At 34.1% G+C, this 72,089-nt stretch overlaps 2 protein-coding genes across 3 annotated transcripts; both read right to left on the reverse strand.

Annotated features, from left to right (window-relative positions):
- Nucleotides 1–15,348: 15,348 nt before the first annotated feature.
- LOC132284977 (uncharacterized) lies at nucleotides 15,349–20,557 on the reverse strand. 2 transcript variants are annotated; one of them, XM_059787123.1, is made up of 7 exons: nucleotides 20,370–20,557; nucleotides 20,200–20,277; nucleotides 19,858–19,990; nucleotides 18,345–18,448; nucleotides 17,455–17,599; nucleotides 17,140–17,280; nucleotides 15,349–16,644 (listed from the first exon to the last, which is right to left on the reverse strand). In XM_059787123.1, exons 2-7 carry the CDS (start codon nucleotides 20,238–20,240, stop codon nucleotides 15,589–15,591), a joined length of 1,620 nt encoding a protein of 539 aa, XP_059643106.1. In that variant the 5' UTR covers nucleotides 20,241–20,277; nucleotides 20,370–20,557; the 3' UTR covers nucleotides 15,349–15,588. The 2 variants fall into 2 exon arrangements, with proteins under 2 accessions (XP_059643106.1, XP_059643107.1); XM_059787124.1 differs by having other exon boundaries at nucleotides 15,349–16,626; nucleotides 20,370–20,556.
- A 14,017-nt stretch (nucleotides 20,558–34,574) lies between these two features.
- On the reverse strand, nucleotides 34,575–39,629 carry LOC132284153 (uncharacterized). The gene is made up of 2 exons (XM_059786228.1): nucleotides 39,231–39,629; nucleotides 34,575–35,136 (listed from the first exon to the last, which is right to left on the reverse strand). The coding sequence occupies exons 1-2, from the start codon at nucleotides 39,492–39,494 to the stop codon at nucleotides 34,951–34,953; spliced, it is 450 nt and encodes a 149-aa protein (XP_059642211.1). The 5' UTR covers nucleotides 39,495–39,629; the 3' UTR covers nucleotides 34,575–34,950.
- Between the last annotated feature and the right edge of the window lie 32,460 nt (nucleotides 39,630–72,089).

Consider the following 72,089-nt stretch of genomic DNA (forward strand, 5'->3'; position numbering starts at 1 on the left):
AATCCCCGGCAATGGCGCCAAAAACTATGGTTCCTTGGGGAGGGTTTGCACAAAATAATGCACAACACTTTGAGTTCGGAAATTAGTGTTAAGTGGGCATCATACTTTACATTTATAAACCGCTTAACACCTATACTATGTAGTATGAGTGAGAAGGGATCGTCCCAAGGGATTGGAGTCGTACTTGAATGTGAAATTGCAACTAGGGTTAGTAAGTCGAATGATCAAACAAGTGATTGGTTGGTTGGTTGTTTAAACTAGAGAACTACTAAATTAAATTAAGTAAGAATGCAATGCTAAAGAGAGTAAGTAAGGGAGAGAGAGATCTTGAGGTTTAGAGATCACCACCAAGCAATGCATTTCTATATCATTGACAAGTGATTAATGAGGGCAAATAGTGGGTTGCAATATTGGTGTGTGTGTATTTGGTTGATTCAATAAGCAAAGATGACTAGTTAAGCATGTATTGTCTAAACATCATGTGAAAGTCACAATATATTTAAGCTATGAAGCATATATTTTCTAAACAACATGTGAAAGGCACAATAAATCAAAACAAGTTATTAATCCTTTCATTAAGCTCACAATCCAAATACAACACAAGGATAGAGACATATGCTAATTGCACTCAAAAGCTTGGATCATCAAACAACAAGTATAGATTGTCCTCCCATTTAACACTACACTACAACTACACTACATCTACACTAGTAGCATGAAAATAAACTAGGGGAGAGGCACAATCCATCAAGAGGTAAGCATGAACCATCAAGAGAATCACAAAAGCATTCTTTTAAGCACAATGTTTTGACAATCTCTAAATCTATAGCATCAATACACATAGACATGCATCAATAACACAAAATCTAGAGATAAGTACATGAACATCTATTCTAGCATACATAGACATATGGATAGAATGAAATGACCAATTGGAAGCATTAAACCACATAAATCATTGAATAAACAAGATCTATATATATCAAAGTGTCAAAACATCAATTACAACACTAATCCCTTAATAATACACAAGATTAAGATATAGAAAGCATGCTTGGGGCTAACTCTAGCCCCAAGAGGATGTCTAGCCACTCATGGTAATGATGCTCCAACCCTCAAGGGCTAACTCCATGGAAGAGGTTTGCTCCCTGTTGATGAAGATCTCCAATGGTGTCTCTAGCCTCCTCCTCCTCTAAGCTTTCTCTCCAAGAGATGATATGAAAAGTAATGTTCTTTTTTTTTGAAAAAGCAATCCTTATCCTTATATAGGTAAGTCAAAATGACACCCAAAATGAGCTGGGGTCGTGCACACAATATTCCCTAATGATTGGATAAATGACAACTTTCAATGAGATGGAATTTTAACTTTTTCGCACTGGAGGAAGTTCGATCGATCGAACCTTGGTCTTGGATCGATCGAACTGGCTAAGATCTATCGAACCTAGGCTGGATCGATCCAACTGGCTAAGCTTTTTGGAAAAAGACAAATCCAAGATATTTATGGGAGATATTTATGGGAAAAGGACAAAAGTGGTTAGTGGTGGTACAGCTGTGGATAAGATCAATCATTTGAATAAGGACAAAAGTGTTCGATCGATCGAAGGTTGGTGTTGGATTGATCGAACTTTTGGAACTTTATGCTTTTGGGTCAAGGCTTGGATCTATCTTGAAGTGCTTCGATCGATCGGTGTTCGATCGATCGAACCTTGAACTTGGATCGATCGAACTTGCTGCTTTGCTTCACTTTGCTTCTTTCTTTCTCCACTTTGCTCCTTTCTTTGTTCAATCTCATAATTGTTTCAATTAAGCTCTTATTTGGCTGAGTTAGCTTATTTTCGGGATAAGTGCTTGAAAATGGAAATAATACGGAATCAATCTAAAACGGTAAAGTAAGATAGATAAAGGTACTAGAATGCCTAAGCGTAAGGGGTTTAAATACGCACTTTTTAGTGCTCATCAGTCTTAACCTCGGCTACAATCTCTAATGGATTCTCTATTTGACATACTTGCAAGTCTCTCTTCTTTTCCTTTGAATTATGGTCAAATCGAGAAGTATAATATTTTTGCAAAGAGTTTTCGCTCATTTTCTCGAAGAGGTGTCATATGTTATCCTCATGTTTTCCAAAATATGATCCTCCACATGATGTATCGACCATGTCTTTATGAATGTCGGATAGACTCTCATAGAAATATTGAACCACTTGTCATTTCGGAATGCCATGATGTGGACATTTGCTTAGCAAGTCATTCAATCTTTCCCAAGCCTCATGCAACCACTCCCCTTCCCTTTGAGAAAATTCTCTAATTGAAGCACGCATTACATTAGTCAAACTTATTGGGTAAAAATTTTTTAAAAATTCATTTTGCATTTGTGCCCAAGATGTTATTGAATTTGCCCCAAAAGTATTGAACCAATGTTTTGCTTTATTTTTTAGTGTAAAAGGGAAGAACTTCCTCCGGGACATCCATATATCTTACGGTGGAACATATTTCAAAGAATTCATTTAGATGTTTATAGGGTTCCTCATCATCTAAGCCATAAAAGAGTGGACACATTTGAATAGTCTCAGGCTTGATTTCATATTGATTTGCTTCAAAATTAGGCAACACAATACAAGTAGGTGCATAATACGCATGAAGATTGTAAGGATCACGAAGGATCATTGGAGGAATTGGAGCTTGAACTTCGGGGCCATGTTGATTAAAAGGAGGGTTTTGTATGAAACGTGGGTCTAAGTAGCCAAGATTACCCTCTAGATTTTCCATGTGAAAACTTAGGACGAATAATAGAACAAGGACTACCCAAGACTTCTAGCGACACACAAAACACAACAAAACAAGCAAGCACTTCTCCTTCATAACAAATCAACAATCAATAAACTTCCTCCACATACAATGTTCCCATACTCCCACGCTTTAACAATATGCAAGAAAAGTAAATTGCCTCCACGCGGGCTCACGATTTATCTAAGAATTGAAATATAAGCCTCCACGCAGGCCAACGATTTAACTAAGGGATGAGTAAAGAAAAGCTCACAAAGGTCCTTTAGCACTTCAACTCCAAATTTATAGCTTAGCTTAGTAATTTTTAAATTTTTAGCATTTTTCCTTGCCTGCTTAGCTCCTTTGCTTGAATGCTCTTTTGCTTGCTTCCTAGCTCAATGCTCCTTGTCAATCAAGAACAAACACAATAAGTAACAAAATTTGAAAACAAAGTAAAGACACGATCAAAAGAGTACTAATTCCTAATTGATTCCACAAATACGACGTTGCCAATTAATCAATCCCCGGCAACGGCGCCAAAAACTATGGTGTCTTCTCGGGTAATCGCACAAAACAATGCACAAAACTTTGAGTTTGGAAATTAGTGTAAAGTGGGCACCATAATTTAAATTTATAAACCGCTTAACACCTATACTATGTAGTATGAGTGAGAAGGGATCGTCCGAAGAGATTGAGTTGTCGTACTAGCTTGAGGAATCAAAATTAGGGTTAGTATGTCGAATGATCAAAATAGTGGCTGGTTGATTGAATTAAACTAGCTGTAAATTAAGCTAAAGTAAGCAATAATGTAATAGAGAGAATAAAAGATAGAGAGAGATCTTGGGGTTTAGAGATCACCACTAAGTATAGCTTTTGTACACCTTTAATGAATGATTAATGAGGGGAAGAACATGTATTGCAATAAAGTGTGTGTGTGTGGTTGTTTCAACAAGCATGGATGACAAATTAAGCATATATTGTCTAAACAACATGGTGGATAACACAACATATCAAATTAAGCCATTAATCCTTTCTTTAAACTCACAATCCAAACACATCACAAGGTTAGAGATACATGTTACTTGCTTTTCATAAGTATGGAACATTAACAACAAGCATGGATTGTCCTCCCATTTAACAACTACACTACAACTAAGCTAATGACATGAAATTAAACTAATTAAACTAAGGGAGAGGTACAATCCATCAAGAAATGAGTGTAAACCATCAAATAAACTACAAGAACATGACATTAAGCACTAAGTCTTGACAATCTCTAGATCTATAGCATCAACACACATAGACATGCATCAATAACACAAGAAATAGAGATAAACACATGAACATCTATTCTAGCATACATAGATATATGGATAGAATGAAATGATCAATTGGAAGCATTAAACCATATAAATCATTGAAGAAACAAGATCTATATATATAAAAGTGTCAAGACATGAATTACAATACAAATCCCCTCAAAAATACATAAATCAAGAAGTTGAAAGCATGCTTAGGGCTAACTCTAGCCCCAAGAGGATGTCCAGCCACTCATGGATGATGTCCTCCAACCCTCAAGGGCAAGCTCCATAGAAGAAATCTGCTCCTTGGTTGATGAAGAGTCTCCAATGGTGTCTCTAGCCTCCTCCTCTTTTTTGCTTCCTCCCTAAGAGTTCTCTAAGGTATGGTATGATATGAGATAATACAATATGATCCTCTATATTCTATTACAAAAAGTAATCATTATCCTTATATAGGTAGGTCAAATGACACCCAAAATGAGCTGGGGTGGTATAGTAAATTTTCCCAATGATTGGATAAAGGACAACTTTTGTGAGCTGGAAATTAAACTTTTTCGCACTGGAGGAAGTTCGATCGATCGAAACTTGGACTTGGATCGATCGAACTTGGTTGAGATCTATCGAACTGAAGTTTGATCGATCCTCAATGGCGGCGCCTTTTTGGATAAAAACAAATCTGAGATATTTTGAAGATATTTTTGGGAAAAGAACAAAAGTGGTTGGTAGGGTGGTATAACTAGATAAGATCAATCATTTGGATAAGGACAAGAATGTTCGATTGATCGAAGAAGGAAGTTGGATCGATCAAACTTTTGAGATCTTTAAATAGGGACAAATATGGCTCAGATCTATCTTGAAGTGCTGAGATCGATGAAAGTTGGATCAATCGAACTTTTCTTGAGATTGATCGAAGTTGCTGAAATTCCACCCTTTGCTTCCTTTTGCTCTACTTTGCTCCTTTCTTTGATTAATCCCAAAATTGCTTCAATTATGCTCTTATTTGGCTGAGTTAGCTTATTTTGGGGATAAATACCTTAAAATGGAAATAACACGAAATCAATACAAAACGGTAAAATAAAGTAGATAAAGGTTCTAGAATATCTAAGCTTAAGGGGTTTAAATACGCACTTTTCAGCGCTCATCAGAACCAATTCCCAAACTTTATTTCTTTCAAATTAGTTAAGTTCTTCTTGCATGGCCAAGATCCAAGACTCATCATTTTCGGCTTCATGAATATTTTTTGGTTCAAGTTGGGAAACAAAAGCCACATAATTATATCTATCACCAATGTGGGATCTAGTACTTACTCCTTTGGATGGATCGCCAATAATTTGATTTATTGGATGATTAGGCACTTGCTTACAAATCCTTAGGAAGTGTGTCTTTATGAGGATGACTTTCTTTTGGATCATCTTTGGGGAGATCTTCAAGAGATGAATTGTATAGATCAAGATTCTCAAAATTCTTTTCAATCTCAATTATATCCTCATCATTATTCAATGAACATGTATGAGGGGGCAATTGAGACTCATCGAAAACAACATGTATGGATTCAACAACAACAAGTGCTCTTTTGTTGAACACTCTAAATGCTTTGCTACGAGAAGAATATCCTAAGAAAATACCTTCATCCGATTTAGGTTCAAATTTCCCTAGATTATCTTTATCATTTAATACAAAGCATTTACACCCGAAAATTTTAAAATAACCAATGTTTGGCTTCCTTTTGGTCCAAAGTTCATAAGGAGTTTTATTGAGAAGTTTTCTAATGATGACTCTATTTATGACATGGCATGAAGTACTAACGGCTTCTGCCCATAGAGATCTATGAGACTTATGTTTATTTAACATAGTCCTAGCCATTTCTTGGAGAGACCTATTTTTCCTTTCAACAACTCCATTTTGTTAAGGAATTCTTGGAGCCGAAAGATTATGATTATATCCATTTTCATCACAAAACCTTTCAACGTCTTGGTTGTCAAATTCTCTACCTCTATCACTTCTAATGGTTTTGATCCTATACTCCTTTTCATTTTCTTCTCTTTTACAAAATTTAGAGAAAGTTGTCTTATTTTTGTGTAAAAGGAAAATACCCAAGTGAATCTAGAGTAGTCATCAACAATGGCAAAAGCATAGAGTTTTCCACCAAGACTAGTCACTCTTTCCGGACCAAATAAGTCCATATGAATTAATTCAAGTGGTCTCGTAGTCGTTATGTCCTTTTTTCTTTTGAATGATGACTTGATTTGCTTGCCTATTTTGGCATGCACTACAAGTTTTATCTTTTGAAAAGTTAGTCTTTGGGAGGCCTTTGACTAATTCATGCTTAGATAATTTTGAAATCAATTCCATGCTAGCATGACCTAATCTTCTATGCCACAACCAACTATTTTCATTTAAAGATACAAGGCACTTAACATCTTGATCATGCAATTCGCATAAAAGTAAAGTATACACATTACCATTTATAAGAGCATGAAACACTTCATTGTTATTCTTTTTAACAATACATTTATCCGATTTAAAAAGCACATCATAACCTTTATCACATAGTTGACTAATGCTAAGCAAGTTATGTTTTAAGCCTTTGACAGGTAACATATCATCAATAGATAGGGAAGAAGAGATACCAATAGATCTAATGCCAATGACCTTGCCTTTTGAGTTGTCGCCAAACGTTACGCTTCCTCCTTTGTGAGGCTTGACAAAAAGAAATTTTGAACGATCCCCCGTCATATGTCTTGAGCATCCACTATCAAGGAACCACTTGTCCTTGGATGATGATGAAGTCTTCAAGCAAACCTACAAAAGGAATTTAAGTAATCTTCTTTTGGTACCCATATTTTCTTGGGTCCATGGGAGTTAGGAATAGGCATATATGTTCCTTAAGTAGCCCAAATTTCTTTTGTCTTGCATGGCCTAATGGGACAATGATTAATCTTATGTCATAACCTTTTACAATAATTGCATTTTGGACTTTGAGAGGAATTTTTAACAAAATAGTCGTTCAAAAGTTTTCTCCTTTTTATTAAACAAGAATCTTTGTTGTGAGGATCATATCCAAGTCCATCCTTAGCATAAGCATTTCTTTGGTTACCAAGCATAACACTTAAATTCTCTCTACCTTTTGTGAACTTGGCTAAAGTCTCAATTTGATCTTCAATTATGACTTTCAAGGACTTATTTTCAGAAACTAAATCAATAGATGCTAATTTTTTAGCTAACTCACATTCTTTTTCCTTTTTCAATGCTTCATTTTCAAGAAGAGATTTTTCAAGCTTTTGAGAGATAATGTATTTTTCTCTTTTAAGACTAGCACACTTTGAACCATCTTGCCTAATTCATCATGCAATTCTTTAAAGGCATTAAGCAAGTAATTGTGAGAATCAACTAATTCATCATAAGTAGTTTCTAAATCAAATGAGTCATGGTTAGAATTTACCTCATCTTCATCGGCCATGAGGCAAAGATTGACCAATTCATCGAGTTCATCATCACTTCCGGATCCATTTGAAACATCATCCTCCCATGCAGCACGCATGGCTTGGGCTTTCTTTTTCCGTTCCTTTTCATTTTTGTATGCATAGCAATCCGATTTGAAGTGCCCCGGTTTTCCACAATGAAAACAAGTAGGTGCTTCTCTTTTTCCTTGCTCACTTGTGGAACCACTTCTTTTGAGATTGTTGCTCTTTTGGTACTTCTTCATTTGAAAGACTCTTCTCACGGTTTTGATGATGAGTGCAATTTCTTCTTCTTCTTCATTATCAAGAGCTTTCTCAACTTCAACCTCTTTGGTAGTGGCTTGAAGAGCTAGATCTTTCTTGTGAGCTTCTTTGTTGTCATCTCCATCATTCATCTCTATCTCATATACCATCAAGGAACCAATGAGCTCATCAATAGGAAGTGTGTTGAGATTTTTGGCTTCTTGAATAGTGGTCTTCTTAGCTTCCCAATTCTTAGGTAAAAACCTAAGAATTTTTCTCACATTTTCGGAAGATGTATATGACTTTCCAAGAGCCTTCAAAGGATTGACAATATTAGTAAAGCGAGAATACATTTCACTAATTGTTTCTTTGTTGTTCATGGTAAATAATTCATATTTATGGACAAGCATGTTCATTTTAGATTCCTTAACATGACTAGTGCCAACATATGTAATTTCAAGTTTATCCCAAATCTCTTTGGCCATTTCACAATCCGAAACTCCATTGAATTCATCTTTGCTTATAGCACAATAGAGATTTGTGATAGCCATGACATTACATTGAACAAGCCTACGCTCATTTTGAGTCCACTCATCATCGATTTTTGGAACTCTTTGACCATCAACAACTTTGGTTGGAATATGATCACCTTGTTCAGTGGCTTTCCAAGCATCGATGTCAAGACCTGTTAGAAATGCTCTCATTTTGATTTTCCAATAGTTGTAATCATTTTTACCAAACCAAGGAGGTCTATTATTAGATTGACCTTCTTGATGAAAATTGGCCATAATCGTTCTACAAGATGATTAGATCTTTAACTAGAAATTAGTCTCTGATACCAATTGTTAAAAGCTAATTGACTCTAGAGGGGGGGTGAATAGAGTCAATGGCCAATTTTTAAATTTGCAACTTTAACTACTAAATAACAATTATGCAACAATCAATTTAAAGTATATAAATAATTCAAAGCTTAAATGTAAGAGAGATAGGGATCAGAGATTGCAAACAATGACTCAGAGATTTTAGCGAGGTTCAGAAACTCCTACTCCTCGGCTCAAGATCCCTTTTGAGACTTTCTAATCCACTAGAGCTTCTCCTTAATGGTGGAGAGCAAACCTTCACATGAAGCAAATCCTTGTTTCTCTTTCTTGCTAGGAGAACACCCTTCTCCTAGGCTTCTTTGGGTCACACCAACCCTTACAAGTTTGTAACAAAGTATGTAATTGAAATATAAGATTGAATCTCTCTCAAGATAGATTTACAATTGTAAGCTCACAACTAGAGTAAATATATGAATGAAATGAAGCTCAAATCTCTAGTATAATATGGAATGAGTGATCAAATGATTGCCTTGAATGCTCTAAAATGAAGTTCTTGAATACTCTTCAAATTGCTCTCAATAGGTGTGTTTAATAACACAAACTGCAGCTCCTATTTATAGAGAGATGAGGTCAATATAGCTATTGGAGATGAGGTGTCAATAATCCAAGTTCGCAGGTAGCCGTTTGATTTGAATTTGACTATGTATCGGTCGGTTGATGGAGTATCATAGATCGGCTGAAAGCCTCTCGTCAGTCGGCTAATCCCTAATTATCGGTCAGCCGAAACGATGGTTAAAAGTCACTGCTCTCGGGACTTCATAAAAGCATCTCGTTGGTCAACTGCTGAGTGTTCTTCGGTCGGCTGATACATTTATATATTCTGTGAAACCCTAATCGGTCGGCTGAACCATCATGTTCAGTCGACTGAAATGTCTCTTGGCCAAAACCAATCTCACTGTTATGGATCTTTGAATGTGAGCCTCCATTTTCCTTCTCTGTTTCTAGGCTTTCAAATAGATTTTGGACAGTATATAATGCCATTCAAATCATGATATGAGAAATGAATGATCCTAGGATGTGAGCTTCATTGCATTCATAAAATACTTTAACATTTGAATCTATGACGCTCACCAAACCTATTTACCCATTTGAATAGCCAGTCTTGATTTCTTTTCCGTGTTTCATCTTTGGAGTTTGGAAGTGAATGACTTGTTTTCTGTTATCTTTGGAGTGCATAGAATGTATCTCGTTTGGCTTTACCTTTCCTTCTTTTCCACTTCACTTTTAGACTTCCAATGACTAACCTGTTATATGTTCTCAAGGCAAATGTTAGTTCTTAAAACACAATTAATGTTTTGTGATTGTCAAAATTAGTCTTAGGGTTAACATTGAAATTATAACTTTAAATAATACATTATGCATTATGGATTTTAAAAATAAAAATAAAAATAAAAATAAAACACAAAAAAACAAATTAAACAAAATAATTCAAAATAACTTGAAAACAATACAATATCCTGAATTGGAATAAGAAAATAAATAGACTAAATTTTACAAAATCATATGGGAATAAGAAATGGAATTTTAATTTTAATTTTTTTTTAAAAAAAACTTTTAAAATTTTTTTAAAAAAATTATAGCCGTTAAGACACTGTTTGTGTCAGCCAAATAATGCCTTAACGGCCAAATGCACTGTTTGTGGCAAAAATTTAAAATTTAAAGCAAAAGAAGTTTTAAAAAAATCAATTTTTAAGGGGGTAAAAAAAAAAAAAAAATGTTTTTTGGCCCAAATCAATTTTTTTTGGACAAATCAATTTTTTTGGACAAATACTGCCTAAACAATATATTTTTTATTTAATAAATTTTATTTTATTTTTAAAAAAATAAATGAGCTCAAAATAACCTATTTTTGAGTTTTTTTCCAAAAAAAACCCATGCTGCCAAAAAATGCCTGACTGTTGCAGTTGAACTTAAAAAAAAAAAAAAAAAAAAAAAAAAAAAAAAAAAAAAAAAAAAAAAACGTTTTGGCAAAGGAAAAAACAAAAACAAAAAAAAATTACCCCTATCGGGCTTGGGCTTGCGGTATTCCGCGACCCAGATTGAGAGCCCATGTGGGCCCACCCAATTACCGCCAGCCCGTTGCAGCATGTTTGGTCCGATCACTCGCGAAAAGGGCCATTTTGCGAGCCCGATGTGGAAGCTCTTAGAGCTTTATAATTTTATATTTTTTAAAAATTGAAAATTAAAAAATTGTATAATAATTTGAGTGAAAGTTTTTGAAAATTCAGTTAAATGAAATTTTTTTTAAAAAAAAACATAATAATAATAGCTTACTTTCCGTTTAAGAAAAATCGAATCAAACATGCCCATAAGTTTTGATTTTCTTCTATTTACTTCAGTTCATTCACATAATCGTGACACTTTAATTTAATTTATGAGATGAATTTCATTTTGAGTTGGATTCGAGTTAAAGGGTCAATATTTTTTAAAATACTTTGAAGAATTAATTTTTGATAATCTTTTATTGTATATTTATGTTCATTTTCTTAGAATTAATCTCATCAGAGGAGCATATTCAAATTTAAAACATCAGCCTCCATAAATAACTGCTCTAATAATCCCTTTTCTGAGTAAATTTTAGTTGTTTTATAATGGACACTAGTTTAAAATTATAAAACCCCCATGTATTATTAAAAATAAAATAAAATAATCTTATAACTAATAAAATTTATCATATTACCTCATATTGGTGTTAATTGGGTTGTGAAATAAAATTAAAATACTGATAATTAATTAGTTTAAAATTACAAATTTAACCATCCATGGGATCCATTCCAATTGAAAGTAAACACACTCTAAATTAGGTAGTACACTCAATTTCAATTTGGACAATTACCGGCATTTTAATGGTCAATTTTTTTCATTTCACAATTCAGTTAACATGAATACTGGTTAATAATAAATTTTGTTAGTTTTGGAGGGTTATTTGATTCTGTAGAGGTTATATGTATATTTTTAATAGTACGCCTTACGATTTTACCCCTAAATTTTAATAAAACTTTGCAATTTTTTTTTTTTTGAAAAAAAAAAAAAAAAAAAACTGTCAAGGTTAGCATAAGATGATCTAAGCCCTTACCCAGAGAAACAACAATAATAATTGGACTCAGATGTTTTTGAACCTACCAAGGACCTGCCTTCATTGAACACTTCAAACTGCTATTAATGGAAATTCAAGATCATTGTCAGGATCACATAACAGATATAGAACACCATATTGGCTTTTTCTCTCGTATCAATTTGTTAGCTTCGCTCTGATACTACTTTGTTAGATATAATGGCTTAGGTACACACAATACTCAATAATATTTGGAAGAGAATGATATGGAGAAATACTTAGTAATTATTTTATTCCACTTCCACATGAATATATAGGCCACAATCCACATAAACATAAGTGTAACAATTACATTTAAGTGTTCAATTACTCACACTAACAAAACCTTTAGGCTTAACTACCACTACTCCCACTAACATAGTATTTAGGAGGTTTAATTCCCACGCCTCTTCATTTTACATAACCTTCACCATCAAGACTATTTACTATACCCCACTAACATGAAATGCACAAGTGAATCATGTGTACCAAATACTTTAAAATACTAATTAATACTAAAATTCTAAAATCAAGTTTATTTCCAACACCCCCTTTAAACTTGATTTTGTAACTTGAAAGTAAACTTCTTATTGATCTTGGGGGCTTAATCAAAAGTTTGTTAGTTAGTCATTAGTTTCACTTCCTTCAACTGCAACAATCTTCTTGGCCATTTACATGGATATATATGGCTTGTGAAAAATCTTCAAATGCTTGAATAATGTCTTCTCGTGATCAATTTTTATCTTCTTCACACAAGCACTCCATCCGTTTCTTTCTTCTTGAATTTTGTATGGCTCTTCAACTTCACATGTGCTTCTTCTTTTAAGTCAAAAAATAACTCCGTATTCACCTAACGTGAAGATGTTAACTCACCAACTTCATCAACTTTTGCCTCTTCTTTAACATTTTCTTCTTCTTTAATTTTTCTAATATGGAACCTGGCTCTAATACCACTTTGTTGGTTTTTTCGCTGATATCAATTTGTTAGTTTCGTTCTGATACCACTTTGTTGGAAATAGTGGCCTATGTGCACACAACACTGAATAATATTTTGAAAGAGAATGATATGGAAGAATACTTAGAAAATTATTTTATTTCACTTCTACTATTATTTGACTACATAACCTTTAGGCTTAACTATCACTACTCCCACTAACATGGTATTTATGAGGTTTAATCCCACACCTTCTTGATTTTACATGACATTTACCATCAAGACTATTTACTATACCCCACTAACATGAAATTACCATCAAGACTATTTACCATATCCCACTAACATAAAATGCACACTTGCATCATGTATACCAAATACTTTAAAATACTAATTAATACAAAAATTCTAAAATCAAGTTTATTTCCAACACACCAGTAGGTTGACAATTATTGGCCATAAAAACTTCTAATAAATAAAAACAAAAGGACAACAGATTCTACATCTCTATAAACATTAGGGGTGAGTAAATAATCAATCAATCCATCAATTCGGTCCGAACGAATCCGATCCGTGTGGTTCGATTTGGTTTTCAGATCGCATGGTTCGGTGATGGTTTGAAAAATCTGTAATCCGGTGTCCGCGGTTCGGTTAACGGATTGGACCATGAGAAATCCGATCCGAACCGTTAACCAATCCGAACCGAACCGTTAATAATCCGACGGTTCGGTTCAAATCGGTTAACGGTTCGGATCGGATTTCTCATGGTCCAATCCGTTAACCGTTACTAAATAGTATATTAATATATTATATATATACACAATATATGAATATAATGATATATCGTATTTTTTTTTTCTTTATTCATTATTTTTTAATGTTAACCTAACCCTAACTCAGCGTCTCAGCCTCGTCTCTTCATTACGACATTTCAAGTTGTGCCTGCCTCACTAACTCCGCCAGTCAGCCTCTTCTCTTCTCCCAATCTCTCGCCTCTCCCAATCTCTCGCCTCTGTTACTGTGAGTCTATGTCTCTATGACACTCTTCGCCTCTCCCAAATTCCTAATCTCTCGCCTCCCAATCTCTCGTCTCTCAATCCTACACCTTTCAAGTTTCAACCATCGTTCACCTGATTCGAAGCAACGGCGACCTTGGTGTATCGAAGAAACGGCGACCTGTTCGACTGGATCTACCTCTTTTCCGGTGAGTTCACAAGATTTTTGAATGAATCTACTTATTCTCCTCTTCTCTGAATAGTTTTTACATAGATCTACTTAATTTTATGATTTTATCTACATATATATGTATAAATGCATATTTCTAATTTTTTATGCTGGATCTTTCTTCCTCCTTTTTCAGTTTTTTGTTTATATGGAGTGTTTGGTTGCTGAGAAAATGTTTTAAAAAGGGAAAATTTAAGTTTCATTCTTTAACTTGTGTGTGCAATCAAACGAGAGGTTAAAGTTGCTTTGATGCGTTCTTTCTGTTCGTCTTCTCTAATATTCTGCATCTATTCTTGGGAATTAAAATTTTAAAAATTATAGATAAAATTGTAGATGAAAGTTTCTCTGTTCTTGGGAACAAAACAAGTGCATATGGAACCCACCAATAGTAATACGTACTCTGTAGTGTGCGGTACTTACTACTTAACGTGTTATGGTTATAACATCTGGTGGTATGGTTTATACAGTGTCTCTCATTATAGATAAATTTTTACCTAACCACAATTTCTTCTTGTATGCTCGTTGAGCTTTTTCGTCCTTTTATTTATATGTAAATGAAATCTTTACTGTTGCTTCGGAGTCTGCTTTTAGCACTGGAGGTCGTGTGCTTGATCAATTCCGTAGTTCTTTAACTCCAAAGCTTGTGGAATGTTTAATTTGTACACAAGATTGGTTACGGGCTTCACCAATACCAATTGATGTTGAAGAAAAGTTGGACGAACTTGAACAATACGACTCTGGTAAGTGTTAACAATTTGTTACATTTTTATTCAATTTATAAATAAATATCATATGGTGGATTTTTAATTAAATTATGTTATTTTGTAGATGTGACTACAGTTTCAGATTCAGATTGAGAGCTAGCCTTGCTTGCTGCCATTTTCAGACTTGATATGCTACCATTTTCAGACTTGTTTTACTGCTAGTCAAGACTGTTGTTTGATGTTTTATATTATTTTCACTTCTGGATGATTTACATTTTTTTTTTTTGTTATTAGGTAATTTAAGTTTGTGGTGGTATTTATAATTTTATATGTGCCAAATACATTTTGAAATTTTAGTGCTGTAACATAAATCTATTGTTGTTATAATTGAATGGGCTGTTGTAATTGTTATAATTGAATGGGCTGTTATAAATCTTGTCGTAGATTGAATAAATAAATTTTGATAATGGGCTATAATTGAATGGGATGTTTGAAAAGCCCAATCAGCCCAATTCGAGGAACTGATCCGATCTGGGCCATAATTGAATGGGCTGTTTGAAAAGACCTAATCAGCCCAATCCGGGTACCGATCCGATCCGATCCGTTAACTCACGGATCGATTTGGTTCAGATTGAATACCCCCACGGATCGGTTCGGTTTCAGTTTTAACCAATCCGTGGGGACCGATTCGGCTAGGGATTTATCCCCAAACCGAACCGAACCGTGATCAAGCCTAATAAACATGTAGAAAAACTTGAATTTGTATATTCTGTACTGTAGGTGAACAGTAGTCAATTTTACAATCAAATGATCAGGAAACTAAATATACGAAACTTGATACGGTGAACGTACAATCGGGAGCTACTATATATTTCTCTATGGATGGAACAAATGAATACAGTGGATGCAATGATATATGTAAAGAACGAAAAATGTGAAGAAATACAAAACGGTTTCTAGCTTCTAAAATGGCAGTGTCATTCTTACTTTCCTTTCAGAGCTGCAAGCCGAGCTACAAAATCATCGTAATCTAATAGCTTAGACTGCCCGTGCCCCACTGGGTTCAACATATCTGGTTGATAGGAAGAAGCTCGAACATGTCCTTTCGGTGCCTCAGTTACACTAACCGGTTCCTGAGGGAAAGACTTTGCTCTGGCTGGAGGACAGTTCCTCGTGTCATTACTGGTACCAGCAGCAGCATGCTGTGAAGGAGGCTCAAGAGCTATTCCCAGCTTACCCTGTTCATTGCATGACTGTTTCATGCTGTAACGCATCAAAAGCCTGTCCGTCACTCCTTCCTCTTCAGCCTTTTTATCACTACCATCCTCAGTTAAGATCTTTAGGCCCCTTTTTGCATCTTGTTTCATTTTATCCGATTTCACCTTCCCCAACCCATCAGTTTCAACAATACCAGCATTGTCATGGGCTGGTGGCAGTTTACTTCGTCTACTCCTAACTGATCTTGGTTTTGGCTTGGCTTCACCAGCCAATTTATCCTGGTCATGATTATCTTCCCCTTCAACATGACCACTCAATTTTGCAGCTCCAGTCCCTTGCATGTCATTATCAGCAGGAGGAACCTGCAACATTGTTTCATTTTTGCTAACTTTCGGTTTGACATAAGGAGGGGGTATTATCCTGTGGTAGAAGGGCATCTTGTCATCAACTTCTTCCTGGGAAACACTTTTAACCGAATTCACAAAATTATTCCGTTGCCCATTCCTGCCCGCATCTGCCACTCGAACATCTTTACTAGGAGCAATTTCTGTTTCTTGAAACTGAATACCTGGATTATCTTCTTTATGGGAAACATTTTCCCGGTGGTCATGCAGTTTGTATTTATCATTGTTGACTTGTTTGCCTCCATAAGATAATAGGTGGTCCTTGTCCCTTTTCGGATCAGTATAATCCCTCACATTGTTATGTTTATTCCCGGCATGATGGTTGTCTATCTTCCCAAAAGGTGTATCCCCGGTTTTGTGTAATTTGTAATGATCATCATTGACATTTTTAGTCCAATCCTGCAAAAGATTGAAAAGCTGCAAAAATTATTAGATTTGGGAAGATATTATTAGAATATAAAGAAGACATAGCTTACAAAAAGACCAAAACAAAAAACATGATTCCATGTATTATTATTATTACTATTATTTTTCTTAGATGTGTTGTATGTTGAAATGCTGGATGAAAGGAAACTTTGCCTCCTAATAGATCAAAACATTATAAGCTTGAATGCTCAAAATGCTTTCTACAACACAGCATTTTTATGTTGAACTGATATTGTAGAAAGGCAGGACTTGGAGTAGAACCTCCCTACTCAAACCTCTTTTGGTTTTATATATCCACCATATCTTTCTACAACACAGCATTTTTATATATAATTCCATAGAAAACATTTAAGGCAAACCAGACTGAGTTGTACTTAACAAGCAATATAATAAGACTTGTAGTCCTAGACTGCACTTTTCTAGATATTTCCTTTCCAATATGAAACTAATAGTTAAGAAGATGAATAAGCATACACAGAATCTTACTTGTTTGGGTGCAGGTGGATTATACAGCCTTTGTTCCAACGCCTTGGAATCCCATTCTATACCGAGCACAAGTCCTATATTTTGCATTAATTGAAGCTTCATATCCTTTGTAGGAGGCACTGACTTCAACTTCTCAACAAACTAAACATAAATATTTAGGCCATCAGTCAATATATACAAACATACATACATACATACATATATATATATATATATATATATATATATCATGGATTTATAATATACATATATAGAATTGTCCCACGTAAGAAACTATTTATTCTCTGCTTGTAGTGAAACTATGCATAAAAATACCTCTTGATTGACATAAGAGTCGATGGAACTCCCATATCTCCCAGTAAATATACTCCTAAGATCACGCAATTCTGGCAAATCAGCGAATCTTGCTGCTGCAAACATCAACGATGATACAGCTTCCTTGCATTCCTCAGGGCATTCTCTATAGGAAAAACAGTCGGGAAAAGATATATAAGCATCGTACCAAATAAGTAAATTTTGCAAGAGAGAGAAAGAACTCAACAAATTATACAAAGTTCAATCATGTTAAACCTCATAATGAAGTATTAAAACAATGCGACAACATTAGTCATGTCAGAATAATTGTTGATACTAAACTCTTCGCTTTTATCCGCATAAGCATGGAACTTAACTTTTCCTTTTGTTATAAGCATTTTATCTATCATAAAGCACAACAACCCTGACTATATGCCTCAACTGGAAGAAATGAGGAGGAAACAGAAGCTAGTCATATAAAAAGATAAAAACTTGAATTGATGGCAACAATTCACATATTACATGTCCAGATACAAACAAATTACTCTGACAAACACAATTCCCATGAATGGATAGGAGTGTAAACAGCGCAATCTAATAGAAATGAGGTAAAGGCATAGAAGGTGGACGTCACATAGAGGATGATTATAAAGATTAACGAGGGTTAATATTATAGAAATGATGTGCTGCAGTAATATTTGTTCTTGTGGTCTATGCGTCTCTTATTTGGCAGCTTCCTGGTTTCCACCATGGGAAACATTTAAAATAGTTATAGATTATTTTTCTATATTTATACAGGACAACGTCTTCAGAGAGAGAGTAGTTAAACAAAAAAAAAACATCTTCAGAGAGAGAAGGGGGAGAGCAGTTATTCAGCAAAGAACAAGATAAATAGTTAATTTTGCATATACCTCTGTTTATTCATCAATGAAAGATGATTTAAGATACACCCACAGAAGTTCTCAACAAAATCATAGCAGCTTGACATATTCAGCTCAAGCAGAAGCCCTTCCACCTGCATCATCATTGACAAGAAATTAAAAGTTATAACTAGCCCATGATAAATGGAAAGGCTATACATGTTTGCATGTGTAGACATATAACGAGAACCAGTAATCTGAATTCCGAAGCAAATCTTTTATTCAAAGCTATGACAGTTGATGTAAGGGCCCCTGGTAGCATATCGGCCATCACGACCACTGCCTCAATTAGATCTGTTTCATCATGGATTTGGCATTGTATAATCTAGCCAGTTGCTTAGATGAACTTATGCTTTCAACAATGCCTCCATTCCAGAAGCACAATTCTTTCTTGCTTGAAGTTTACGAGCTTGTGTTTCTCTTATGAAAAGACCATGATCATTTCTGGCATATGCATATAATATGTTCCTTTATCAAATTACTCTGACAAACACAACATTCGGGACAAAGAAACGCCTACAATCAGTTGTTATTTATAAACTCTAAGATAGAAGACACCTATGTACCTATTCATCAAAAGGTAAACTATTCATATATTAGTATTGAGTTACGAAAGAGTTTTGATAATCTTTGAGCTGTAACAATTCCCAATCATTGATAATTCAGACGAACACAACTATAATTTGGATGCATCCTAAGCGTCCAAATAAGTTAACCTCCAAAAAAATGTGGGTGCTCATTAAACCCACTGCAGTACAATACTTGCTTCGTGCTCTAAAGTTCAAACGCCTCCAAGCCCATATACTTCATTTTTTTCGTTCACCTACCGTAATGTCAAAGAAGTGACATGTTATCGTCATATAAATGGACCTGGAACAAAAGTTTCAAGCGTCTACCACCTCAATGCCAGACACAAATTTACAATAATCTGCCCCACTCAAATTGTGTATCCATGTCTTGCCAAGGTTATAAAATTAAAAAAATAAAAATAAAAAAGATAAAAAAATAAAAAAGGTGTATTAATGACCTAAAAATTTCCACAAGTATTCAAACCCTAAAATTAGAATTCGAAATGTACAACTTCACATGTGCTTAATGGAAAATTTCAGAAATTAAAAGTAGATTCCAGTTGTGTTTTAAATTCCCCATTTCAAGTTTGGTATTCATAGTTGAAACAGTACAATCAGGAATTGCTTGAGACCCACAAATCTAATTCTCTTATCTTAATCAAAATAGACCTTAATTAATGCCAAATTCAGTATGTTCTAGGGACATTATCCCATGGATTTCATGTATAATTATTACAAATTCAGATTGAAAAGGGCTATCAATTCATGAAACATGGCATGAACAGCTAACATTGTGAACTACTAATCAACATAAATAATGAAAATGAACCATAAGCTTCAAATTCTTGAAAATCCCATAATAATAATAATAATAATAATAATAATATATAAATCAACATATCACTTAATTAAAATGCTAAAAGAACCCAACATACCCTGCTATAGGCAGTCATATCAAGACCAGTTTTCAGAAGATCCGCAACATCATTCCTCAAATATTTCTGCATTGCATTTCTCTTCCTTTGTATCATTTCGATTCGAGTCTTCGTCAGCTTGATCGCTGACTTGCTATATTTAAAATAAAATTAAACAAAAAAAAGGTTATACAAAATTGAAAATTAAAACCAGATTACTATAACAAACTTGATTAATTAAACAGAGACCATACGAGTTTGGAAGACTGAGCATTTTTGTGTAAGAAAAAATTGAAAATTAAAACCAGATTACTGTAAACACATTTGATTAATCAAACAGAGACCATTTGGAAGAAGACTAACCATTTTGTGTAGAATTTGCTTCTTATTACTCTCTCAAACATGTTGATCTTCAAGAAGCTCTGATCGTATATTCAGGATCTGAAGATTGAAACAATAATCTCAGAGCAAACTAAATTAAGCTGTTTAGAGAGAGAAAGCAAGAAACATAGAGAGAGAAATAAATGAAGAACCTTTGTATCAAGAATTAAAGAAGCTCAAACAGAATGGCAGGAATCAATGTAGTTTTAGTCTTTTAGAGAGAGAGAGACAGAGAGTTAAGAAAAATGCAGTGGATGTGCTTAAATCGGCGCTAAAGCAGCACGAGAGTAAAGAAATGTGGCAGCTTTTGAGAGTGAAAAGCAATAACACATATATATATATATAATGTTATATATATGTGTGTGTGTGTGTCATATATATAATGTTATATATATGTGTGTGTGTGTGTTATATATATAATGTTGCTTTGCCACGTTCGAACCTATCTCTCTCTATAAATTATATGTGTATGTATAACTGCAAGGAGATGATTTTACGATATTAGCCACGTTTGACATCGACTAATCAGTGGTTTGCCCCGCAATGTTGGAGCATTTTAGGAAATGAAAGATGTGAAGCCTCTGGACTGTGCATTGGCGGGTTCGTGAGAGAGATGATACTACCCGCGGGAGACAAAACTCGAGGATCGAGCTGCTGATTTGGTGAATTTATTTTCCCGGAATTTAAGGTGAATAAAATAAATCTACTTGGACCAAAAAAAAAAACAAAAATTCTTCTTTTCCTTTTTCTTTTCAAAAAAAAAAAAACCTATTTGGATTAATTGGGCTAATTAGGGGCTACTTAGAGAAATTATTACATCGTCTCCAGTTCTATCATCACTTGACACGATAGGTAAACCCTTTTATTTTAGCTATTAATGATTTAAGATCATGTAATAATTTCTTCAACTTGATCGTCCACATAAGATTTAGTAGAGATAAGTTTTATGTAAAAATAAAATATGATATATCATTCAATTAATATATTGAATACTTACATCAAGATTTGAGTAAACCTTAAATCTCTCATTCAAAGTGAATGTTCTCACTTATTGTAGATCTCTTTTGCTAGATGTGTTCTTGGATCTCTATTTTCTTGGTAATGGTTTGACATTTAGGAATCACTCATAAGTCTCCATGAATCATCTTAGAAAACTACGCTTGTGGGAGCCTCCATTAGATGAGAAAGCAAACCCTAAAATCTAGGGAGAAAAAATATATATATTCTTTTTTCTTTTCTAAAAGTCTCCCTTAAAATATACATAAAACCATATATATATATAGGCAACATAAAAATAAGAAAAGGAAAAAATAAATCATTCTCTATCTCTAATTCACATATCTCAAATCTAATAAGATTCCAAAATCAAGTTGGGTTATGAGTGAGAATCCTATTGGGCTTATTATTTTATTGGCTACAATGAATTAATAATCAGCCCAGTCCATGGACCCAATTAAATTAATTCATTAATTAATTTTTACTCCACTAAAAGAAATTAATTAAACTCCAATTAAATAATAAATAACTTCTAAGTTAATGTTGCACTTTGACTCCTCTATGCATAATTAGTTATCGGATAAATAAAGCTATCAATCCGACCACTTAATTAATATATTTATTTTGGTACATTTGATTATTTCTGACTCGATCACAATAAAACATTTATTTGACAAAAATAATAATTTAAATAAATAAATATATAATAAATCATTTTGTCTAAAAACACACAAAAGCCTTCGAATTTAATTTGTAATCAACCATAATCAATACAAAATAAATACAAATAGTATTAATACAAATATTGAGAATATAACGCTCTAACTATTAATTATATAATTATCCAAAGTGTCGGTCTAAGGATCCCGAAGTATTCGCCGAACAAATCAAAGTAATTATTAATTAATAAAAGAGTCTATATTTCTCTCATGCTTAAGAGTCAAATGTCATGACAGTGATAGGGAGCAATTGCATACGACGGCTCTCGCAATATATCTCAACCTAACGCGAATCCAGTTCAAGTATTAACTAATTATGAGTCCATCCATAATTACTAACTATGAACCATTTATGATTACTATTTATATATTTATGTATTGATTGCCATCACATACATATATGTAAATATCTCTTGCAATTAAATGGACACTATCAATTCCATAATGAATCGAAATATAATACATTGAATTTACCAATTGCATAAAGTATAAATATTTCAGATACGTCAGGAACATATATCACTTTAATCCAAACAGAAATTTACTATGTCAGGCATATAAATCCCAACAGTTATGTGTGTGTTCTATTAAAAGTCTGGACCGGATTCATTTGGTGTTGAACTAAACACTCTAAGAGAAGAGAGATTACGTAGTGTATAAGAGTTCTTGTTCAACTAAACACTTTAAAATGAGAGACGTCATATTAAGTTTATTCAATTAAGTGCATTTTATAAAATAATTTTAATATTATTAAAAATGGTAAGCACCATTTAAAATAGGGTTAAAATTTTAAGTGGTGTGACCGAACTCAATTAAACACTGGTGGCCTACGTATTCAATAAGGGAATTCAAGTTGAACGTAATTCTTAATATTAGGTTGTTTTCTAGTGACTAAGAAGAGTAGTTTTTCAGTGCTTTAATCAATGATCTTCCACTTGTCTTTGAAAATTCAAAAAAGAGATATAAAAATTTATTTTTTAATTATCACTTAAAATTTTCAGTAAAAATCAAACTTAGACTCAATAGGGTGGAGAACACTTTAAAATTTGACATTTTATCACTCGGATAAGACCGCTACACCTGTGATCCAATAATTGAGCAGGAACAAAAGCAAACTAGAGACTTTCGCTCGAGTCTTGACATTATTTACATAAAGCATGAGGAGCCTTTGTTCCAATAATTTACAAATCAAATTTTTATTAATTATTGCAGTAAGGAAATCATAATAATTGGCAAATATATTTTGTTTTTATTGCTTATTTTCACTTTAAAAGGAGAAAAAAAAAAAATTGTATTTCTTAACAAGAAATATTGTCACAACACCCACACACACACCCACACACACACAAAACCACCAAAATGAGTTGGAATTGAATTTCTTACATTTTGTCCTGACTTCCAAGTGAAATGTAGATATTTGGTGCCTAATTGCTTGTCTAGTCTTACATCAATGGATTGATGGGTTTCTGAAAGGAATGTAGGATGCCATAAAAAAAATTCATTAGTTGTTTTTTTTTTTTCTATCTAACTACTCATTTTTCCACATTAATTTATATCTAACTACTCATTTTTCTTTCACTTTTATTTTTCAACATTAATTTCCATCTAATCAGATGTAAATGCCTTAATCTATATATAATAAATAAAACTTCCATTCTGTTTTGTTTAATGTTATTTTTCGGCTGTTTGGTTGAGACTTGCGGGAGAGAAAAACAAAGACCTAGAAATTCATTCAACTATTCAAGGGTTATTTTAGTAATTGAAACTGTCATTTGTTGTTGCTTTTGCCTAGTGCAAGGAAAAGGATAAAGGAACAAAGGAATATTTTGGCGGGAACACAACGCTTACCTTTGAGAGGTCCACGTGTAAGGACCAGGTTTCTTAGCGCCGAAGAGTCAAGTTGACCAGGTGACTCAGAATAGAGAAGAAGAATCGTCAATCACGCTAGAGAAAATACAGCTGTAATACTTAGCTGTCAACAGGTTTATTCATACAAAAAGTGGTGCCAGCTGTGCAATGCTTGCACACCAATCCAGTGGTGCTGTGGGCGGCTCAAAGGTTAGGCATGGCTAAGGAGGAGGTATCCAGTGTTCACGGTGTACCGTGCATCGGGTACATAAATATCGCGAACAAATATGGACAATTTAAATTGACAAAATCGTCCATATTTGTACGGAATCAAAACTACATTTTTAATTTTTACATTGCATAAGAATTCCCCGGAATTCTCAAATTATTAATGGCACTAGTTTACCAAACTCTTCCTTGTATTGTTGCATTGGTTGGCAATACAAAAGACTCGGTAAATAAAGACAGATAAGAGAGGAGCCCACCACATTAATGCTACAAGGAATAGAGAGATATTGTGTGCGCTAGCACATCGTGCACTATACTTATTCCCGAACCATGAATATTACAAGATGCATGATGCGTGATGCCCCAATACCTTATTTGTTACAAGAGATGACAAAACAAATGCAAATGGCTTTTTGGTAGATGAGTGCACTAACAGCTAATATTAAATACAAAAAATGTAGTACACGAACAAATTTGTTACACCATGCGCAAACAAAATTTTCAGGTAATACAAACCATGTGTAGGCCTACTATGATAGTTGACATCAAATGACTAAAAAGCCGTGTTCCTTTCATTTTCAATGCTACTGTGATATGTTTGTACATTTCTGTATTGCCCCTCTACCAACTAAGATTTTGTCATGCATCCAAATAGTTATTTTTGAAATTTATAAACAATCAAATATTTGGTGAAACTTTTTACCCACTCTTTTTAAAGGATTAATCTTTAATGCATAGCCCGGTCCGTGAATTTGTAAATCCAAGCCCGCCCAGGCCTTAGTCGCTCAACCGCATTAACCATCTAACAAACCCAACCACCACCTAATGGCTAGACTTATTAGAATCATTATTCATTTTATTATTGTGTTACATTGTAGAATCAAACATTTAATTAATCACGTAAAGTCAATTTAAATCTACTCATGAACTATTTCAACCTTTATTATAATAACAATAATAATAATAATATATGATTAGTGTGGTATTAGTACTACGGTGATACTCTTGGTTAGTTATGTGATTTTTTAAGATATAATGAAATTTTTAATCATTCTATATATATATATATATATATATATGTTTTAAATTTTAAAAAAAAAAATAAATAAATAGCTAAACAGGTTGTTTCACGTTACAAGTTTAAGTAGCAATTAGTATAAACGCTTTTTCTTACTCTTATTCGAACCATAAATATAACACAATGCATGAAGCGCCACACCCCCAATACCTTATTTGTTACAAGACAACGTGACAAAACAAATACAAATGGGTTTTTGGTAGATGAGTGCACTAACAACTAGTATTAAATACAAAAAATGTAGTACACGAGAAAATTTTCATGCGTGATAATGAAGAGATAGATACGCCCGTTACACCTGACACAAACAAGTTTCTTGCATAGTACAAACCATACGTGAACGTACTACTATGGTTGACATCAAATGACAAAAAGCCATGTTTCTTTCATTTTCAATTATACTGAGCTATGTTTGTACATTCCATTATTGCCCCTCTACCAACTATGATTTTGTCATGCATCCAAATAGTTATTTTTAAAATTTATAAACAATCAAATATTTGGTGAAACTTTTTACCGACCCTTTTTAAAGGATTAATCATTAATGCATAGCCCGGCCTGTGAATTTGTAAACCCAAGCCTGCCGAGGCCTTATCGCTTAACCATATGAACCATCGACGAACCCAACCACCACCTAATGGCTAGATTTATTAGGATCATAATCCATTTTATTATTGTGTTACATTGTAGAATCAAACATTTATTTAATCACGTCAAGTCAATTTAAATCGACTCATGATCCATTTTATTACAATTCACTATAGCCGTTTTTCTAATACCTAGTAATTTTCTAATTCTGTCACTATATATAAAATGGGCAATACTTGTCTTCCCATCTGTAAATAAAAGTGTCCTCTTTACCACATATGACACCAGGGACGGAGGGAATTGGGAGGCACGTGCTTCTATATATGTTTCCTATTTTTTCTCCTAAATTGTTTCCTTAACCCTTATATTCTATATTTGTAAATTAATTTCATCCCAAAATTATCACTATATATATATATATATATATATACACACTCATAAACATTGACTTATATGCACGTACGTATTGTAAATATATGTTATGGTATACAATACTATAATGTGCCCTCCTGAAAAAAAAAAATTGGCTCCGTCCTTGAGTTGATCTAAATCCAAATATGATGAATCAAGCTTGAACAATTTTGAACTTGATTTAATTTAGGTTCTGTTTGTTTAGATGTAAAATATATTTTTATTTTTTAGTATTTGGTTGTCAAAAAATATTTACAAAGAAAAAAAATTATTAATCTTAACAAAAATAACTTACAAATAAATTTTTGGCAAGTTATTTTATAGGCCCGTCTAATGAATTTGAACTCAACATCGACCTAAACTTTTGTCAAATATCGAAAAAATAAAAACAAAAAAAATCTTTTACTTAAATAAAAAAAAAAACTTTTTCAAAAAAAATATTTTACGTCATGAGAAAAAAACTATCATAACTAGACACGCACTTAATTAGAGGGTTTATGGTGAGGATTGATCCTTATATCCATATAAGGGTGATAAAATTGGCATGACAAGTGAAAACGATTTGATCTCATGCCATATGTACATACTTAATTATTCAGTTAGGGTGGTTTTTAATCTTGTATATATTATAACCTTGTTGTAGTCTTCAACCTTAGTGATCATTTCAAGTCGCACCTTAATCCAAAGCAAACCGAGCTCATCAAACATTTTTTCAATTTTTATTGTGTTTCTATGTTTCTATTGTATTTTCTTTACTTTTTTTATTAACAAAATATATTAACTTGTTCATCAAGTTAATAGGACTGGTTGACAACATGCCTTCATTCAAGTAGAAGAGGGCTCAAAATCTACTAGCAGAAAATTAATCAAAAATTGTTTACAGAAGTATCCAATAATTTTTATTTTTTATTTTATATAAAGTACCCAATAATTCAAAGCTTGTCTCAACGCTCTCAATGAATCAACTTTTAGTACACTTCAACTCATGGGTTCTCTTTATAGTCTTCCTAATTTTTAGGTTAAATTACAAGTTTACCTTTTACTTAATATCTAAGTTTCTTGTATATAATAAATTATCTTATATGATTACACATATTATATTATTATTTATAAGTTACTTATTTATCACCCACTTACACCTAAACGTTCTCTTATATATAGAACCTTTATATAATCCTTATTCAATGCAATGCAATATAATGTTTTATATTTCTTTATATTCTAACATGGTATCAGAGCTTGATTTACTAAATTCAGCTGGACTATCTCTTGTCTTGGGTACTCCTCTGTTAATTATTATGACTCGGCTTTGTTCATACGACGCACAGATTAGGGTAGCATTCTTCTTTTACTTTATATTAATGACATGATCATCACTGGAGATGATTTGACGGGAATTCACAAATTTAAACTATTTTTCAGTCGTCAGTTCGAGATGAATGATTTTGAACCCCTCAGTTATTTCCTTGATCATGAGATCAATATAGCGTGCTACAGATGATTATTACCTCATTCAGGCAAAATACATATCATATATTGTTTTGAAAGCAGCCTTAACTGACAGCAAGATTGTTGATACACCACTCGAGCACAACACAAGACTTAATCTACATGATGGCAAATCTTTTCGAGATAGAACATTGTATCGACAATTGGTTGGTAGTTTGGTTTATCTCACTTTCACCCGTCCAAACATCTCTCATATCTTCCATGTAATGTTACCGATTTTTCCTATTTTTTGGAATTTATTTGATTTTTTTGGATTATTTTAATCCTTGCCTCTTTTTGCATGTCACACGGGTCCTGAGGGTCGTTTTGGTCATTTTCTTGAGTCGAGAATTTTAGAAATGTAATTTTTATTTATTTTAAGTCATTTGGAGGCGACGAGTTTATTTTTAGAATTTTTGGAAGTCAAGATGATTTTTGGGTTCGGGAAGTTCTCCCGATTTTCTCATTTTAAATAAGGGGCATTGTAGTCATTTCATATGCACATACATATAAGTGTATCTTTACATTGATGGGCAAAAGAGTAATTGACCAAAAAGTAGTAATCACACACCTTTTGACAAGTGGCATGCTAGTAACCACAAGGTCAATTGTTGACCAACCCACTTTCTTTCCCTTCTCCTTCATTTCCGCAGAATGCTTCTTCTCTCTAACCCTTCACTTTCTCATTCTATATCTATTTATTTATACTAAATGTCTTCCACACTTCATGCTTGTTTTTGGAGAGATTAAGGAGAGATTTTGATGAAGCCATAGGTGAAGAAGTGATGAGCTTGAGGAGAGCTTTTATTTAAGACCAATATTGCAAGGGGTTAAGGGTTTTGAAAATTGGGAGGCTTAAAGCTTGTTTGGCTAGCACACTTTAAGGTAGGGGTTGTCTAACTTGTGTAGTCCTAAGTCTTTGTAAGTGATTGTTGTGTTTCTCCTTAAAAGCATGCTGAAATTTTACATGAATTGGTTGAATTGGATTATAGGTTTCGCATATGATCATTGCTTATTAAGTTGTTGCTTAAATTGAGATTAATGTTATCTATGTGTTGCTTGGTTGTTAATGAGAACTTCTTGTTAAATTGTTACTAAAGTAAAGTTATTATTCAGCCTGTAACTGTATGGTGATGATGGAAAATGTGTTGAAAATTCATTTATCTTATTATGCTCTTTTGTGTTATGTGTCATGCTTACTTGACTTGAGGAAACGCCATTTAGGCATCCTCTACTGAGCGGTGGTGCTTACCCCTCTTATCTTAAATATTTTTAGGGTTTTAGGAGCGGAGGAACGGATGAGACGCCTTCACATGCTTATACTTAGTTAGAAAGCTTATAATTTGAAGTTCATGTATCTGTATTTAATGTAATTGAATTTATTTTGATGTATAAAGATGTAATTTAATCTCATTATGATGTACGAATATTATCTTATCAATGTAAGCATGTTTATGGATGTTTTGGAACAGATTTTAACCATATTAGATGTCACAAGTGAAGCCATGGGGTTGTCAAAGTGTTTAGGCACTTAAACATTGTGAAATTCGCAATTTTGGGCCATTTCAGTCGACTGGTGAGTCATTTCGGTCGACCGGTGTCAATTCGGATCAAATCCAGTAGCCTAGGACACTCTAGAACCACAACCGGACGACCGGAATGCCGTTTCAATCTACCGATGGGTCATTTCGGTCGACCGGTATAGCACACATTTGGCTACCGAAATGAAATAGAGACAGCTTTGAATTCATGACTTCAAACGATCATATCTCATTCATTTTAACTCCAAATTGGGTCAAATTTGAGTCTAAATTCAAAGATTTTAAGTCAACTTTCTAATGAAATTAATTTTACTCAAAAATTCCAATCTTACAGAGAGTTATAACCTTTTTAGTGTGGACTGCTCCGGTATTATTTGAAAACGAAGGGGGCAATTGTGTGAAATCCCGATTCTTATGTCCAGAACCTTGTGTCATGGGTTCAAATGACCCTTATGACTTATGTTGACATATTTAGACTCATTTAGAATTATATTATTTATTACCATACCTTAGTTGACTGTTTTACCCTTGGATATTCTCGGGTTCGGGTAAGGACTCGGCTAGCGATTCGGACCCTTGGGTTCAGGTCGCTACAGTCCACATAGTTAGTCAGTTCATAACTGCCCCTATATCTACTCATTTTGTTGCAATTATTCGCATCATTCTCTATCTTAAAGGCATTATGTTTCAGGGCTTTATTTTTCTTCCCAGTTGTCACTTATTCTTTGTGCCTATTCAGATGCCGACTGGGCAGGAGATCCTACAAAAGACCCTACAGTTGTCACAATGATGTATTTTACGAGCGTACCAAACACATTGAGAACGATTGCCTTTTTCTTTCGTCGTCATCTTCTTCAGAAGATCTTATGCTACGTTTGGTGTGCAGGAATAGAATGGAATACAAGTGGGAATGGAAGAGAATGGTCATTCTCATTCTATTGTTTGATTGTAAATATGAAATGTGTAGGAATGCAATGATAATAACCATTCTAGTATTTGGTTAGACCAATTTAAAATTTAGAATGGAATAAATTTCTAATTAAATTCTCCAAAATATCCCTTTTAGTAACAAATAAATTAAATTAAAATAAAATAACAAAAAATTATTCTCTAATAATTTTTTAAAAATAAATGGTGGCAGTGGCGGTGGTGGTGTTGGAAGGCGGCGGCGGTGGCAATGGTGGAAATTGGTGGTAGCAGTGGTGGTGGAAGGTGGCAGTGGTGTTAGTGGAAGGCGGTGGCAGTAGTGTGGTGGTTGTGGTGGAAGGAGATAGTGGTGTGACTATGGTGGTGGTGGAAGGCAATGGAAGTTGTGGTGATGGTGGTGGAAGGCGGCGGCAGCGGGGGTGGTAGTGGTGGTGGAAGGCGGTGGCGGTGGCGGTGGTGGTAGTGGTGGTGGTGGCAGTGGTGGAAGGTGGTAGAAGGCGATGGTGGTGGTGGAAGGCGGTGGTGGCTGCGTTGGTGGTTGTGGAAGGCAGCGGCGGTGGCGGTGGCGGTGGCAATGGTGGAAGGTAGCGATGGTAGTGTAGGGCTGTGGCGGTGGCGGTGGTGGAAGGCGATGGTGGTAATGAAAAGCAATAGCAGTGATGGTGGTGGAAGGTGGTGGTAGTGGTGAAAGGCGATGGCGGCGGTGGTGGTGGAAGGTGGTGAAAGGCAATGGCAGTGGTGATGGTGGAAGGTGGTGGCAATAGTAGTGATGAAAGGTGGCGGTGGCGATTGCGGCAAACAGTGGAGGTAGCGGTGGTGAAAGGCGGTGGCGGTACAGTGGTGGTGGTGGAAAGTGATGGGCGATGATGAAAGTCGGTGGTGGTGGAAGGCAGTAGTAGTGGTGGTGGTGGTGAAAGGCGGAGATGATTGTAGTGCAAGGTAATGGTGGTTTTTGGACTTGGAATATGAGGGTGTTTTAGGAAGTCGATTTTTTAAAATAAATTACTTGGAAATGGAATGGCCATTCTATAGGTTTAGTTGTGGAATGGATTTTCATTCCCAGGAATGAATTTTCATTCCAATGAAATGGCCATCCCCACTTTAAGTTGTATACCAAACAAAGGAATGGTTGGAATAGGCATTACATTCCATTCCATTCCTGCATACCAAACGCAGCATAACAGTTGCGGTTCATTACTTCTCATGATCAGATAGCAGATATCTTCACTAAATCACTTCCACTATGCCGCTTCAAGGATTTTATTTCCACACTCAAGATGATTTTATAGAACCCACCAGACTTTGAGGGAGCTGTTAGAGAATACTGTATTAAAAGAAAAAATAAATAAATAAATAAAAATCATTCTCAGTTTTCAATTTTCATTACATAAAGAGGCACTAGTGATATATGGACGTTAATGCTATTCTACAGAATGCTTCATCTCGAATGATGGTGAAAATTCAACGTCATGAATTTTGAGATGGTGATGGAGACAGGTAGCTTTCAAGATTTTATTGCCCTGGTTTTGATATTAATATCTACTCCCATCATTTCATTAACGAGCATTGTTTTCCTTTTCCCTTTCAAGTTTCAACCCATATGATGCGGCGGGGGGGATATACAAATACGCTTTCAATTTCTCTATTTTGTGAAATGCAAAATATATATATATATATATATATAATGTTATATACAGGATGTGCAAATACTCCTCTGGTGAAAAAATCTCTATATTTTTCAAATTGAGCAAGTATAGACATTTTGACAATTTGAAAATTAAAATATCTAAAATTTACTTTAAGTGTGTTCGGTTGCATGAAATTAGAATCTTAGAAATGGAATTGATAGAATTTAAAAAAAAAAAAAGTTTAAAAATTGAACTAATTTTTTTTTCAAATTTTATCAATTCTAATTTTAAAACTTCAATTCCATATAACCGAATACACCCTAAGATAAAATGAAAATACAAAAAACACTAATTTCTATTTTTAAAAGTATATATAAGGTATTTTGGGATTTTTTAAAAAAAAAATTGGTTAAAATCGACATTGAACAAAAATTAAGGGACAATTTGCACATATTTTCAAATGTTATGAATTTATATGCCCTTTCTGCACATTTTTTATTTGTGCGTGTGTATGTGTTTGTGTGTGTAAATGTGAAGGCAAAATTCATGTCTAGGTACTTGAAATGAGTGGATTTGAGAAGTATTCTAGGGAGTGGCTTTCAAGCTTTGACAGTTGGTTGAGAGTTGTTGAGTTCTTCCCCTAAGACTGCAAGGACTATCCTTAGGGTTATATAAATGTTATAATACTATAATTAAATAAGTGTATATTAATGACTAATGAGTGATTTAATAAACAAATTGAGATACGAGAGAGTAGGTTGAGAGCTGTTGAACCTTGCTCCAAGTTTAACACAGTTCTGGTTATGAATGTTATCAATTTGGATATTACTTGTCAAACCAAAAAATTAACCAAGAAAAAATGGCATAGCTCATACTCATGTGCAATATCAATCAATCATAAATTTTGCAGAAATAGGGATGGCAAAATATGTAGCCGTCGGGTACCTGCCTCATTTAGAACGATTATAAGGGTGGTTATATGGGTTTTGGGGCGGGAATGAAGGTTAAAATTGAAAACTTGCATTGTTATGGGGCGGGGATGGAGAATGGTCACCCCGCCTCGCCTCTCCCCCTTCCATTTATAGTGATAAATTATAATTTTGTTTTTATACTTTATTTTATATTCAATAATATTAGGTATATAGTAAGCAAATTTTAGTTTATTCTATTCCAATCACTAAAAATTATTTTGTATGATTTTTATTTGAGAATTTTTATGTATTATTTTGATATTCCAACAAAAATTTTAGTCTTGAGTTTCAATTAAGAAGTTGAATATTGTTTTTATTCGCATAAGAGAGGAAAAAATATTATCACAGTTGAAAATTTGTTTTATTATTTATTTTCGTTTAATTCGTATTACAATCACGAAAATACTCTACAAAACTCGCCCGGCGCCGTTTAATAAACGGTTTTGAGGTGGAGATGGGGGTAGCTATTCTAAATGGAAATGACATTTCCCGCCCCATTACCATCCCTAATCAGAATAACAGTTGCAACTCTTTAGAAGGAGAAACTTTTACATGGTTCCAACCAATCACATGGTTTCAGATAAGTAAAAATTTAAAAAAGGTCGACACAATTTCGTATGTAGCCACATGCAATTTCCCGAAATCATGTAATATATAATTTCTTGGGAGGTACCAAATAAATGACTTGAATCCGGGTTTTGTGCATAAATATTGAGCAGCATCACTGTGATGACGGGAAAATCACCTGTCGCATAAGCCCAACAATTTTTTTTCAATCACTTTCATGTTTTCTTGTTTAAGTGGTACTTCCAAAGTTAGTTCTATACGTATGACCAGCAACAAGAAAATAAAACATAATAACTAAATGATGATGCGCAATATCAGCCACCATAAACTTCGCGTTTATGGGTGGAATCCCCTGAGGAGGGTTAGAATGGCCGTTCTCGCTCCCTGGAGATATCAAATGAATGACTACTTGAATTAAGGTTTTGTGACAAAATCCAATGAAAAACAGTGGGTACTAGTGAAGGATTCAAAATTTTGTTTTACATGTCCTTGTGAGATAAATAGATTTTGGGTGAACCCGGCATATCATGTCATAATATGGGTATACCATGACCCGACTCAATCAATATATACTCATATGCTGCTCCTCAGTCCTCACATTGGGTACAAAATCTGCTGGGCTGACATTTTTATGATTCAAAATTCCAAAACTTATCAAGGTCCAACAACTAGGCCCAAATGACATTTTGGCATCATCCTTCTTCTATGGTGTTCACAATCACTGAGTTACAAAGTTGAACATATGCCCAACCCAAACATCACATAATTTGACCAAATCCAGTGAAAACTGGATTGGGGTCGGAGGGTTTCATTTATACATCCCCGCCCCCCTTTTTTGCGTGTAGTGCTGTAATTGGACATAACCATGTAAAAATTTATTGAAAAGCACTCACCCCTTTCTTCTTTACATTTATTTTAATCTAAAAATAAAACCCATGATTGGACAGAACCATGTAAAAATTTCTCAAAAAGCATTCACCCCTTTCTTCTTTACATTTCTTTTAATCAAAATATAGAACCCATGATCAGCTTTTATCCGATGGTTCGGAACCTGACCCATCAACCATGACCCATGATCAGCTTTTATCTGATGGTTCGGAACCTGACCCATCAACCATGTCTCTCAGGACCATGTAAAAATTTCTCAAGCACTCACCCCTTTCTTCTTTATATTTCTTTTAGTCCAAATACAGAACTCGTGATCTGCTTCAATCCGATGGTTCGGAACCTGACCCATTAACCGATGTCTCTCAGAGCCATCCTTGTAATGTAGTACCATTGAACCAAAAAGTGGCTGAAACTCTAAAGCCAAGGGTAGTCCAACCAACTGCTGAAGCTATTCAGTCTCAAAGCATAAATACTCATAATTTGCTCATCAAGATGTGTCAGGATATTTTAAACCAAATAAAATGGTAAGAATCACCAAACTTTTATCAACTACAAGAATCTGATTCTAGTCGTACATAAATGGTGTGACAAATATTATTTTGAAGGTTCTTGTCTAAACAATTTGATCTGCAAAACCCACAAGAAAACATACTACACATGGCTTAACTATTACCTACCCTCTGATGTTGTTGCTCACACTCACTAGCATCCGCAGCACCCTTTTCCTGGCTGTGGCGGTATCCACTGCATTGGCTAAACTTGACTACATGCAAATGAAAAGCACACATTAAGCAAAACTAAAGCTTGAAAAGAGTCGATTCCCGCTTCCTCTTCAGACTGCAAAACTTATAGAAGCTACTGATTATCTGGTTTATCTGGATTCTCCTGCTCAGGATCGTCCTCTTCTTCCTCTTTCTTTTCTTCCTCTTCCTCATCTTCTTCGGGAGGATCCGCTGGCAAGGGGGGTGGTAATGGTGTTTTCATTGGGCTAAACTGGGGGAATATATCTGGTCGCCGCCCGGGCTTGGGCCTTTCCCACTCCTGCCATGTCAGGTTAGCACCAGAGTAATATGTTATTCCAAAATAGCCAGTGTGCAATAATACAAACCTAACAACAACCAAAAAGCACAAGATTCATCTATTAGACTATTAATTCTTAGTTCCTATAAAGCAGGATACATTAATTTGGGTAAACTACTCCTTTAACTATGGGACCGCTGGCACCCCCTGAACTACAGAGTGCCTTAAATGTCCGCTTGAATTTATTAAAGGTAACAGAGTGAACATAAAATGTTCACATATTATATTAGACTTCACTATTTTTATTTCTTTATTATAAAAAAATTAAAACGTTGTACTTGCACACCACCCCTCTCTTACTATCAGAAGCAAGACTTCACCCACCCTTCATTGTCGCAACCCCTAAAACCAACTACTCAACCACCATCTCCATAGCATAGCCACCACTACGAACCTATGCTACCAATCACAATGACGAACTGCCTCTTTTTCTCCACCTAAAACTGCCACTAACCCAATTATTTCCGAAGTTCAAATCAACACTGCAAATGCCAAGCTGTTAACACATATTCAACAACCAGCAAAACCAGTGACAGCATTCACATATTAAACAACAACCAGTGTTTGCTTTTATTAGGAATTGCCAAGTAAACTTAGAGGTGCCTAGAGAAGAGGGTGAAAGGTGATCCTGACGGTTGTTTTTGGTGATTTGAACTCATCATAAGGAATACATTTTATCCAGTGATTACAGACTCAAAGCCCACGCAAACAATTACATAAGAAAATAGAAAAAGCTAGGATTCCTCCCAAACCAAAGATAAAAGAAGTTCCAATTTAATTCAACCATCGAACAACAGGCTATTGCATGGCAAGAAGCCACCATCAGTGAGAATGCTGGTTGGAATTGGAGAGCAGTCACCATGTGCAAATAATTCCATATGTTAGAATTCTATTCAGTCTACCCCTTCCAATATCCCGTATTGGCAGGAACATTGGGTATTGGCCTATAGCCATATTTCATTCATCAGACACATAAACTGCTCCTTGCTACTGCATCCAAAATCCATCCACTTTCTCACTCCTTTTACTTTCTCGCTCTTAACCATGCTTCTCTACTGCTTTAGTTACATGTATCATGAGAGCAACTGAGAGATAATTGACCAGAGTGGTAGACTCCGGCTTTCTATTTTCTAGAATAATATGCTGTTATTTTTGTTGTCAAGGAGAAATATCAATGATGATGGAGTCTGCTTTAGATTTGGAAATTAATTTTTATGATGCTGGATAGCTAAAGACACCAACCAATCCAGTAAAGGTGATGAGATCTCAACAGCAGTGGTTGGAGTTTTGAATTTTGACCACTAGTGGTGGATGATAGTGATCACAAGGTGATCATTGTGGGGTTTCAGATGACATTAATCATTACTGGTGAAGAAGTTAATTAAGGGGCAGATACACATGATAGTAGAGAATGTTTAATGAGAGAGAGAGAGAGAGAGAGAGAGAGAAGCCGTTAGCAAATGGGGCAACAACACCAACGGAAAAGCAAAATTGGCACAAAACTAAACTTAATAATCATGTGCATACCACATCTTGGTGCATTGTATAGTTTAGACGGGTTTTAGTGACACAAGGAACATAGTTTGGGACTTTGGGGTGTGGGTGAAGCATAATTTAGCCAATTAATTTATGTTCAGTCTAATTGAGAGGTATCATGAGATAAGAAATGTCCAAATTATGCTAACTCCAACCTGTTATATAAAACAACATTTCTTAACATGTCTTCTTGGAAAGACAGTACTGGTTGAAATTTTTGTTTCAAGAGACTCCCTCCAAACCAAAATAATTGCCCCTCACACTATTTGCAGATGTTCCGTAATAATCGTCTCTTTTGAAAATTCAATGTTAAAAAATTAAAGCTTTCCTATTTCTAAATTATCTTAAGTTCTAAAAACTTTGCTAATTTAACAATGTATCTATAGTTTTGTAATTTCAAAGGGAAACATGCATTAAATGCATTTCCCCTTAAACTGTTTAATTCCAAAAGGAACACTTACTTTGGGATGGAGGGAGTGCAAAGGTAAATTTTATTAAAATGTCACCAACTTTTTTTTTAACAAGTATTTTCTATCTTCAGCAAATCAAAATTTTCCCCCGATCAACAGTGATAAATCAGTTGAGAGAGAGAGTCTAGACCAATAGCATGATCGCAAACTAACAAACAGCTGAGAAGTAAGACCTGAAGGACAATGTGAACTGTGAAGCAATTAGCATGATGAGATGTACACTTCAAGTAAACATTGCAATAGGTAACAATTGTCTCTGTGTAAGCGGAGGGTGTTGGTGTACACAGACTTGTCAAATTTAACCCAACCTATTTGAGTCAGGGGGGGCTTATCGTCATCTAGAAGCATTGGATTCACATATTTGTCAACAATGGTGGGCCAAATGGACAAGATGTGATTTATGAAAAATCCGATTTGGATGCCACGGTGGCTCATGAAAGAATCAACTAGGTGATGCAAGATAGCAGGGGTGCAATCGATGTACCAAAAGTGGGAGCAGAGTGGATTTAAAAGTATGCATATAGCCACTTTGAGGAATGTGGTCAGGTCTTGAGTATCAAATGGTTAGTTACTTCCCATCAAATGGTTAGTTCATGCCAGATGGGAGAAAACATATGCCCAAAGGAGCTAAAGGTGATTCAAATCCTGTGGTGGGACAACAAATGGTAAACTTTAGAGTGAGAAAGAAGAGTGATTCAAATTATGTCCAATAGACACTTGGGTGGTATTGGAAGAGATTAAACCCAGATACTAACACATAGTTGCTGATTATGATGTATTTGGTAACCCAAATATATTCCTGCTGGATTGCGTACACGATCAACCCAGAGAACCTACATTGGACATTCAAATACTCAAACCCTACTAATGAACAGACTTAGAGGAAAAGAGATGCTAAGGAAAGAATTTTGCCTCTTCATTTAGACCCATATTCTTCATCAGTCTTATTGGTGCTTAAAAATTATTTCAGGTTCTGATGGCTGACAAGCAGGTGGATATATTACACTCAGTAATATATATTTCTTTTCTTTTTCAAATTTAGACTTCTATTTTGGGAACCACTGTATCTGAATGGACGAGATGAAGCCTTTACCTTTTGAAATTCAAGAAACATAGATATTCAGCTGTTTTGTACAGATAAACACAAATACTCTATAACACCAACATCAATTAATCTTAGTATCAAGATCTTTTTTTTTTTTTTTTGGGAGAGCATAACACATGCACTTGATTATTGCACTAGAATTTTATGAATGCTAACAGACCAAAGTACAAATTTTCCTGGCTATAGGCACATGTGGGAAGACCAACCACAACATAGGAGTATTACATAAGCAAAAAGAGTGGCCCATTAATGACTGGTTTCCATTTTTTTTGGAATTGGATATAGATGGGGATCCATAGCTAGTAGTAGTTTGCCAACATCTCTTAGCTACATAAAATACAATTTCAGTTCATGGTCAAAGAAAAATGAAAAGCTACTCATCGTTGGCCTCCCTATACTAGAAAATTCCTCCTTTATTCTCTGAAGCCCTACAACAGAAAAGTGGGCTTTTACAGCTCAATTTCAGATTTTCCCCTTATTTGGGACTTAATTAAACCTTATATAATTATTCAACTCAATTTTTTTTTTTGATTAGTATATAATTATTCAACTCAATTGAGGTGAGTATTCTAAGTTCATGGATTAAAAAAGACCAAACACATAACTCAAAGTTTTGGGTTTTCTTTTCTTTTCCTTTAATCTCTCAACAACCAAAGTGAGGACAAGAATGACACATTCAAACAGAAGGAGAACCCACAAACTGTTAACAAAACCAATTGAATTAATTATTATTTCATTTTTTCAGTTTATGGTGCAAAACAACAGCCAAAACAAAATTAAAAAAGTTTTGGGTTTTCCCTTCTTTCAATAATTCACAAGGTTTTGGGTTTTCCTTCTTTTTCCTTCAATTTCTCAGCAAACCAAACAGAGGACAAGAACAATAATGAAACCAAAGGAGAGCACACAAACTGTTTGACAAAAGTACAGAGAGAGAGTAGACTTACTATGGGGAAATCCAGAGGGGAACGGCGAGTCATCTTCTCTTCTTCCGGAGCCATGCACACGACCTGTGACCTCCGACCGATTCGGCTAACTCCGGTTCGCCGGAGAGCCAACAACGGCGTTAGAGAGAGAGACGGCGCTCCGCCTCTGATTTGGCAGAAATGGGCGGTCGACGATGGAGAAGCCGGTCTTGATGATAAGTGTACCATTGGCGCCGCCATGGGAACCGAACAAGATTGACACAGAGAGAGGGACAGCAACCCCATTATCACCGCTACTTTCTCTCTCCGATTCAACAAACACCAACCGCCTTTGCACGCCCAGCTCCTCCAGATAGAGGCGTTGCCTACCACGTGAAGCAGGTCGGCTTGAACATGTATCTGGATGAGCTGGGTTTTTGAATTTGGATCGGGTAAAATATACGACTATTTAATTATTTTTAATTTTGTGGTAATATGATATTACAAGAAAAAGTTAAGAAGCACGGAAACAGAATATAAATATAATATAAGAGGAATATGGTGATACGTCAAACTTTTAAAAAATAAGACACTGACACCGTAAGAATACGGTAATAAAATATATATACCGTATTCTTGCGGTGTCAATGTTTTAATATTTATATATATATATATAATGATTAATTATTTTATTTTAGGTAAAACTACACTTACATAGAATTAGTAATCTTAAATTACAAAATGGTCTATTTTAAAAGTTTAGTTTTCACTTTGGTTGAATTAAGTAAAATAATTACATATACATCAATAATTATTATTTAGGTCCAAAATGCCCTCCAAACACTTATTTCAAAATACTAAAAAAAATTCTCTAAAATCAAGTACTTTCTTTAAGTAATTTATTTACTTGAAATTTTTTAAAAAAATAAGATCTTTCCATTAACTTTGAACCATATTATTGCAACTTTTATATAAATACACACAATAACTTATACAAATAATAAAAAAGATTTAATAAGGTAAAAAATGGGGTAATCAAAGTTAGTCCCCAAAAAAATATATATAATTAAACTCAAGAATATATAAATGGTCTTTGCTGTGGTGCATGTCTTGAAATGATCATCAATTTTTTGGCTCAATTAACTTGTTTTATAAATAAAATAAAAAAATTTGATTGCTGGTGTACTATTCACTGAAGTAACCATTTAGTTTTTTCATGATCTCCCTCTGCTGTGTGTGTACTATATATATATATATATATATATATATATATATATTTCATAGAAAAGTTTTCACATTTACAAGTTTATGTTGGTATGAATTAGGAGATATGGTTATTATTATTATATAGGATGAATTTTCACTTACCGAAATAAAAAATTCCATACATAATGAATTTTCATTAATTTTTTTATATATTTCTAAATTGACATTTGCAGGAACAGATATAGATTTGGAATATATATTTGTGCAAAAAACTTTAACGATATATATATATATATATTTGTGCAAATAACTTTAACGTTATATATATATATATACACACACACACACCCACACTATTCTAAAAGTGTAAGAAATTTCTTAACATTTTTAGATTTTTTAAAAATACAAAATAATTTTTATTAAATACTTTACATTATAGTATATATTTATATACTACTTAGAATTCCATAATTCCAATAGCCACATATGACTAATGAGTCATCTCTATGTGTAAAAGTTGAAAAATTCCAATAGTCACAAATAATTAATGAGTGTATATATTTTTTATTACTACTATTTCTATACATTTTCAACAATTTTGAATTAGAGTATTTTTTAAAAGGTTAAAACAAATTAAAACAAAGAGCTAATAGAAGTACCTTTTAAAACTAAATACACACATAGCAAAATAATTATCTATATACTTATATATTAAAGTGTATATATTTTTAATAATTTCTATACATTTTGAACAATTTTTAGTACCTATATTTTTTAAAAGGTTAAAACAAACCGTTAATAAGAGTACCTTTTAAAACTAAATTACATTTTTTATTTATAAACTATAGACCCTTTCTATACATTTTCAACAATTTTGAATTACGCTATTTTTTTTTTTTTTTTTTTAAAACGTTAAAACAAAGAGTTGATAGAAGTACCTGTTAAAACTAAATACACACATACCCAAATTATTGTCTATATATACTTATACATAAAAGTGTATATATTTATAATAATTTTTATATATTATTTTCAACAATTTTTAGTAACTTATTATTTATTTATTTATTTTGAAAGGTTAAAACAAAGTGTTAATAGGAGTACTTTTCAAACTAAATTACCTTTTAAATTTTTATTTATTTATTAAACTATAGACCCTTTCCTTGTCTTAACAGACATACATTTTTAAAAGTGTTATGTGAATATATATATGATTAGTAACGTGTTATAATAGCCCTTCCTAAAATTAATACATTTAAAGATAAAATTAACTTTATTAATTTCTTTTTTAAATCACTTGTCTTTTCTTTTTCTCAACCGTTATTGATATTATTGTGAAGAATAGCTCAGTTAATACCTTTTAAAGCTAAATTACCTTTTTTTTAAAAAAATTCCTTTTCTTACTTCACATGTCTTTTCCTTTTTTCAACCGATACAATATGTAAAAGTATGCGTTTTCATTGATTTTATACACGTCATATTTATTTATATCAAAACTTGATATACCCGTTCTAATTAATTTTCATGATTTTCATTCTTGTGTGGTCAATACGAGGGAGTAAAGTGATGACAAATGGAATCGATGAATTAGATGATTATGAGGACGTCCGATGTTAGTATTCCCTTCCATAGTTTATGAATTCTTTATAATTGTTTACTTCACACATTTTAAAATTTTTTTTTTTTTTTCTTACATCACACTACATTACATGTCTTTTTCTTTTCTTAACTGATATTATATATACAAGTATATGTTTTCATCGATTTTATACTCCTACCATAATTTATGTATATCAAAACTTGATGCACCAGTAGAAAAAAAAAAATGATTAAATCACTACGTGCATCGCACGTAAATTTTGCTAGTATATATATATGGGAGATGATATTTGCTTTCCAATTTTCTCCAATTACACTACATTTATCATTTTCTAATAAAATAAATGACCAAAAAGTCATTGAATTCATTATTATATAACTCCTTAATTTATAATGTCATAACTACCCTTTATATAATATATATATATTTTTTTTTTACTATTTTTTTTTTCTTTCTTTTTGTTGGTCCTCTCAAAGAAAATAATTTATTCTATATTAATAATTTTATTTTTGGCAGTCAAAAGAGATAATTTGTTCCATAGTGACTTTTTTTTTTTTTGGGTACAATCGAAAGAGATATTTATTTAACAAAATTATTTTTTTTTTCAATTTTATCAAAAGAGGTAACTTTATTTTTTGGTAATTTTTTATAAGTCCTGTCAAAAGAATATTTGATAAAAATAACGTCTTTTTTCTTCTTTTTTTCTTGGTCTTATCAAAAGAGATAATTTATTCAATAAAGATAATTTTTTTAATCATCTTACTTTTGTACTTTTTATTATTATTTTGGAATCTTGATAACAGAGATAATTTATTCAATAAATATATATTTTTGGATTTTTTTTTCCTTCATGTCAAAAGAGATAATTTTTTAAATGGTTACTTTTTTATTTTTTTTATCTGGCCAAAAGAGGTAATTTATTCAACATAACAAAATTTTATTATTTTTTGGCCCCTTAAAAAAAAAAATTTATTCAATTTTTATTTTATTTTATTGTTATCAAAAGATACTTAAAATATTAAAGATTAGAGATAAGAAGATAAAATGTGAAAGGGCAATTGTGTCATTTAAAAAGTAATAATTATTTACTCTTGAAATTCAGAGAAAGAATTAAAACTATATTCGATATTTTTACTGATGGTGTTACATTTAATTTATAGAATAGGACCTAACTAAAATAGGTAACTAATTTACTTACCAATTAGTCCTAATTTAGGGAGTAAATAATTCAATCCTACAGCTGTTCTATAAGAGATAAAATCTCAACACTCCCCCTTAAGTTGGTGCATAGATGTCACACATGCCCAATTTGTCTAAATTTTTTGAAAACACTTGATTTGAGACTGCTTTGGTGACAATATCGGCTAGTTGATCCTCAGATCGAATCTTAGGTAACTCCACAATTTTCCCATCCAACTTCTCCTTAATGAAGAATCTATCTATTTCGACATGCTTCGTACGATCATGTTGAACTGGATTATGGGTAATATCACATGCTGCTTTATTGTTACAATATAGTCGAATAGGTTGCCTAGGTAGATAACCCAAATCCCATAAGAAAAGTCTTAACCACAATGTTTCACAAAGTGTAAGCGTCATACCTCTGAATTCAGCTTCTGCACTCGAGCGAGCAACAACATTTTGTTTCTTGCTTCTCCATGTAACAAGATTACCTCCTATAAAAGTAAAGTAACCAGAAGTAGATCGTCTATCATCTATAGCTCTAGCCCAGTCAGCATCAGTATATGCATCTATGTTTTGATAACCAACATTTTTAGTAAACAAAATTCCTTTTCCAGGAGCAGATTTCAAATACCTCAAAATGCGCATAACTGTATTCATATGTTGCTCTCCAGGATCATGCATAAACTGGCTAACAATGTTCAATGCATAAGCCAGATCCGGTCTCGTGTATGCTAAGTAAATCAATCTCCCTACAAGTCTTTGGTATCTTCATTTATTAGCAGGTACTTGGTTGGACTCAACACATAGCTTCAGTCCTTCTTCCACTGGTGTCTCAGCTGGTTGACATGCTGTTATGCCAGTCTCTTGTAATAGATCTAAGGCATATTTTTTTTGAGATTGAAAGATTTCTTTATTAGATCGAGATATTTCGATCCCAAGAAAATATCTCAAAGGACCTAGATCTTTCATTTCAAATTCTTTGGACAAGTACTTCTTGAGAGCCTTCATTTCTTCAGGATCATTCCCTGTAACCACCATGTCATCTACATATACAATGAGTGCAGTGATCTTACCCTGTTGTTTCTTTAGATATAATGTGTGATTTGAATTGCTCTGACGGTAGCTAAAGCCTATCATAGAATTTGTGAATTTTCCAAGCCATGCTTTTGGAGATTATATTAACCCATATAATGATTTCTTTAACCTGCAGACCTTCCGACTATACTTTTCAGGTATCATGCATCCTGGTGGGAGATCCATGTAGACTTCTTCAGATAATTCACCATGCAGAAAGGCATTCTTCACATCGAATTGTTGTAATGGCTAATCCAAGTTCGCAGCTAATGATAATAAGACTCGAATTGTGTTGATTTTGGCTACAGGTGCAAACGTCTCTGTGTAATCGATTCCATAGGTTTGGGTGTAACATTTTGCCACCAATCTTGCTTTAAAGCATTCAACTGTGCCATCAGCTTTAAACTTCACAGTGTAAATCCATCGACATCCAACTGGTTTCTTTCCTGGTAGACGATCAATGAGTTCCCAAGTTTCATTTTTCTACAAGGATTTCATCTCATCGTTTATAGTTGCTTTCCACCTAGGGTCAACTAAGGCTTCCTGCACATTGTTAGGAATAGATACAATAGATAATTGATTTACAAATGACAAATTTGATTCTGACAAACGATGGTTTGACACATAATTACTCATGGGATACTTAACTTTACTAGAAAGTTCTGGTTTATATGTGGGTTTAGGAATACCTCTAATGTGACACGGTAGTAATTGTTTTCTGAGTAGCTCAGGCACTAAATCAGGAACATCCTCAGCAGGTGATTGGTTTAATATATTAGTTATGAGGGACTCGAACTCGGACGACGATGGGGTTGGCGCCATACTTTCCATTTCTGGGCGTTCATCACCACTTTGATCCAAACTTATACCACTCGAATCCAATTCGCCCGATTCCTAATTGGTTGGTCCAACTTGTGAGTCATCAACACTAGAATCACCGTCCTCTAAAGTGCGATAATCATAATCTAGAGTCTAAATTTCGTTCTGGTACTCCCCCTGAAATTTAGATACAGAGGAAAAATACTTCAAGTCTTCGTGGAAGACAACATCTAATGTGATAAACATTCGTCGAGTTGGAGGGTGATAACAACGATACCCCTTTTGATGAGTAGCATATCCGAGAAAAACGCATCGCAATGCTCGAGGAGTTAGCTTGTTGCGTTGATGCTTATGGAGGTGTATAAATGCTACACAACCAAAGACATAAGGAGATAGATTTAAGACGGTTAGGGGCAACAACTGCGTCAGTGAGAGCATGCAATGGTGTCTAGAAGGCAATAGAGCTGGAAAGTACTCGATTGATTAGATATGCTGTAGAGGTAAGTGCTTCTCCCCAATACGATAATGGCATATGCGCTTCTATCAATGAAGCACGAACAACCTCCAACAAGTGTCGATTTTTTCGCTCTGCAACCCCATTCTGCTGGGGTATATTGGAACAAGTGGTTTGATGAATAGTTCTATGTGCTTCTAAATACTGCTGAAGGTCAAAACTCTGATATTCTCCACCATTGTCACTACGGAGAACCTGAACATATGCTTTGTGTTGAGTTTCAACCATTTTATGAAACTTCTGAATCAATAAGTTCACTTCCCCTTTGGACTTCATCAAGCACAACCAGGTCATCTTAGTACAGTCATCAATAAAAGTAACAAACCAACGGGATCCACCTAAAGTAGTGACTTTGGAAGGACCCCAAACATCAGAATGTATAATCATAAAAGGAAGTGGACTTTTATGCAAACATAATGGATACGAAACACGGTGGCTCTTTACTAGTTCACAAACATCACAGCGGAAACTAGAAACATCAAATTTTGCAAACAAACTAAGAAATAATTTTTTCAGATAACCCAAGGAAGCATGCCCCAGACGTCGATGCCACAGCCAGATTTCAAATTTCTTTTTCTCCCCCTCAAAACCATCCATTATCAATGCTTGTTGTAGCTTGTCGGAATTTTTGGACATCAAGTCCAAGTAATACAGACGGGTTAGGGCTTAAGATTCCTTTTACTGAAGAAGAAGTTATAAAGGCCTTATCTAGTTGTAATGGGGACAAAGCTCCGGGGCCAGATGGGTTCACTATGCGATTTCTTTTGGAAAGTTGGACAGTTGTGAAAAATGATGTCATGGGCACTTTTTAGGAGTTTTATTCTACTGGTGCTTTTGAGAAGTCACTTTATGCAACTTTCATTGCCCTTATCCCTAAGAAGAGAGGTGCTTTTGACATTAAATACCTTCGTCCTATCAGCTTAGTGGGTTGTATCTGCAAGCTTCTGGCTAAGGTCCTTACTCTTAGGTTGATGAGAGTGATAGATGGGATTATTTCAGATTCCCAGAATGCTTTTGTTGGAGGATGACAAATTCTTGATTCAGTTCTTATTGCAGGTGAATGTGTGGATTCCAGATTGAGAAGTGGAGTTCCTGGAGTTTTGTGCAAACTTGACATTGAGAAAGCGTATGATCATGTGAATTGGAATTTCCTACTTTATTTGCTGCAGAGAATGGGGTTTGGAAGTAAATGGAGGAAATGGATTGAGACACGTCTTTCGTCAGTCAAATTTTCTATTCTTGTGAACGGGTCTCCTGCTAGTTTCTTTGGGTACTCTCGGGGTTTAAGACAAGGAGATCCCCTGTCATCTTTCCTTTTTCTTATTGTTATGGAGGGCTTAAGCAGACTTATGCGAAGAGCAGAGGATCTTGATTTTATCAAGGGCTTTATGGTGGGAAGAGATCCTGTTCATCAGATGGAGGTCTCTCATTTACTTTTTGCAGACGACACCCTGGTTTTTTGGGATGCTAATGTGTCTCAGCTTAGATATTTGAGGTGCATTTTGGCTTGTTTTCAGGCTGTCTCTGGTCTGAAAGTTAATGCGGCTAAAAGTGTGTTTGTGCCGGTTGGAGATCTTTAAGATATTTCTTCTTTAGCGGAAGTCCTTGGGTGTAGGGTGAGTTCTTTTCCAATTTAGTATTTGGGCTTGCCTTTAGGGGTTTCCTCTAGAACAGTGGGGTGTTGGGACCTTGTGATTGATAGGTATACGAAGAGATTAGCGGGATAAAAAAAAAAGCAATACTTGTCTAAGGGAGGGAAAATTACGCTTATAAAGAGCACTTTATTGAGCCTTCCTACTTATTTTTTATCTATGTTCCAAATTCCATGCTCTGTTGCTGGTAGGATCAAAAAAATTCAAAGGGATTTCCTTTAGGGTGGAAGAGGTGATGAATTTAAGTATCACCTTGTCAATTGGGAATAAGTTTGCAAGCCAATGAAGTTTGGTGGTCTTGGTATCAGAAGACTGGTCTATTTTAACCAAGCTCTTCTGGGTAAATAGCTGTGGAGGTGTGGAAGGGAAAGGCATCGCCCGTGGCAATGACTAGTTTCATGTCGTTATGGGGAAGAGAGTGGTGGTTGGTCTACTCGTCTGGTTTCTCTAGTGGGAGGAGTTGGGGCGTGGAAATTCATAAGGAATGGATGGGATGCTTTTTCTACTCATATCAGATTCAAAGTTCGTGATGGCAGATGTGTACGCTTTTGGGAGGATCTTTGGTATGGAGACCAGCCTTTATCTCGTTTATTTCCCAAGTTATACAGTATTGCAGTTGATAGAATTGCCTACATAGCCAATTGTTATCAACTTGACAGTAGAGGGATTACGTGGGACGTGCAATTTGATACTCTTTTTAGGATTGGGAGGTGACGAGGTATGTGTTTTCATGGATTTGTTGTATCAACAGGAGGCAGTTGGCAGAGGTAGTGATGTTATGACATGGATTCCCTCTTCCCATGGTCACTTTGAAGTTCGTTCCTTATTCTTATGTCTTTCTGATTTCGATATTGTTGATTTTCTATTAAAGACTATTTGGTGTTCTACGGCTCCAACTAGAGTGACATTCTTTGTTTGGACCGCTATTTGGGGTAAGATCCTTACGATTGATAATCTTAGGAAAAGGGGCAATTGTCTTGTTAATTGGTGTTGTTTGTGTAAACAAGATGGTGAGTCAGTTGCTCACATTCTAATACATTTTCCTATAACGAGGGATCGTTGGAATCTTATCTTTTGTCTGTTTGATATGCATTGGGTTATGCCTCGTTATCCTAAGGATTTGATTTGTATATAGAGAGGATGCCGTGTGAGTAGCGCTGTTCGTGATTATTGGAGAGTTGTACCACATTGTGTTTGGTGGTGCATTTGGAAGAAGAGGAATAGTAGAATGTTCGAAGGGAAAGAATCGTCCACGGCGAGTCTGAAACTTCACATCATACGCTCTTTCTTCAGTTATGTGAAGAGGAAGTCCTGTTCTTCTTCCGAAGATTTAATTATTTTTTTGGCTTCTTTGGGATCTTAATCCCTAGTTCCACTTTTGTATAAGGGATATGTTCTCCGCTTGAACGCCTTTTTTATTTCAATTATTACTTATAAAAAAAAAGTCCAAGTAATACAGTTTCCCTCGCCTAATGCTACAACCAATCGTCTGCTTTGTTTGGATGTCCTTAAATACACAAAAATCAGGCCAAAAAATAACAACACAAGATAAAGCTGTGGTTATTTGGGAAACTGACAAAAGATTAGAATCGAAAGATGGAACAATTAAAACAGAATCTAAATGCAGATTATCAGTAAGTGTCAAAGATCCTTCTCTAATAACTGGGGTTGAAGTCCCATTGGCAGTAGAAACAAATTTGTATGAGGATGAATGAAGAGGTGAGACTTGTCTAGAATCAAATGTCATATAATCTGTGGCACCAGAATCAATTATCCATGCATTATTAGCAACAGGTGTAGAAATATTGAAAACCTTACCACCATTATCTGTTGTCTTAACAACTGCTACAGTGGAGGTCTTCATTGAATTCTTCTTCCAATGGTGATGATCCCACCATTCCGAATATCCCACAAGTTTGAAACGACGACTTTTGGTATAACCAGTCAAGTTGCAATGAGTGCATTTGTAAGTAGACGTGTCTCCTCCAGATGATTCAATATTTTTTTCACTCATTTTTTTTTTTTTTTATAAAAAAAAACAAACAAATACCAAACTAAAAAAAAAATAAAACAAAATTGGCTTCAAATAAATAAATAAAAAACTAGCAGATAAAAAACATGAATATGCTATTAAAGCATATTAATAAGAAATATGCTATTAAAGGTCGGCGGCATCAATGATGAAAAGTCACCAAGATAATGAAATTAGCTTTTCCATGGTTGTTAGAAAGCTTTCGGACACTTGAAATTCATAGAGCAATCCAATTTGCTTTCTAGGTTCACTATATACTGGTGATGATGACGGCGGCAACCTTTTTTTTTTTTTATAAACAGAATGGAGGCGGCTTATGGTGAGAGAAGGAGCAGATCCGGTGACGGCCACGATGGCAGAGATCAGCGACGATAGGTACGATGGCAGATTTGGCAATGGCCGCAACGGCAACAATGGCGGAGAGTAGTGGTGTGAGGAGTGGTGGCTGGTTGCAAAGCAATCGTCGGTGACAATTCTTGTGCTGCGGTGAGGATGGCAGCTGTACTAGTGCGATTTGCGAAGGAATAAAGTGGAAGAGGAAAGAAAAAAATAATTGAAAAAGAAAAAAATATTTTTCAAGGGTTTAGGTCTGCCTTAATTTCAGAGGTACGGTTCAAAGAGATTCAAAGCCTTTTTTTTGGTTGGCTCTAATACTATCTTGAAATTCAGAAAAAGAATTAAAACTATATTCGATATTTTCACTAATGGTGTTACATCCAATTTATAGAATATGACCTAACTAAAATAGGTAACCAATTACCTATCAATTAGCCCTAAATCAGGGAGTAAATAATTCAATCCTACAGCTATACTATAAGAGATAAAATCTCAACATTTACTTGTAAAGGCAAGGTTAGAATTGTCATTTCATTTAAGATTGTAGTACAAATATTGAAAACTGGAGTGCGAATATTGTCTCCCTATATATATATATATGCTATTTTTTATTTTATTTATTTTGGTAATATATACACCATATGTAAAAATGCTAAGTTGAAAGTCAACTCAAAAATATTGTTTTTTTAAATTTTATGAATGAAAGAATTATTTGATTTAGGAAGTATATTTTGGTGTTTTGAAATAAGAGTTTGGAGGGTATTTTAGACATAAATAATAGTTATTTATGCACATGTAATTATTTTTCCTAACTCGACTAATTGAAAAATTAACTTTAAAAGTAGACTGATTTGTTATTTAAGACTCCTAAATCTACTTAAGTGTGGTTTTCCCTAAATAATACTAGTAATTGTATTTTTTTAAATTCTCCTCTATTCTTAAAGCTTTTAAATTAGGCCAACTAAATATTTTGAGTCTAAGGTGTGATACCCCCTAATTTCAAAACACGGGTTGATCAAGTCCGCGCACAAAATTAGGGGATATTAAAACAATTAAAGTATTTCAAACAAGCACAGAGTACAAAATGAAATAAAAAGAATAAATAATACGCTAATGAAAACTAATAAATAAAAATTTCTATTAATAACTTGTCAATGGTTACAACTCGGGAATCCGTAACTCAAGGACTCCTTAACCAAAATCCACTATCCATAAATCCATTAATAATTGTTGAAGTAATACTATCCTACTTTGAAATAAAATAGAAAGAATAGATAAGTCCTCCAGCTGCGGATCCTCAACCTTGAGACTTAAACCTCTAATAACTTGAAAAATAAATCGTGGGTTAAACCTTACGAGCAAGTTCTCTCTACCAGACCTCTGAAAACTAATAAATAGATCATCTGATCAAAAGCAAACCTAATAAAGTTTTAACTTTGATATACCATGATATACATATATATATATATATATAGCTAATTATATATAGTATAACAATAACATCTATAGCCAGGTGCATTAATTCCAAAACCATTATCAATGATTAAATAATAATTATATCTAGTCCAATCCACAATATCTTTTTAAAGAAACTCCCCTAACCTTAATTCCATCCTACACGGTAATTTAATAATTTAAATAATAAAATATAATTAAAAGAATATTATATTTAATTCCAAAACCAATAATGATTTTAAGTATTTAAATCTCATAGCCAATATCTAGGCTTTGACAAATCATTCATGTCACCCTCAGTATTATTTTATTAATATGTGTAAAATAATACACTAACATGCAAGTACTAGACTATTCTAATTTAAGAGTATCTAATCCTAATCCACCTTATACATATAATAATCATAGATGATATATCTTAATCATCAAACAGATAGCAATATAATTATACTTTGGCAAATCAACCATGCCATTATAAATATATCTATTTATATATTGGCAATTCAACCATGCCTCCTGAAAGTATATTTATTTATATATTGGCAATTCAACCATACCTCCTTAAGTATATATTTTTATACTTTTAACTTAGCAACTCATCCATGCTTCCTATTTATATTTTATTCATCACTATACTTAGGCCATATATTTACACCTTTGGCAACTTATCCTTGCCTACGATTCAACCATGTACCAAACCTTAGAAATTAATTTACCAACCAAATAATTCATAAATAGGCAAAATAACTTATCAATAAAACAACCCATACCTAGGCGTTCCATGCATATCATTGGCATATAATTAATTTAATAACCAGCCTATCCATATATACCAAATAAGAGTAATATTTTAATCATCTTAAATGATATATACATATACCAATATATTATACAATATATATATATGTATAATACTTTTCACAAATAATATATATATATATATATATATATATATATATATATATATATATATATATATATCCACCTCTCATTTCATCACAGACAATATTAATTAACTATGTAAATGTCAATTAAATGCTACTAATACAATAGTAGTACTCTATGGCTCTCAGAACACCAAGAATACCTCTTCTAATGGTTGCTTTCGACCCTAACGGCTCAAATATCAACTCTAGAAATTCACCGGATCCCACAGGAGCTTTCGGGGACTCCAAACACTGCCTCACGCGCTGTCCCTCGTCGCCACACGCGCCCAGACATGAAGCACGCGCATCCACAAGTTGGCAGGTGTCTTCACGCGCCTCCACGTGCGGTACACGCGCCCCCACGCTCCTGTTCTTCTTCTGGCTGAGGTGGCACACTACTATTCGCTAGATGCATGCTTTCCTTGTGTGCGCGTCACACCGGATCACATCACCGTGCCTCCATGCATTTGTGTTGCACCGAATCAATCCCTCTTTGACCCAGCCTCATCTAGGGATCAAATCATAGGTATACTAAATCCTTATGGAGCCGCATCACACCGAATAAACCCACTAACTTTAAACTAATCCAAAGGCCCAGATCTACATATGCACCATATTATCATGCGCCGTACTACACCGAAACAACCAATGATTATCAGGACCATCCTAAGTTCCTGATTTAAGCGCATTGAAATGTCATGCGCCTTGCTGCACCGAATCCCAACCCTTTAATGGGTGCGCCGATTTTAAATAGCCTCCAGTGTATAGAAACATTAGAAATTATACTAAAATAATTATAACAAAATTCAAAAAAATAAAAATAAAAATAAAAACAAATCCAGAAAAATATCTATAAAATTCCAAAAACTATAGAAAAATTCCAGAAACTCTAAAAAAACCCTAATTAATCATATTGGGTCCAAGATCAACCTATAGATTAATTTTTAAAATATATGCAACACACATATATACCAATTAAAATCCAAAATTCCAAAAGAATAAAATATAGTAATTTAGACTTTTGAATAATCCGATCTACACATGATTTAATCAAATAAATTTAATTTAATGCTTTGATTAATTCATTCTATCTATAATTTTAATTAATAAATTTAATTTAAAACCTTGATACTCAAAGTGAAAAATTTATGAGTTCTAAGAGGAAAGATACAGAAGAACTCGCCTGAAGGTTTTGAAACAAAACCGATGCTTCAAGACTCTTCGAATTCCGACATCCTCTTTCTCCGATTCGGTCTCCTCCTTGTCGGCCTCCTCTTCTTCTCTTTCTCTCTACTTCTCTTATTTTTCTAACGTATAAACATTTTAACCCTAAACCTTATGTGTATATTTATACACATTAAAATCTAACTCCTATTCCAACTAGGACTACTAATAAGATAATAATCTTTAAATAATATAATATATATATATATACATATATTATATTACACACATATATATATTTATCTTCCATAATTAACCGTTAGTTAATTAAATCATATAAACCTATATATATCCATAAATATATATCTCTATATATATCTTTCCCTAACAATTATTAATTAATTATATTTATATATAATTTTATATATTTATAATTAATACCAAAAATGATCATTTAAATAATTAAACAACCATGAGCCTTTATTAATTAACCCAATAAGGCCTCATTCAAGCCCAAGACCAAATCATTTGGTCCAACTTCCCTTAAGCCCAATCCAATTAATTTAAATAAATAAAATAATTAATTAAATACTGAAATTAAAATAACTAATTACATGAAGCACATAAACAAACAAGAATTTACAACTAAGTCATACAATACCAATAAAATCAACACACCAATAATTTAATCAATAATTAACCACACAAACAATCAATCATCATACATAATCACGAAATATAACTTAATTAAAATAAGATAATTAATCTAGCACTCAATAAAATAAAATAAATCATTGAAAAATAAAATAAAATAATTAATCCTAATTAATAAATCCTTTAAAAATATCGGGGTATTACATAAGGCCCAAATTTTATTAATATATAAACAAAGAAATAAATATCTATATATTCAAAAGGCCTAAGTTTTTTCCGTAACCAAACGAGGGATAAAATAGATAATGTTTAACTTTTATTTTTATCCACTCTCTCCTTTACTTTCTTTATCTCTCTTCAACCATTCTTTTTCCATAACTGTAATGACCCGGTCATTTTCATTCATTTTCTTTTTGCTCAAATTTTACGAATAAATTTTTTCCGTTGTCTTTTCTCTTCTGTGTTTGGTTTCCCGTCACTTAGTGTCATATTGAGTGCTCGAAAATGGTTTCTGAAACTCTTTTCTTGGGATTGACAACTTCCTTTAAGGATCCAGTCATTTTCACATTTTTTATTTTTCGTCACTATTCACTTTTTGTCTTTTCCCGGTTTCCTTTTTCGTTGCATAACCTCACTTTTTGCCCTCGGATTTGACTCCGGCTTTGCATGCACCCATGATATTTAATTTCTATGATATCTACATTTTTACTTTTGTATAAAAGCATGCTAAATGTTTACTTTTCTTGTAAAGGGTATGGATGCATAACTTTTGATAATTTTCTTAACTTTTGGGGTTTTAGTGTAATTATGTAAAGTAATTATTTTTTGTCTTAGGGACCATTTTGTAATTTAATTTAGAAGATATTTTCAAAAAGGACCTTTTTGTAATTTTCGGAAAGTATGACAAGTGTCACACTCTCATTGGTCCACTTGTTGGCATTTGTGTGGGGACACTTTGATGCCTTGGATAATGACACGTGGAGGGTGGAGTTTTAACCACTTGTTGACCTAGGATAGGTGCACTTGTTGGCTTGGATGGGTGATAAGTGTAGGCTTAGGATTAATACCATAATGGATGCTTGGATGAGTGACAAGTGTATGCTCCAAATTAAGTCTTGCAATTATTTTTCATTCCTTTTCTTTTTGCTCAAATTTTACGAATAAATTTTTTCCGTTGTCTTTTCTCTTCTGTGTTTGCTTTCCCGTCACTTAGTGTCATATCGAGTGCTCGAAAATGGTTTCTGAAACTCTTTTCCTGGTATTGACAACTTCCTTTAAGGACCGAGTCATTTTCACATTTTTCATTTTTCGTCACTATTCACTTTTTGTCTTTTCCCGATTTTCTTTTTCGTTGCATAACCTCACTTTTTGCCCTCGGATTTGACTCCGGCTTTGTATGCACCCATGATATTTAATTTCTATGATATATACATTTTTACTTTTGTATAAAAGCATGCTAAATGTTTACTTTTCTTGTAAAGGGTATGGATGCATTATTTTTGATAATTTTCTTAACTTTTGGGATTTTAGTGTAATTATGTAAAGTAATTATTTTTCATCTTAGGGACCATTTTGTAATTTAATTTAGAAGGTATTTTCAAAAGGGACCTTTTTGTAATTTTCGGAAAGTATGACAAGTGTCACACTCTCATTGGTCCACTTATTGGCATTTGTGTGGGGACACTTTGATGCCTTGGATGATGACATGTGGAGGGTGGAGATTGAACCACTTGTTGACCTAGGATAGGTGCACTTGTTGGCTTGGATGGGTGATAAGTATAGGCTTAGGATTAATACCATAATGGATGCTTGGATGAGTGACAAATGTATGCTCCAAATTAAGTCTTGCAATTATTTTTGGGCCACTTTGGGACTATGGTTTTAAAGAGGAGTTTTTGTGCAATTGAACAAGACTTGTGTGTGTTGACCATGGTGTAAGATCACATAGTGAGTGGAGGATTTCTAATTCCTCCACTCACACTTCATCTCATTGTTTCATTTCCTCCCTCACCAAAAACCCTAGCCACCATTAGAGGAGCTTAATGCTTAAGCTTTGACCTTAATTTTTGAGGCCCTTCTACTCACCTTAGACCATAAAGTTTGGAATATTTTTTGTTCATCTCATCCTCTTCTACATAACCGTTGAAGGGTTTGCCATTTTGAGTTTGTTTGCCTTAGATTCTAGAGAGACTCTTCTCTAGTGAGGTAGGGGGTGTTATAATTTATTTTTCAATTGTTTTACTTACTTTTGTATGAAATATAAGTTGTATGCATGTCTTTTGTTAATTTGAGAAATTAATGATGTATCATAGCTTGCATATAGCTCACTTTAGACTTGGTATATGGCATGACGGTGACTTGATCTTTGATATATATTAAATTGGGATGATTTAAATGAGTTTTCAAATCTAGAGATTAAATGGATTTAATTTGATTTAAATTCTAGTAAATTGTATTTTGCTTGTATTCCATTTTAGATTTGATATATGGTATGAACATTACTTAGTGCTTGATATATATTAATTTGAGATCATTTGAACAACTTTTGAAATCTAGAGATTTAAATTGATTTAAATTAATTAAATTCTACATGATGATGTCTTGCTTATTTTGCTCCTTTGATTTGATATATGTAATGAGTATGCTATGTTGTTTAACATATAATAATTTGAGGTTATTTGAAATTGATTTGAAATCTAGAGAATTTAATTATTTATGTTTAATTAAATTCTATCTAATAGGTCTATGGATCTAAGTGTGTTTTAGAAATTGTTTCTATGTTTAAATCATGGACTTGGACTTGTTGTATATTCACTTGGTTATGTTTTAAGTATAGGATAACATTGTTGTTATATTTATATTTATGGGAGCATGTTTTCTTTATGGGATATATTGTTGCCTTGTGTAATGAGTTGCACACCTTGCATTTGACATCTTTCATGCCATAGTAGTTGTGGACTTAGAGCATGTATTGTATGTGTTTTCAAATTTGGTTGTGCGTGGTAGATAGTTGATTATCTTGTATATACATGTTATTATATACGTTGTTGCACAACTTGTTGATTTTGGAAACTTGGGGATGTCATTGTTTGTCTACGGCTAGAATATGGTTCTAGTACGGGGGAATGTCCTCCTATAGTCTAGTGTGCACATAGGGCGGTTACCCGTGGGCTAGTAACCCTAAAGTAACTTTGGTGTCTGTCTGATCTGGTGTAATGTCCAAGTATCCACCTTATTTGATTTCGTATTTCATTTCAGGTTGATAACTGTATGATGTTGTAACTTGTTGTTCCTTATTTGATTTCCCATTTTAAGTTATAAGATGTTAACTTAAGAATTTGTGCTTGATGCGTTGTGTTGGAAGTTCCTATGTTGTTACTTGCATAGATATATGAATTATGCTAGAAATGATCTAAGGTAGCTTAGGATGCTCCCTGAGTCTCACCTTTGACATAGTCGTTAGGTGGCATGACCCTTTTGAATTGTTTCAAGTTAATGTAAAAATCTTTAAAAAAATTGAGTCTATGCATGCTCATTCTCTACGAGTAAACTTGTTTACTCACCCCGAAGTCACTGGGGGATTTGTTCAGGTACAAAGACTTGGTTCGTGATGTTCATCATTGCTTGGATAATTGTAGACTTGAAGGTTTTAATTCTTGTAAAGGTTGGCTTGAAATGCCACTTGTAGTCTTTTAAGTCAAAATGTGTATATTTGATTCCATTTATGTAATGTGTACATAAGTACACTTTATGCAATGTATTTGACTTGTATGTAATGAGGCCAAGGGCAAAAGATACTTATGTGATATGTATGCAAATTTTTAACTTCATTGTTGCTTATGGAAGTTAGGAAATTTCATGCATTGAAGGGTCATATTTTACATACAACATGCCATGAGGCCGTAGGACATTGTAGTACGTCTACCTTATAATATCACGTACTTACATGTTCACTTTGGCAAACAATACCATTCTTGATGAAACAAAAACTTAATGTTGCATTTTTTTGAGTTTTTACCCTATTCTGTTCCAGGGGAATTTCAGGTATTTCACAATGTGTTTTTTTCATTTTTGCCTACAATGTTGGGTAGAAAACTCGATTTTGGAGGGGGTTTCTTCTTTGTATTTTTCCAGAAAACATCATCTTGGCCCTCAAAAATCCATTTTTTTCCTAAAAATCATTGCTGCCAGATTTTTTGCTGATTTTAACACAAGTGTACTTGGTACTATTCATTAACTTTTTTTTGAAAAGTGTGACTACCGATCTGAAACTTTCGGGGGTCTTGTGGGTGTATTTTAAGATTGCATTTTTAATTACTCAACCTTTTCAAACTCAGCAAAAAGACAATTCAGGGTATCTTCTATCTTTCTCATCAGTACATTTACCTTGGTTGAATCATGAATTTTGGATAAACAAAACCTCAAATACTTCAATTTACAACGAGAGTCTAATACATTTGCAACAAATACCAATACATTCAACTTCTCAATGTTTCCCCAATACTTATCAAACTTAATCTTCATTTTTCTTGCCATTTCACGTATACAAGGATCCAAACTTTTGGACCATTCTACCAAGCTAGCTTCAATGCCACAAATTTCACTGAAAAACAAATTAAAACTGACATACAATGAACCAGACAAATGAACAGTGGCATCATAGAATTTTTGCAAGATTTGAGTAAAAAAGCGAGCATCATCCCAATCCTTAGGTGTAGGAATTCCATCATTACTAGAAAGTTCTAATTTGAATTGATCTTCATATCCTAGCCTTTCAAATGCTTTTTGGAATTTGATTGTAGCCTTTAGCATGAGATATGTGGAACATTTAGGCACAAAAAGCTTTTACTTGTTATCTTCTCCTTCTCTACACATGTTTTAAAACATTATTCTCTTTGTGGGGAACTCCTAACATATTTAACAGCCCCATGAATTCGAACTATTAAACCTTTTAGTTTATTTAACCCATCTTTCACAATTAAATTGAGAATATGAGCACAACATCTAATATGAAAAAACTCAGCACCCAATATAAAAGTTTCATTATTCTTAGAAATTGTGTGCTTCAAATATCCAACAGCAACATCGTTTGAACTCGCATTATCAACGATAATAGTACCTAACTTCTCAATACCCCATCCCATTAAACATTCTTCCACGGCTTGACCAATTGCCTCACCTTTGTGACTAGAAAGTGTACAAAAGTTTATTATTCTTTTATGCAAATTCCAATCACTATCAATAAAGTGAGCTGTAATGCACATATAAGACAGGTTTTGCAGTGAGGTCCATGCATCTGTAGTGATGCAAATCCTTTGGTTTGGCCTCAACAACAAATCTTTCAAATTTTGTTTCTCATTAAGATACAATGCAAGACAATCCCTTGCCACGGTAGTGCGTGACACAATTTTGAAATTAGGTTGCAATACACTACAAAAGTAACGAAAACCTTCATGCTCTACAAATTTGAAAGGCAACTCATCTATAATTACCATTTTAGCAAAAACTAGCCTACATTTTTCTTGGTCAAAGTTCCAAACACCAAGGCTACTGCTATCTTTATATGTCCTCGAATGAAACGACAAAATCTTTTGTTTCTTGTCTTTACTATATTTGGGACAACCTTTATTAATATGCTTTTTTAAAGCACTCGTCCCATTCTCACTCACCCACTTAAATTTTGCCCCACAATACTTGCATTTAGCACCATCTGGATTCCCATATTTATCAAATTCTTTAGTAAAATGTTGCCACACAGGAGACTCTCGACGCTTTTTTTTAGGAGGTTTTTTTAACTTTTTTAAATACCTTTTTAGAAGAAGTGCCAATGGGTTGAGGATCATCATGAGTATGCTCATTGGAGGAGTCACTTGACAGAGACACTGCTGACATCTGCAGAAGGTAAAAATAAAGCAAAAGTTTGATTAGAAATTTAGTTTCAAATAAAGATACATTGTAAATCTGTAAATTTAGTTTCAAGTAAATTTAGTTTGATTCAACAAGGATACACTGTAAAATGTAAATCTGAAACCTAATTATGTTATCAAAACAGGCACAAATGAAAATATATGGAACAAACAAAAGAATGAACACTGTAAAATGTAAATCTGAAACCTAATTATGTTATCAAAACAGGTGCAAATGAAAATATATGGAACAAATAAAGAATGAACACTGTAAAATGTAAATCTGAAACCTATTTTCATAAACAACCTGATGCAAATATATGGAACAAATAAAAGAATGAACTCTTGCACCTTAGATTGATATATGCCGTACATGAACATCAATTTTAGACTCTCAATATTGGAACATACTTAACAATTTGTTTATGTTTCACTTAAATTTAAGAAAAAAAAATCGATGGGACATTCAGACACACTTCTACGGTTCTGCCTATGCATGAATTTATGTTGACATTGGAAATGTATTGGATGATCCCAAAATTGAAGTGTCAGAAAAATTTAATATCCATATGGTTTACTTTTCTAAAATCTAACTCTCAAAAGTCAATAATTCAAAAAAATAAAAAACAAAAAAAAAATTGTTTACAACCAACTATAAAAATAATTTTTTAGCTGAACTTTCATAAAATATTTTTTTTTAAAAAAATAACAACAAATAACTTTATGTTAATTACCTGGAAAAAAAAATAAAGAAAAATTACCTTCACAAGCTTGACCGAGGAAGATGATGAAGCGGGAGAAGCCGTGTCGCTGACTGAGATGTTGCGTGGGTGATCGGAGAAGCCGTGTGACCATGTCGCTGTCTGAGAAGTTTGGAGGATTCACTTGACTCAGAAATCTGAGATGGGAGTGAGGATGAATGAGTGATGAGAAATCTAAGATGGGAGTGACAGATCGATCAAGGACTTGCCGAGTAATATGAGATCGGAGACGATTAATGATGAAATTTGAGATGGCGAGGACGATGAGGACTGAATCGACGAGAAAGCTTCAGAGTTTAGATGAGACTTGAGAGGAGGCGACTCAGTCACTCAAGCGAGGGCAATGAAGACTGAGGAGATGAGAGCCTGAGAAGGCTGAGAAGAGACGACTCAGGCGAAGGTAATGAACGCTTAGGGTTCGTTAATCGTCACTTCGTTTGTAATTCTGTATAGATGAGACATAATGAGATTGAGATTTGAGAGAGTGAGATATTTACTGATTTAGGGCAAAATAAATGTTTACGTGTCTATTATCTAAGCCATACGGTGATTATGGTCTAGCCAGCCTTATCTCTTTAGACTTTACTTTTTTTTTTTTAAATTATAAAATTAAATATATAATACATATATTATGTATATATATATATACGGTTCCGGTTCCTACCGGTTCCCACGAACCGGAACCGGAACCGTATGTATATGGTTCCTAAATTCGGAACCGGAACCGGAACCGTGAGAACCGCGAAAAATGGTTCCGGTTCTGGATCCACGGTTCCGGTTCTTTTGTGCACCCCTAATATTTTCGATCTTTTACTTCCGCGTCAGTTCTTATTGAGTTCCACGACTTCATTGAAGGTCATCAAAGTGTCTTAGAGGTGTATTGTGCCTTGGGAGACCATTGTCTTGTTTCTTGCTTCTGCATTCTGGATTCGTTATCGGATCTACGTTCGGTTCATTATAAAATGCGCTGGCCTAAAAACCAAGGCCGCCACAATAACACCACTCTTCTCATCTTCTCCTTTTTTTTCTTTCCGATCCTCTCACTGGTGGTCATCCATATGTTATAACCTTATGGCATATAAGAACATGATCTATAAATTCAGTTGTTTTTTTCTTTGTGTATACTATATCTATATATATATATATATATATATATGTCAAGTGATGGAGCCAGAATTTTTTTTCAGGGGGGCACATTATAAGTATTGTATACTGTAACATATATTTATAATATAATGTATCGCATATAAGTATATATATATAGAAAGAGATAGTGATATTTTTGGAATTAAATTAATTTACAGATACAGAATATAAGTATTAAGGAAACAATTTAGGAGAAAAAAATATGAAACATATATAGAATTTTATAAAATAACGAGAAAATTCAGGGGGGCGCTTTCCATATTTTCATTAAAAAAAAACATATATATAATTATAATATATATATAGAATATAAAAGAGGGAGAAAAATTTCTACGTTCCCCCCCCCCCTCGGTCCTTAACTGCCTCCGTCCCTGTATATGTCATCTTCTTTTTCTCTGTTTTTCTTTTCATTTTTTTTCAAAAGAAAATTTCTACAGTGACAGACACGGTGTCCTTCATGTGTCCTCCCCTGTGTCCATTTTATATTAAATGATAAAAAATTAGGACACAAATGTCAAGGTGTCGGACACGTGTTTAGAGCTCCGAGACGCTTGTCCGTGTCAGACATGTGTCCGACATTGGTACGTTGTACCTTGGCAACGTGTTGGTGCTTCCTAAGGGAAAAGTCTTGTTCTAGGTGGATCTAAATGAGAAGTGAAGTAGGTAAGGGGACACCCAGATAGGCAGAATGGTTCTGCATCGAGGGCATGTATGGGTTAAGAGAGTTCGGGTGTGAGAGAATGTTATAAGGGGAGTTTTGTCCCACATCGAAATGGGTGTTATATGGGTTAAGTGTTGATTGGGAAATTATGAACTACTAATAATTTTTAATGCAAGCTAACCCCTCAACTATAGATGCTGCATATTGCCCTTTTCATGTCGCGGGAGTATACTTTTCGGCGTTAAAGGGGCATAATTACTTATTTACCCCTACTTATTAAGGTATTGTAAAAATTGTAAAATAGAAGTTATTCATAATATAACTGAGATTGGGGTAAACTATAATGACCTCCCTTGAAGTTTGGCCTAATGATATACCTGAGATTTGCCATTTTTTTTACGTGTCCCTTTGAGGTTTGCCACTTTTTGCAAAGACGTCCCCTCCGTACAAAAATTTGTATTTTTTGTCAAAAAATTGGTTTGCAGCAACCAAAATGCCCATCAACTAAGAGTAAAATACCCTAATACCCTTATAGTGTCATAAAAAAAAAATGCAATAGTGGACCAAAGTACCCCTAAAATAAATCAAACATATATTAATATATTTGTAATATTTTTATAATTTATGTAATCTAATAATATTTGTGAATATACACTATATTATACTAAATATATAAAAATTATAGAATAACTCCAATTATAAATTTAAAAGGAACTAAATCACTGAGTTATAAGTCTCTTTCTCACCTAAAATATATTTGTGAATATATGATGCGTGCTCAACTTTAAACCTTAATTGAAGTACAAATTCATGTAGAAAATGGCTAAGCAAGGGTATCGATCCACGAAGATTGCTAGCTTATGGCAATCAAATTTCAAAGATTAATTTCAAGCTTGTAAAATGTCACGATTTAGTTTGAAGAATGGTTTGTTTGTTTGTCACTTAGTATATAATTAAAACTGAATTAAATCAAGTTCAAAGATTGAATTAACAAGTAGTGAGGCTAGGGAATTGAGTTCACCGAGACTTCATAAACATGCTACAATGTATTTAACTTGGAGAAAGCAATTATATGTAATGATAAAGTGTAGAAGTATACAATAACTACAACAATTTTCCAGAAAATTATACAAATCGAGACTAAGCATAACCCATCTGCGGTTGGCATGGCTCATTCACCTAAACTAGGGTGTGGTATGAGCCATCTTCCCTAAGAATGACCTATCAAGGTCTTGAATTTGTAAGTTTAGCACATGAAAGTAATTTATCTAGCATAAACTATATTTGGTTGGCATAGACCATCTACCTAACTACATTAATTTAAGGTGTAGCATGGTCTATCTTCCCTTGACATAATTTATCTAAAATCCTACATGACATGCCCATAAAACCATTTCATGAAATCAATTCTTAATGTCACTTTAAGAATATTAAGAGTATAAGTATGTAAACATGGTTCTAAGACAAGAATTTTATAACAAACATACTCATATATATAAATTCAAGACGGATCATACATTAATGTAATGCAAAAACACCTATTTCAATATGAACTTTCATTTTATTCATGAAATCTGTAACGACCCGGTCATTTGCCTTCATTTCCTTTTTCCTGAAATTTTACGAATGAATTTTTTTCGTTTAATTTTCTTTTCTGAGCTCTGTTTCGTGTCGCTTAGTGTCATCTCGAGTGCTCAGAATTGGTTTATGAGACTCTTTCATGTGAATTGACAACTTCCTTTGAGGACCGAGTCATTTTCACATTTTCGTTTTTCGGACACTATGCGCTATTTCGTCTTTTCCCTATTCTATCATTTTCCCTATTTCGTCTTATCTCCGTTTGTCAGTTTTTGGCACAACCTCACTTCTCATGCTCGGAGTTGGTTTTTGACTTCACGTGCCTTCATCTTGAGTGGTTTCCTCGAAATACGTATCTTTACTTTTGCAAGAAAGTACTCTGGTTGCTACCGGTGTCCATAGGGGCATAGATGCACAATTCTTCAGCATCTTTTTCATTTCTTGGGGTGTTTTTTGTAAATATCTTTTGAAAATATTTTATTTCAGGGGCATCTAAGAAAATATCTTTTGGAAGATATTTTTATTCTGGGGCAATTTTGCAGTTAACCCTTTTTGTAGGGGTCATTGTGCAATTAACGAAAGTTATTGCAAAAAGGTCTCGTCTGGAGCCTGGATCCTCGTACGGGATTCATTTTCACTTTTTGTTGACTCGTAAATTCATAGAATTTTCTTCTGGTCATTTTTCTCCAGTTTCAGAGTTTCTGGACCCGGTTGCCGTTGAACTTGTTCGGGGCATAATTTTCTGCTCGGGACTCTATTTTCAACGCCGTTTCTTCCGTTGTTCATATTTTCTCATTTTAAATCTTTTTTTCTTCACAGAGTTTTGTCGTTTGAGCGCGTTTGCTCAAAATCCACTTTTCCGGACCCGGCGGGGCCCTTTCGGGGCACTTTTTGAGACTTACTATAAATATGGGACTTACGAACAAAAAAATCAGATTTCTTCTTCTTCTTCCTCTCCCATGGCTGGCCAAGCTCCCTCCCATGGCTTCCACTTTCTCTCTCCTCCTTTGATCCACTTTTCTTTGATGAAAAGTCTTCGGCCTTAACATTTGTCGTTCGCCTCGTCGTGCTCTACCATTACCCCTTATTAGAAACCATTTCTGACCAAATTTTGAGTTCGGGATTGAGGTCAAGTTTGGATTTCATGGGGCTTCTTGGGGATTCATATAGATCGTGTTGTCCCCGACAAAACCTAGGAGTTTCGTCGGATTTGGAGCCGTTTCAATTCGGTGGGGATTTGGGATTTTCATCTCAAATTGAGGTAGGAGGTGTTATAGGTTTAATTCTTGTTATATAACATGCTGTTGATGCTTATACAACTTGATTGCTTGCTTAAATATGAAATTTAGAGATTTTATTATTTAATTTTCTTGTATTGGATTTGATTTTCCCGGTTACTTATGATTTGTTTTAAACATGTAGCATGGTAATATAATACTCTATAATATGGTCATTGACATATATTAACTTATGGGAAATTGAACAAGTAATAAAGATTTTATTTAATATTTATCTTGAATAAAATATTAAATCATGTGGCCTTAACTAGCTCAAAATCAATATGTGTTAGCATATTAAATTAGGCCTTAGCATGCTTTCCAACATAGCTGAATTTGAAAGTAATTGGAGGTGTTTTGAAAATTAGTAATTATTAATTAATTTACCCCGAGTGCGCTATTCACTCTATTTGAATTCCGACTTGATATTCTTGATTTACATGTCATATAGCTTCACATATATTTGATTTAGAATATTCGGTTAGGTTTTGAAACCTTTTATTTAATTAAATTCCATGTTTAAGATTTAATCCTCATGGTGATATACAACTTGGAATTGTATTGTGGCATGCTAGAAAATCAAGCTTAGGTATAGTTGTTCACATATATTAAATTGGGATTAATTGCATGAGAATTGCAACTTTTAATTTATATTTAATTTTAGTGAAAGTTTAATTCACATGGTCTTAAATTGAATGAAATAAACTTGTAATGTGCTATTATATTAGTTCTTGGCATGTTTTCCAACATAGGTTAATTTGAGAGCATTTGGTTAAGTTTGAAATTAAGAGATTTTGTGGTCCCATTAGCTTAATTAAGGTATTAACGTGATATTTGTATTGGCCATGACTTGTTTACTAGTATATATTAATTTGGGACTATTTGAAGTTGTTTTAGAACCTTGGGATTTAAATTAGCATGATTTAATTAAAGTTCTACCTTGTTGTATTTAAACTCATGAGCTTATGTTTTCAATATTGAATATATTGTTATCTTGCGTAATGATTTGCACACTTCATATTTAATATCATTCATGCATAGCGTGTAACGAATCGCACACTGAAAATTCGGCATTCACCATATCATATTAGTTGTGGATTTAGAGCATGTATTGTATAGGTTTCCAAATTTGGTTGTGTTTGTTAGATAGTTGATTATCTTGCATATTCTTGTTGATATATGTGTTATTGCACAACTTGTTGATTTTGGAAACTTGGGGATGTCGTTGTTTGATTATGGATAGGACGTGGTTCTAGTACGGGGGATAGTCCCTCTATGTAGTCTAGTGCTCACATAGGGGGGTTACCCATGGGCTAGTAACCCTAAAGTAACTATGTTGTCGGTCTGATCCGGCGTGACGTCCGAGTATCCACTTTGTTTGATTTCGCATTTCATTTTCAAATTGAAAACCAGATGATGTTGTAACTTGTTGTTCCTTATTTGTCGTTCCATTTTAATTTACATGATGTTAACTTTGCGAAATTGTGCTTTATGCGTTGTATTGGAAGTTCCAATGTTGGTTAAATTGCATCGATATTGAAAATTGTGTTTTGCCGTTCTAACAAAGCTTTGGATTGATCCTATTGATTCATTTATAACTTAGACGTTAGGTGGCATGACCCACTTCTGTTGTTTTCAGGCTTTAGATTTCAAGCTGATAGCTTTAAGAAATTGTATTTTGTTGCCTTGTATAATATGTTTTTGTGTGGTTAGATTGCATTGAAGTTGTAATTTGTGTTTTGATTGTTCAGCATGGCCTAGGATGATTCCTTAGACTTATTTAGAACATAGACATTAGGTGACATGATCACTTTAGTTGTTTCTGTATTCGAGATTGCAAGTTAATACCTTTAAGAACTTATATCTTGTTGCTTTGTATAACGTGCTTCCATATTGTTTAAATGGCATAGATGATGTGATTTATGCTAGAAACACTCTAAGATAGCTTATGATGCTCCCTGAGTCTCATTTCGATATAGACATTAGGTGGCATGAACCCCTTTAACATGTTTCACCTTAAGGTGATAAATTTGTAAAATACTAGGTCGATGCATGCTCATCTCCTACGAGTAGATTTATGTTACTTAACCCTACGATACTGGGGCATATTTCAAGTACGAAGACTTGGTTCATGACGCCTAGCATTCCTTGGATGTCGTGTAGCTTTCAAGTTTCCATTTCATGCGAATGTTAGCATGAAATGTCATTTTGTAGACTTATATGTCAAAATATGTATATTTGATTCCATGTATGTAATGTGTACTTAAGTACACTCCTTTCAATGTATGAGATCAGGCCGGAGGCCAATGACCATTATATTGTATTCTATGTACTTTTTAATTTCATGAAATATTGTGAAAATCTTGAAAAATCGCAAGTCATTACTTCACCATGGTTGCATCGGATGTGGAAATTCCATTCTCATTCTTTCATGGGGTCTCATTAATCTTGTATGAAGTGTGGCCAAGGGCCAAACGGTCAATTGACTCCATTTTGTATTTTTGGATTCCATGTTTTCCATTCCAAGTCCATTTTTGCCTTTTTGCCCGTTGGGGGGTCGGATTTTGCATCGGCTATGTTTTTAAGCCATGGACCATTGTAGTGCATCTAAATAGGTAAGTTACGTTTGCGTGCATATTCATTTCCGAGCAAAACCTCATCGTTTGTGTTTTGAGTCTCCAACGGACTCATTTTGCGTTTTTGTTGCATATTCTGATATAGGGGTATTCTAGACTTTTAAATTTAGTTTTATTTCCTGCTTTTAATATGGTTGAATAGAAAACATGATTTTAGGGGAGGTTTCTTTTTCGTGTTTTTCCAGAAAATGTCGTCTTGGCATCGAAAATCGCTTACGAAGTTCAGCTCTCAGTTTTTCAATTTAGCAGCTTTTTGGACCTCCATGACTGGATTTTATGGAGGGTCATTTTGGACATTTCACAGCAAGTTTTTTTTTTTTTTTTTTTCTTTTTTCTTATGAGTCATGTAGAAAACTTGATTTTAAGAGGGGTTTCTTCTTTGTATTTTTCCAGAAAATGTCATCTTGGCCCTTAAATTTCCATTTTTCCCGCCCTGCTGCCAAGTTTTTGGGTTGCACCCTTATTGCCTCTTCACATCTAAACGGTTAGATGGGATCTCGTAACTGGTTAGATGAGTGTGGGCAGCGTTTTTGTCACTGTTTTTGGCCTCCTAACCGGTTAGGAAGGTCTCCTAACCGGTTAGATGTTCATGGGTTGCCTCTTTTGGACCGTTTTGCCCCTTTTTCCGTAAGCCATATCTTCTTCATCCGGACTCCGAATCAAGCGATTTTTGAGTCAAGTTCATTGATTTTTTGTTGTCTTTCTAATGGTGTACTCGGTGGCACCCACTTTTAAGCTAGAAATGACTATTTTTCCCCTAGGTTCAATCTTGTTCGTTTTTGAAACGTTGCTTCCCCATTTGATTCCTTTGGGTTTCGTGACCTCGTTGAGGGTCATAATGGTGTCTTAGAGTCATGTTGTATCTCTAGAGACTGTTGTTTTATCTTTTGCTTCCGCACTTCGGATCCGTTATCTGGTCATCTTTCGGTTCATCACTGACGCACCGGGTTGAAAAACTTGGGCCGTCACAAAATCAGTTGCATACAAAAATATTTCCCCAAATTAAAAGACAAAGAATTACATGCTTAATTTGGTCAAGGCTACCTCAATCCCCTAGAAGGAGATTTAGCTTATCCTGGTGGTGGTTGCTCCAATGGTCGAAGAGGAAGCCTCCATCTTTAGCTCCATAGTAGCCCCTCTCAAGAGTACTCAAGAACCCCAGCTATCCTCCCTTTTATATCTCCAAAAGTATATAAAATTTGAATATTGATATGATAGCTTCTCTGTATTACAATATAGAGAGGTTTATATAGCCCCTTCTGGCCAAAATCAGTCAAAATCCCTCTAAAACTCGTGCATTCAAGTTGGAGAAGAGAGAAAAAAAATAACTGAAAATTCAAAATAAAACATTAATTCGCAGGTTGACGTCCAGATGCCAAGATGGGCATCCAGATGCAGCTTGTCAAGTTAGGTGTCACGCGCGCGTTGGGTGCTTGTTTGTAAGGCTTCTGGCACTTGGCGTCCGGACGCTATTTTGCTTGGCTATTGGAATTTTATTTTAATCTAAACTTGCAATTTATGAGCATCGATTACAAAGGGCGTCCGGACGCCAAGAATACTCTTAGAGTTTGTGTCCGGATGCCAACCTTGCTCTTCAAGGTTGCATTTCTTCTTTCTTGCTTAGCTTCCCGGGTCTGACTTACTTCTTAGGCTGATCTTGCTCTTGGACTTAGGTCCATTCTGTTGGTTTCCATCGCTCGCCATGAACTTTATTCATTAAAACCCTGTAAAAGCCCGCTTTTATCCCATTTTGGAGATAAGTCCTAAAAATAGACAAAATACAATAAAACTTGTAAAATATACTTTATTAATGTGCTAAATAGACTAAACTATGCAATTAAGGGCGCTTAAATATGTAATATTCGACGCTTATCACACCCCCGAACTTATATTTTGCTAGTCCTTTAATAAAAACAAAAATAAGACATTCCCTCTTTCGTGGGATTGACGATTGCATTTATCACATGCAATAAGCCTTTTAAACCTTTAGGTATCCCTAGAGGACGAGTGAAGTCTCGTAAGGGTTTACCAGAAATGATACCCACAAACATTAACTAAAAAGCTCATTCTTTAAGTTGGAACACATGACATTGGGGAGGATTATATCATGAAGACTACAATAAGTATGTAGACAATGAAATCTCAAAACACTTTACAATTTCCAGCATTCATGCATCAACAAATAATCCATATACACAACCTTTAATATCTCATATTTAAAAGCATTCATCTCAAGCTTCTTTAGAAGTGAACCGGAATATATATATATATATATATATATATATATATATATATATATATATATATTTCAATGCATTCTAACCCTTTCATAACACATACCATAGCTTCCACATCCTTATCTTGTCTTTTGAAATAGTTTTCCAAGGCATGAATTTTACTTGAAATTTTTTTTTTTAGATGGCCGTGCAATGTTCAAGTCCCTTAAACTTTCTAACTACCCCATGTAGTGAGTGTTGAGCCAACGACTCCCAAACCAAATGCTTTTAGGGCGTTAGTGTAAAAACACTCTAACGGGCATAATAACTCGGGATAGCTAGGTTACGAACTCAAACAAGCCACACATTTTACACTCTCTACTTGTCTTCCTTTTTACGCGAACACTCAATGCTTGATAAGGCATAAGGTCCGGTTAATCGGTTGACAAAGTAAAAGATTGTAATTTTATTTTATATATATATATATATATATTCAATGCCAAGGAAAAATCTTTCATCCAACTCATCAATTTAGAGAAGCCATTTCTACAATACCACAAGGAAGGAAATGCATACATATTTTTAAATTTCGGTGTGCTTAAGTGTGGTGTAAAGTCACGTAGAAATGAAAACTCGAAGATGTTATGTCTAAATCATGCAATGGACTTTTCTCATCTAAACATGCATACTAGAAGTTTTCAACCATTCTTTGATATCATATATAAACAAACAAATTGTATTGATCACATAAATCTCCCCCCAAACTTAGTTCCAACAATAAGAAATCATTTGCCTATATATATATATATATATATATATATTATTTTCATAATTTTTTTTTTTTTTGATTATTATTTTTTTTTATAGCCAATTTGGCAATGAACTATACAACATTATGCATATAAATGGTCACACCTAAACACCCCCAAACTAAAACGATATATTGTCCTCAATGTATGAAATAAAGTATAAAATGAAGCATACAAAAAGGATGAAAAAAAGCAATTCTACCAAGTGTTAAAGCATGAATGCTACGCATCCAATACCATAGGAGATGCCAAGTGTCCTCCCCCAAACTTGTACCTAATAATCTGTCAACATAATACTGGGTACTAAACATAAAAGCATAGACATATACATTGATATAAATCTAGAATAACACATCATGCTTTTATTAAAAAACAAAAAAAACTGGGAAGAAGATCAAAATTCGTGCACATAAAAGGTGCACCCACATGTCATGCCAAAATGGCCCAAGAAAAAATATCCAAACATAGTACTAGCATATAACATAAAATATAAAGCAAAAAGAGCATAAAGATGCTCAATCCTCCATCGATGTGTATGAAGATGGACCCACACCGCCACGGTCAATGAGTGACTGAATTATAGCACACAAAATCTAGTGCTCCTCCATGCTCTCATGATGATACGTGTCGAGTGAACCTCCAATAGCATTGACTCACAATTGAAAAGTGTCCATGCGAGTGCTCAAAGAGTCGTAATCATCTCATGGCATTGCGGGTGGAGGTAGACCAACAGGAGGGGCAAATGTCTCTTCTATAAGAGCCTCAATCTCCAAGCCTTCTACATCTCCCCAATCTAGCACACCCCCAATTTTCAGCTACCTTTGATTTTTCAATTGGGCAGTGCTCTTCTTCCACTCCGTGAGTGTATATTATACCTTCTTTGTTACACATACTTCAAGGCGTGGGACAGAAAACTTTTTATCCTTGATCATCTTGGTGATTAGGTATAGGAATGGGAAGGACCAAGTCAAATATTTATTAGTATGCTATATGATTAAGTCTATGTAGACTTTCAGAATTTGATCCCAAATTAGAGTAGGGATCGAGAACCAAAAGCCTTTTTCAGCTGAGTATAGAGTTTTAAGGAATTTACCCCATCGCTCCGCATAATGGCCTATTGCGAAAACATTCTTAGCCAACACGGACTCGATGAACCAAATTCTACATGGCAAGTAGGACTTACTAGTAGAGTTGTTCTTCTTGTTCGTGTATCAGTTGTGGCAAATTTGCTTCACAATGTCTTCTAAGTCAACAATATCTATAAAGGACCATAGATAGGCTGACCATTCGCATC

The sequence above is a fragment of the Cornus florida genome, unplaced genomic scaffold (assembly GCF_030987335.1).
Source record: "Cornus florida cultivar Cherokee Brave unplaced genomic scaffold, ASM3098733v1 CherokeeBrave_3.0.0_Hap2_Chr11, whole genome shotgun sequence".
Taxonomy (NCBI): domain Eukaryota; kingdom Viridiplantae; phylum Streptophyta; class Magnoliopsida; order Cornales; family Cornaceae; genus Cornus; species Cornus florida.

Excerpts from the sequence above, each read along its gene's own strand:
- LOC132284977 (XM_059787123.1), bottom strand. The coding sequence starts at position 20,240 with ATGTTTGAGAGAGTAATAAGAAGCAAATTCTACACAAAATG. Across the intron at positions 18,449-19,857 it reads ATATGACTGCCTATAGCAGG|GTGGAAGGGCTTCTGCTTGA; the intron begins GTATGTTGGGTT and ends ATGATGATGCAG. Across the intron at positions 17,600-18,344 it reads TCATTGATGAATAAACAGAG|AGAATGCCCTGAGGAATGCA; the intron begins GTATATGCAAAA and ends TTTTTCCTATAG.
- LOC132284153 (XM_059786228.1), bottom strand. The coding sequence starts at position 39,494 with ATGGGGTTGCTGTCCCTCTCTCTGTGTCAATCTTGTTCGGTTCCCATG. Across the intron at positions 35,137-39,230 it reads CCCCTCTGGATTTCCCCATA|GAGTGGGAAAGGCCCAAGCC; the intron begins GTAAGTCTACTC and ends CTGACATGGCAG.